The following is a 61,296-nucleotide window of genomic DNA, read 5'->3' on the forward strand; positions in this document are numbered from 1 at the left end:
TAGAGACAACTGAAATTGAATTACGAAAACGAAACTAAGAACTCAAGTGTTTGTAAGCAACTAAAAAATGTGTGATCACACATGTCTGATCACGAAGCGGGAAACCAAGAAAGGATGCAACTGAGTAACTCGAGACAAAGAATGAACGAATGTGAAATGTTAATGAGGGGCAAATAATTTTAACTAAATAAATACATCATATGAAATTTTACTACCACAAATAAACAAAAGAAATGTAAAATATCTGCGGGAATCACAGTCCAATTAATAAGGCTTTAAATCAGGTAGGCAGACTCAAAAGCGCGAGTCTAATTAGGCTCAAATTCGATTGAGAGTTACATTTAATCCAAAAATAGATACATAAAATGAGCGAAAACGTGCTACAAGACTTGCTGCATATTTTGCAATTTTATAGTATCTCAATTTTGTAAAATTGACGTTACCACCTTTGCGAAAAATACGGTACAAGCTTGTCTCCTAATTTTGTTCATTTTTTAAATCTATTTCGCGAGCGATTTTGACTAGAAGAGAAATTTTGGGGTATGCCTCTGCGGAGTTATGCTATGCTTTCCCTATTTCTTTGTTTGTTTTTCCCAATGAATTTTTCAGCTAATGTCATTCGATAAATGAGCATTTTTCCTACGTTGCAAAGATTTATAAGTTCTTGTGACATGACTGTTGAAAAATTCAGTTTTACGAAATCTTGGCATGTCGCAGTTTTGCCCCATCTTCTGTTTCTTCCAAAAGGGTAATGGTAAACAAGCTTTTCCTGGATAATTTAATACAAATGTTTCTACTTTGACAATGATGTAATTGTTTTGCGAGTGATATCGTTCAACTAAGTTTTTTTTGGGTTGGTAGTTAGATTTTCTTTTCGTCGCTTTGTTGATTTGCATGATAGATTATCAGAACAAGGGTTTTTCTTATAAATGAATTCTTTATTGTGATATCAGATTTTAATACAAACAAATTTTCTTTTTTTGTATAAACTTATAAAGCTTTCAGTGAGTAGATTCTTGTTTACAACAATTGAAAAAATTCTGGTTGTTGAAAATAACAAGTGTAATTTATAATTTCCTCGAAATGTTACCTCACAATTTCCGCGAAATTTTAAAAATTTTCTCTTTTAGTTGGTTTCTTGAAAATGAAGTAAAATCATGTCAAGTAAAAGTCAAAGTTTGAACAACGAACGTTTGGGTCTCAAGTCGCATTTTCTCAAAAAATTTTGTTAGAACATTGATCAAACTATAGTCCTGAACTTAGTGAGAATTGGAAAGAAAGTTTATCTTACCAGACTACAATGACAAGAGCAAATTGGTGTTGATCACAGAGTTTATATAAATGACTAATCAAGAAATGGTGCTTAGAATCAATATTTGGTTCAAATTGGTGAATTTAGATAACTAGTATTATAGTGAGATTGTTTGATGTAAAATCTTCACAGCATGTATTGAATTATTATGATATCACCGGAAATGTGAACGAATTCTTAGAAAAATGTAAATGAATACCATCTATGGTACCCCCTGCGACTGATTTCTGGGAAATTTTTAGAACCAGACCATATTGGGTAACCCTTGCGACCCCCACTGTAAATCAATAGTGCTATGATTAGTTTTGTATCTTGACTTTTGCGCACTGATAATGGGTATATATTCAGATGATTTTTGAGCCTATTTTCATCCCCAAAATCAAATCACCATCTTTATCTAATAATCAGATCTCTCCTGTAAATCTCTAAATTCTACTGTAAAATATCATTCTTGTTATTCTCTCATTTTGAGAAATTAATTTTTCTACTTAGTTTAAAGCTTTTTATTCCGCTTGCGAAAACCCATAACCCAACAAATTTGATTAACCTTTGTTTTGTCTTCAAATTTTTGAGAATGAAAGGAGTCGAAACATTATGTGCAAGCGCACATTGTGGATCCTGCTGGTTTATTTTCTCCCGTTTAATTTATAGGGAGTCAGTGGAATCCATTTTTCATGCCGCTTTTTGTGTTAAATATAATGAAGATATATTGTTGATATGAAATGTTCACAAAAGATCGGGTAGGATAACACAGAAGCATTGCTGAAGCAAACAAACAAACAAGCAAGCAAAAACTATTGTTCAATTCTGACAAAAGTGACATCAAACTTCACTAAATTTTAAGTAGGTGCGCATTTCTCGCATGCGATAATGACACCTGCCAGTTTTCCTCTGATCACTTTGCTTGAGAGCGGTTAACGGATGAGTGTTACCTGTTTTTTATATCTACTTTGATTTTGTTTTCATCTTTTCCGAAAGTCGGTTCAATAATTTGGAGTCATTTGAGAGCCGATACAATTTCGGAATTTTTTAATTAACTGCAAAATGCTTTTGACTCAGTTTTTCGATATTCCTCTCCTGTAATCTTTAATTATTCCTATAAAAATCAACGTCAATTATTGTTTAAATGAGTTTCTGATTAGCTCAAATACAGTTAAATCAAAATAAGTTTTCCAAAACCGTATTTTAAGGAGGAAATTTAATTTATTTTTAGATTTCTTACGATAATTTTTTTCAAAATGCTTATTCTGGTTTTGTGAGGAAAATTGAGTTGAGAATAAGCTGAAATTGCAGGAGCGTTTTCCAGAAATGGAGCAATTTGTCATACTCGGCTCAAATAACGATGTCTAATGATAATTAAAATTGTACATTATTTTAAAAAAATTTGGGGATTAGTAAGGAAAACATTTAGTTAAAACGTTGAATCTGTTTTTCAGTGGCGACGAAGCTAAAATTAAATTTTAAACTTGTAATAAGAGCCAACTGATGAAAATAATTTGTAAGAATTTGTTTAGTTGCTTGCAAAAGCTCATCAATTTTTACAGACGTTTCTGTTTATGTAATCAAGCTTTTTAATGCTTTTAGCATGGGTTCAACTCTGCTTTCCCTGTTTGTTTTTCGGACAGAAAGAGTACTCTCTTTCAATAAAAGAACAGTTTAAAAGAGTCATTCAAACAGTTTAAAACAAAATTTCAATTGTCTCTCAATTAAAATTTATTCGTTAAAACAAAAACAGACTGCATTACAATTAGAGGTCGCAAGATCTCAAGATTACGCAAAGCTGCTGACGGTCCTCTAACACATTATAACTACAAAAGCAAAGACACTTTTTTGTATTTCTGATTAATTCTTATATTAATTATAATTCATATACCATGCAGTGAAAATTCTAGTATTGTTGAAGTCTTAGAAAATCAAAAGATCAGAAATTTCAACATCGCGTTTCCCAAAAATATGCTTTTCTTTTTATAGACCGTAGATTAAGGTCGAAATATAAGCACAAGAAACTGGAAATAACAAAGTCCTTCAAATTATAACGTTCCCAAGGCTATTGTTGATCAACAGAACAACGCAAAACATACAGAAAACGACGGCGAACTTCAGTTTTTGAAATTATTCATACAAAAAGATTGTGTAATTAACATGACGTCACTCCAAACCAAATCAGAGCTTTTATTTCAACTTGGTTTTACTTTTCGATTTTGTAACTAAAAATGACGGCCATAAAACTATAGGGTTGACACCTCTAAGAGCAAAGTTGCTAATTATCTTCGTAACACTAAATCAATAGTTCGAGGGACTTCTCGGCAATTAATCACCAATTAGGCTATATTTCTTTTCTGCCAAATTGACAAGTCGTTACAGATCGGGTCAAAATTAGATTCCTTTACCGTGGAAAAACACTCACGGTGAGCTTTGATAAAAGTGTGACGATACGCAATTACTATTTTTCATGCTTACCCAAAAATAGCAAAGTGGACAATAGTTGCGGATATTTCCAATTCTGATAAAAATTTGAGTCAGTCTTGTTTGCTGTCATCGTTTTCGATACATGCTTCACAAACGTAATCTTGAGTTGTGAAAACGTCTTCTTGTAAAAATTCTTTCAATAAAAGTGTACGTTTCACGGCGTAATGACTCATCGGGTCAATTTTCTCTTAAATAACATTAGCAGCCTTCTCGGTAGTGAATGAAACTTTTGAAAAACAAACTAAGTTTTTAAAAAAAATTACAAGGCAAACATTGCTCAAAAAGGTCTTATTAAAATGTTTTCTGAAAGATCTCACAAAAGCCATTCTAAGTGGGTCTTTTACAATGAAAACTGCTAAATCACTGAGATTGAATTCGGTAATCACTAAAACACTAAACTGATATCTAATGATAATTAAAATTGTAGACTATTTTAAAAAAAGTTTGTGGATTAGTAAGGAAAACATTTAATTAAAACGTTGAATCTGTTTTTCAGTGGCGACGAAGCTAAAATTAAATTTTAAACTTGTAAAAAGAGCCAACCGATGAAAATAATTTGTAAGAAATTGTTTGGTTGCTTGTAAAAGCTCATCAATTTTTACAGACGTTTCTGTTTATGTAATCAAGCTCTTTTTTAACGCTTTTAGCATGTGTTCAACTCTGCTTTCCCTGTTTCTTTGTTTGTTTTTCGGAGAGAAAGACTACTCTCTTTCGATAAGTTAACAGTTTAAAAGAGTCATTCAAACAGTTTAAAACAAAATTTCAATTGTCTCTCATTTAAAATTAAATCGTTAAAACAAAAACAGACTGCATTATAATTAATGCTCGCAAGATCTCAAGATTACGCAAAGCTGCTGACAGCCCTCTAACACATTATAACTACAAAAGCAAAGTGATTTTTTTGTATTTTTGATTAGTTCTTATATTAATTATAATTCATATACCCAGCAGTGAAAATTCTAGTATTGTTGAAGTCTTAGAAAATCAAAAGATCAGAAATTTCAACATCGCGTTTCCCAGAAATATGCTTTTCTTGTTTTAGACCGTAGATTAAGGTCGAAATATAAGCACAAGAAACTGGAGAAAACAAAGTTCTTCAAATTATAACGTTCCGAAGGCTAATGTCGATAAACAGAACAACGCAAAACATACAGAAAACGACGGCGAACTTCAGTTTTTGAAATTATTCATACATGTCGTGCAACAATCAAGTCAGAAGTAAAACTTGAAAAAACATTGACTTTTGTCCTTATCGCAACCAAAACGAGTTGGTTGTTCCCGCAACTTAAAACTGATATAAAAAACTTAACAAACTGTCTAGAACAATGTAATTGAATCCTTATCTACATTCTCTTACATTTTATGGTTTACCCCTCGTTCAAAGAACAAAACCTTCTTTCCCCAAAACAATTTTGAGGACAAAAGTCTCCCCTGTTACCGGCAAATAGTTTCTTTGTTCCACAACTTGTGCGACGCACTGAAGAGAGCATCAGCGGTCAGTGCAACCATCAAGTGCCGAGCACAGTAAACGGAACACGAAAGCTGGTAGCCGGTCAAGACAAAGAAAAGACACAGAAAAGACACAGAAAGGACACAGAAAAGACACACAAAAAAAGACAAGCAATTTTTTCAGCGACAAAGCCAAGTTTGGGTTACAAACGTCACCCCAACGAGAGGATCTAGTTTTTTTACTGGTTGCAGACGTCACCAGCAGAAGTCCGTCCGAGGTCTCAGACGTTACCTCTGATGTCCTGTTCCCCGGTTAGAGCCATCCAAAATCTCTACTTTTTTTTCGACAAAGAGCCTCCAAAAAGTTGATATTTGTCCCCCAAAAAACCTTATTTGTTACTATAACACCTCGATTCATAAACCTTGACTAGTTTCATTATTTTCAAAGCCAGTAAAGGCAATTTTCTCATTTTTAAAGAAAAATCTGCGAAAAAAACCACAAAAATTAGAGAAATGTTCCTGAAATCAGAAAATTCAAAAAATACAATTTAGTTTTCTGACTACATATCCAATTCAATTGCGGAAAAAACTATCAAACCACTTTTTTTAATTGGTTTGTAATCAAACAGAAAGCTATTTGCATCGATATATCCAATCAGTATCATATAAATAAGAAATGTCGGAGAAAATTTTTTGAATTCAGAAAATTCAAAAAATAAAATTTAGTTTTCTGACTACACATCCGTTTCAATTGCGGAAAAAACTATCAAACCACTTTTTTGAATAGGTTTGTAATCAAACAGAAAGCTATTTGCATCGATATATCCAATCAGTATCATATAAATAAGAAATGTCGGAGAAAATTTTTTGAATTCAGAAAATTCAAAAAATACCATTTAGTTTTCTGATTACATATCCGTTTGAATTGCGGAAAAAACTTTTAAACCACTCTTCTGAATTGGTTTTTGATCAAACAAAAAGCCACTTTGATCGATATATCACACCAGCATCACATAAATGAGAAATGTCAGAAAAATTTTTTTTTGAATTCAGAAAATTCAAAAACACAATTTAGTTTTCTGACTACATATCCATTTCAATTGCGGATTAAACCATAAAAACATTCTCCTGAGTTGATTTGCATTCAAAAAAGCCATTTCCATCGATTTATCCAATCAGTATCATATAAATGAGAAATGTCAGATAAAGTTTTTTGAATTCAGAAAATTCAAAAAACAAGTTAATTTTCTGATTATATATTCATTTGAATTGCCGAATAAACCACTAAACAACCCCTCTAAAACAAATCATTGTCAGTCGCCTTTATAGTTTCAACTGTATAGGGAAGTAAATAGAAAGTCATTAGGCTCCACACCAAATATCAAAACTTTCATTTCACCAAAATAACTACCATTTCAATTTTTTTTGGAAAAAACTTCCAAAACTTGATTTTTGCAGAAGTCCTCAGTCTCAGACGTTGCCGTCTGCGAATTCCCTTTATCCTTATTGGTTTCAGACGTTACCATCAGCAGAAGAGGAGTTTTCGAAGAAAATTGGTTCCAGTAGTCACCAGAAAATTTGATGTCTTTTTTTCTTCTACTTTCAATTCTTTTGAAAGGCAGATCTCAGACGTTATCTGTCGGAGAGAGCTTTTAGAGTTTAGTACAGTCAATGCTTTTTATAAATAACGAAGACAGAGTGAAAAAGAGCAGATAAAATCACACAGTTTTAAAGAAAACGGAAAAGTTTTTGCAAAACCCGAAAAAAGACAATACACCAAAGAGTTCTAAAGATTTCTACAATATGACTCGTCTCTGCAAATTTCTAGCATTCAGTAGCCCTTCTGTAGCATTTGTTGCCTAAACGTGTCGCATTTTCACAAATTTTTTATCTTTAGCCGTCACAACAACAATAAACTCCTAGAAAAAGAACAGGTTTCAAAATTTTTATTATTTATTAGGTATTTATTAATCATAGTGTTCGGTTAGGGTTAGGGAACTAAGGAAAATTTTCTTGGCTAGTTTTATAGACTTTCTTGTTGGTAATTTATTCCTATTTGAGAGAAACAGACGAGTGTTTTGAATTTTCAAGAAAAAAGAGTTTAATTTAACAATTATTTGAGTTCTGGTCTAATATTGGTTCAACTGCATAATTGTAGCAAGGCACAGTTTTCCTGTAAACCACAGTAGCCACATACTAGTTCAAACAGTTAACGCCAGCTATTTAAGCGAAACTTGTGTTAATTCAACAAAAAACAAGCAATTATTTAGGTCTGTTGAACGAAAAACGGTTAAAACGCGCGAACGTTCGGAAAAGCTTTTTGGTTTTGTTTAGTGCAAAAAGCTAGATTTAGCACACAAAACACATCCTAGGACATCACTTTTGAGAAAAGTTGCGTCGCTGCTCTTTTGAACAAGAAAAAACTAGGATCATTAGCATTCAAACCTTAGACAATCTTTTTTCAAATCAAAAATTTGCGTCGCTCCGGTTCTCAAAGCCGTTCTTCACCTTCAGTAACGAGCAGCTTCACCAACAGCATCAACAGACAGCTTCAACAAAGCAACAGCGACCAAGATGTCGAAGCAGAACAGCGCTGAATGTCAGTTTGCCATCAATATGTTCAAAGCGACAGAAATGTCAATGAAGAAACTGCTCGATCTCCTTGAGAAAACTGTGGAGCAGAAAAGGAGTTTCCGATCATTGTCTTTGATGATCAACAAGATCAAAGGCCAGGAAGCGGAGCTCAAGAAACTCTCAGGGGAAGTGATGAGACAGCAGCCACTTCAAAGCACTGCATCATCAATATTGAATAGGCAAACGACATTAATAACTCGACTCAATGAATTGGAACTGCAAGTCGATCTCTTGGACGATGATGGCCAGCTCAGTCAGTCTTCCAGTCGCATTAGAGATGATGTCAGCATGATCTCCAGCAGAAGAAACTTGTCTCAGCAATCAACACCTGCGCCCAGTGACGACAAGGAACGAATCCAGCATCAGCGCGATATAGAAGAAAAGCAGACCAGCAGTAACATCATCAATCAGCCGCCCCCAATACCATCACGGCCAAGACAACCATCGTTGTTTCTACAAACATCTAATGAACCAGGACTTCAAATTCAACATGTGCTTGAAGCCCACCAAAGAAATCCAAAAAAGGAAGTTCATGAAAGTCTTCTAAAGTCGAAAAATAACTTTGAAAACCAAATAAATGTTCCCAATCCTTTTCCCTACTTTGACAAAGATACCAGCAGGGAATTCACATCTCCAACAAGATTAGGGGAACTCGAAATTGCCTCCACTCTGGTAAATAGACAGGTCAACGAAATTGAAACAGCTCAAATCAACTTGAGTGACAACTTTAACACGTCGCAGAACCTTTTGCCTCCAATACAAAATTTGAACCTTTCAAGCAATCACTCACTTTCAAACCCATTCAATTTGGTTGATCCAACTATTCAATTACATTCAGATGGTCTATTTGCCCAAAACTCTGCATTGGAGGAAACCTTTAATTTAAACTTGCCAAAGCAAAGAAACAATCAGGATTCATTTGCCAACAGAAATCCTCAATATCATAATTTTCCCAATCTGCAACAGATTTTTGGACCTTCTCAAGTTAACATAGGAACAAGTGGATACTCCGATAGTCAACTGTTGAACTGTGATTGGCAAAAACTCCCCTGCATACCCACAGTGGCAAACAGAACCTCACATCTTCCAAGTAAAACTGATAAAATGGTCTTAGAAAACGTTTGCCTACAATCCAATCAATGTATTAATCCTATAACTGGGGTACAATCCACAAGTGTCCCGCCAATTACCATGCAACTCATGGTACAACTGCATCAAAATACCGTCATAAATCCTGCAGCTCCTAATTTTCAGCCAAACCAGGTAGCTTCAGAATCAAACGTAATTGCAGCTCCTCTGCAATTTCCACAACCTGTGAACAGTCAACACGGCCTCGTCAGCACAGGCTTCTCAAATAATCAAAATATGGCACAGCCCAGTCAGTTGTGTAACAACCAGTTTATTCGTGGCTCTCAACTTCAGTCGAACCTTCAAGCCCCCATAACTTCCACGATCCATGGCCCAATGTGCATTAATCAACAGCTAAATCCTGTTGGACAAAATCAGTTCAGCCAGCCTCTAATCAACCAGAGTTTACTACCCAGTGTCAATCAACATATTAGCTCAGTACACTCGAACACTAATGTTACACAGGAAAGAGGAAATAATGATTTCAAATATTCAATCAAATTGCCACCTCTGAAACTTCAGAATTTCAATGGTAACCCTATCCATTTTCACGAGTGGATCAATAACTTCAACACAAGGATTCACAACAACACTTCCATTACAGACACGCATCGTATAACCTACTTGCAGAATTCTGTGAGTGGGAAAGCAAAGGACTTGATTCATGTTTACTCCTGCGATCCATCTTTTTATCAGACAGCACTGAATCAACTAATCCGACATTTCGGTGATCGTACTATAGTTGTTAATGCGTTCATTAACCAGCTCGAAAACTGGCAAATGAACTTCCAAAACAAGCATGCTTCATTGCCTTTTCCTCCATTTTGAAAAGACTTGTGCAAGCTTTCCAATACCTTGGCTTTACAGCAGACCTCCAGTCTATAACACTCATTAAGAAAGCCAAAGAGAAAACACCACATCATTTGGTGCTGAAATGCACTGAACATTGTCTTACCGAGCTTAGCTCAGACCCGACTCTCGTCGATTTTTAACAATGGTTAGAGCTCCAAGCTCAAATCTACGACAAAGTGAGTCGAGAAAGCCATCAAAGAACCATCAGTTCTCAAGCCTCAAAGTTTGTCAACTCGAACAACCTACAAAACAGGCCACACAAAAGCAACCTCCCATTGTCAGTCAACAACGCATCAGTGGAAAACAGAAGAAAACATTGGAACTTTGCGCCTCAGCAAAAACAACCGTCAACTTCACAAAACGTCCCGAATAAAACTTTTAACACAAAACGATCTTGCGAGAAGTGCAAACTAGAACACAGCATTGCCACTTGCCCTGAGTATCAGTTGTGCTCACCAGGTGATCGATACAACCTTATCAGCCAAAGCAATTTGTGTACAAGCTGCTTGAGCAACAAACACCACAAACAATCGTGCCCATCGCAAAAACGATGTCAGGTTTGCAGTGGATTCCACCACACAACACTTCATAATCCTGCCAAGCAAATCAAACGCCCTACAGCAGCCTTTTCTACTGAAGTTGTTTCTGGTAGCAATCCAACAGCTTCTTCTAGTAGTAACGATTCAAGTCAAAATCCAAATACATCTTCTCAACAGAAAAGTCGAACAAACAAAGCCCCCAACAGCCGTTATGGCCAAACTTTCAACAACCAAAGCCATCAAAACGTGCAACGACGTAATTTAAACGGCAATGCAATTAACCAATTGTTCAGCATTAACCAGTGCTCAGAAACACCGAAAAATTGGTATGAGCAATTGCAGCTTATTCCGGTTTCATTCCTCAAGGGGGATAAAGCATTCGATACCTACGCCCTCATAGATCCCGGTAGCCAATTCAGCTTTGTATTGGACGCCATAGCTGAATTTCTTGAGCGTCCCCGTGAAACTCAACAGTCAGTACCACTACAATTTCTCAATACAGAGAACAGCATGTCCCTCTCAAAAATTGTTGAGCCAGTCACAATAACTCCATATAAGTCAACTGAAATATCGTTTGAACTCTCTCGAACGTTCAGCACCCCGTCCCTGAACGTCGCAGCTGCAAAAATTTTTGAACTTAATCAAATTTGTTATGCCTTCAACAGTTTGCGCCACATACATTTCCCAAATATTGCTGATGGCAAAATCGGCGCCCTCCTCGGTGTTAATGCATTCGCATTCACCTACCCTACACATGTTATACCTGGCAATCAAAATCAACCGTTTGGTGTGAAAACTAAACTTGGTTGGACCCTCGCCGGTGAATATGAGAACCGTATCTCAGCAACCACTCAGCAGCCCGCAAGTCAGCAGAAGAAGAAATTTATTTTTCATGTGTCAAGAAACAGAACAGATGAACCCGGACTTGACGAACTTGTTCAACAGTTCTGGAGTATTGAAGCAGATGGCATTCAGAAGCACCGTGAACAAGTTTACACAAAACAAGAAGAACAGTTTCTTGATATTTTGAAGAACTCTATCAATCACAATGGTGAGAGATATGAAATCAAACTGCCCTGGAAATCAGAAATAAAGTTGGAAAACAATTTCTATTCTGCACTGAACCAAGTAAAAAGCCTCAACACACGCCTTCAGCTTAAACCTTTGTTGCAAGAAAAATACAATAAGACTCTCTTGACAGACCTTGAAAAAAACTATGTCAAACCGGTGGAAATGCAAGATCCTCAACCAGACAGAATTTGGTACCTGCCACACCATCCTGTAGAAAATATCAACAAGCCAGGAAAACTCCGCCGAGTTGCAAATGCCGCTTCAAAATTCCGCGGCCAATCGCTTAATTCAAACCTTCTCACAGGACCCGATCTCCTTAAAAACCTTTTAGGTGTCCTGATGCGATTTCGAGAACATCCCGTTGCAGTCCTGGCGGACATCGAAGGCATGTTTATGCAAATCGCCATCCATCAGATTGATCAATCTGCTCTTCGATTTCTCTGGTTAGCAGACAATCTGATACAGCGATACCAATTTACCAGACTCATCTTTGGAGCAAATTGCTCGCCTTCGTGCGCAATATACGTTCTTAACCATTGTGCCAAAGAGAACATTCAACATTTCCCAGAGGCCCTCAAAGCCGTCACAAAGCACTTTTACATGGAGGACTACATCCAATCACATGCAACAAAAAAAGACGCTTGTAAGGCAGTTCTTGAAACAAAACATTGTCTAAAAACAGGTCGGTTTCGACTCAAAAAATTTGTTTCAAACAGCTCTATAGTCCTAAACCAAATCCCTCCAGAAGACAAAGACAACCAGACAGATATTGTTCGAGTTCTTGGTGTTAAATGGAATCTTGAGAAAGACTGCTTTCTTTTGAAACCTCTCACTAATTTCCCAAAAGATGCCTTAGCGTACACTCAACGTAAGATCTTTAGTCTTGTCTCCTCGATCTTCGACCCAATAGGGATAATGTCGCCATCAACGATCCGTTTCAAAATAGTTCTTCAAGAACTGAGGAAACTTGGGAAAAAATGGGATGAACAAATTGCCCCTCAAGTAGTTAAACCACTTCAAAAGAGTTTGGACTTTTACTTTTCTTCACCAGAAGTGACATTGAACAGAACTCTCAATAAGAGTTGCCATTCACCAGAAAGTGAAAATGAAATCCATGTATTTGTCGACGCCTCAGCTGTAGCAGTTGCAGCCGTTGCATACTTGAAAACAGTTCCTAACTTAGCCACTGATGTTGAAACTTGTTACGTAATAGGCAAATGCAAAGTTGCTCCAATTAAACAAATCAGCATCCCCAAATTAGAGTTGGAAGCCGCAGTCATCGGAGTGGGCATCCTTTCAACCATCATGAAAGAGTCATTGTTTCACATTACTCGTTCCACACTCTGGACAGATAGTCAAGTAGTACTTGACTGGTTATCCACAACCAAGAAACAACCTGTTTTTGTTGCGAATCGCCTCAAAGAAATCCTTGCATCAACTGATGCTTACCAATGGAAACACGTTACCACCAAAGAAAATCCAGCTGACCACGGGACCCGTGGTCTCAATCCAGACGAAATACCAGCCAAGTGGCTAACAGCGCCAGCATTTCTTTCCACAAGACAGCTCAGTGCTCCTGAAAACTCTCCAAAGCATGTGTTGGCAACGCATGAATTTTCACGCAATTTGTCGGAGCAAATAATCGACCCGACACGATTCTCAACTTGGAACAAGTTGCTCCTGACATTAGCAACAGTCTTCAATTTGGTCTTTCGGATTACAAAACAAAGGCCTAAAGATCAGCAGTATATAACAGAAGACGTCATTCTTGCAAGAAATCGGCTGATCAAAATGTCGCAGCAAAATTTCTTCTTCTCAACAATCCAAGCCCTGAAACGTGGTTCCAGGATAGATTCAAAGAGCAAAATCCGTTCGCTCAACCCAATGTTGGACAACAATGAAATGCTTCGGTCATGCGGAAGATTGCAATTTGCGCCAGATAACCTCGAAGTCGAGAAATTTCCGATTATACTGCACGCAAAAGACAAGATAGCGACACTCTATATAGAGCATGCACACAATATTTGCGTTCACCAAGGAACAGAGCCAGTGAAAGCTTTTGTGCAGCAAAGATACCACATCATTGGCCTCAGAAAAACACTTTTGAGTATAAAGTACCGATGTTTTCTCTGCAGACGATTTGCCGCTCAAAACATTCAACCTGTCATGGCTCCCCTTCCTGCCTGCCGTTTTCCGACAGACTCTACTCAGTATCCTTTCGCGAACAGCGGAGTCGACTTTTGGACCCTTTTATATAGAAGATGCCAAAGGACAGATTGAAAAACACTACGGCCTCATCTTCACTTGCCTGGTTACTAGGTGTGTCCATCTAGAAGCTTGTCCCGATCTCAACACTGACACTTTTCTAAACGCTTATCGACGTTTTGTAAGCCGCAGATGTCAGCCAACAACAATGCTCAGTGACAATGGCATGACATTTAATGGTGCATCTGAGGAATTAAAAAGATCTGTGAAAGGTCTCGACAACGACAAAATCTACAAAGCAATGGCAGCAACGAACACAACCTGGAAGTTCAATCCTCCCTATGGACCTCATTTTGGCGGTATTTGGGAGCGCTTGATCCAGACCGCGAAACGCAATCTATTGATCATTCTAGGCTCCAGAAGATTGTCGCTTGATGTGTTCAGGACAATTCTGGTCGAGACCGAAGCTATATTGAACTCCAGACCACTAACGATTGTCGATGACCTTCCGGAAAATGAAATGCCTCTCACGCCAAACCATTTTCTGATTAACAGACCGTTCAATTCTCTCCCACCAGGAAAGTTCGACGGCCAAGAACCCGCCAGTTTCAAGTCTTGGAAGAATTTTCAGCTAATGGTCAACCATTTCTGGAAACGACTCGTCAAGGAGTATCTTCCGACACTGTTAAAGAGGTCCAAATGGAGCGATAGTGGTCAAACACCACTGAGAGTCAACGACATTGTTTGGATTCTGAAAGATATGACTCCAGGTGGAATTTGGCCCCTTGGACGTGTTCTCGAAGTCTACCCTGGACGAGATGGACAACACCGTGTGGTGAAGGTGAAAACGGCTTACGGCACGTACGTTTGCCCGGTCTCCGCGCTCGCACGCGTTTTGGCTGATTAGCCCAATTTTTTCTTGACCTTTGTTCGAAACGGTTTTCTAGGAAACTTGGGTTACACCCTCTTCGACGATCTGGTCAAACGTCTGTGATGTGTTAGTTGGCCTCCTCTTTCCCCTGGAGCATGTCGTGCAACAATCAAATCAGAAGTAAAACTTGAAAAAACTTTGACTTTTGTCGTTATCGCAACCAAAACGAGTTGGTTGTTCCCGCAACTTAAAACTGATATAAGAAACTTAACAAACTGTCTAGAACAATGTAATTGAATCCTTATCTACATTCTCTTACAATACAAATAGATTGTGTAATTAACATGACGTCACTCAAAACCGAATCAGAGCTTTTATTTCAACTTGGTTTTACTTTTCGATTTTGTAACTAAAAATGACGGCCATAAAACTATAGGGTTGACACCTCTAAGAGCAAAGTTGCTAATTATCTTCGTAACACTAAATCAATAGTTCGAGGGACTTCTCGGCAATTAATCACCAATTAGGCTATATTTCTTTTCTGCCAAATTGACAAGTCGTTACAGATCGGGTCAAAATTAGATTCCTTTACCGTGGAAAAACACTCACGGTGAGCTTTGATAAAAGTGTGACGATACGCAATTACTATTTTTCATGCTTACCCAAAAATAGCAAAGTGGACAATAGTTGCGGATATTTCCAATTCTGATAAAAATTTGAGTCAGTCTTGTTTGCTGTCATCGTTTTCGATACATGCTTCACAAACGTAATCTTGAGTTGTGAAAACGTCTTCCTGTAAAAATTCTTTCAATAAAAGTGTACGTTTCACGGCGTAATGACTCATCGGGTCAGTTTTCTCTTAAATAACAAGAGCAGCCTTCTCGGTAGTGAATGAAATTTTTGTAAAATTATGTTTAAAAAAAATTTGACAAGGCAAACATTTCTCAAAAATGTCTTATTAAAATGTTTTCTGAATGATCTCACAAAAGCCATTCTAAGTGGGTCTTTTACAATGAAAACTGCAAAATCACTCAGTTTGAATTCGGTAATCACTAAAACACTAAACTACATGGCAAAACGAAATGAATATCTATACAACAGAACTTTCAGTGCTTCCTTAGAGAGCATGGAAACTTCAAACCTCTCAAATTTTCATGATCTCTAGTTTGGGCTTCGCGTTGATAGAAATTATTGATACAAATTATAGAAAACAGATTATCCGAAACTGAAATGCAATAATCAAACAGAAGTTTTGATAAACAAGCCGGAGGAAAGATGAGCAACAGATAAAGAAACGCTGTGACTTCTAACAACAAATTTTCAAGTCTTCTTTGGAGCTACAAGCGGATATATATGCTCGGAGGAATCACTTCCACCAAGTGGACTTTTTATTCCACCTCGCGTTTCATCCAATTTTCCTGCCTCTATTCCACTCCCAATTCCCAGTCCAAAGTCTTCTCTGAGAGCGAACACCGTCTGGGATTTGATAGCCAGGGCGTCCAGGGCATTTGGGGTGTCCGGGGATGCTGTCTGGTTCTGGACACTTTCTATGACGTCATTCATTTCTGTCTCAATCTGAAAAAATAAACATAACTGGATTGATGGCAGAATGTACGAGAGAGCTTACAATGTTTCAATTGAATTTCTTTTTTTACAAATTCTTGAACAATCTTCCAAGGTCAAGTTGTCAATTTTTGCTGTTTTTTCTCAATCAGATCAGTTCAAGTTTTTCGTTTTATTTATGATTTTCAAGAAATTCTTGTTCCGAGAAAATGTTTTTAAAACTCTCGAACTTGGGCATCTCTTATAACCCAGGTTGAGGTCCAGACTCAAATTGACTTATGATCAGACCCAGTCGAGCGCACACCTGTGTGTTCCCAGACCGAAAATACAGGGTCTGGACGGAAGTTGGAGTGCACTACAGTCTGGACCATGGTCTGGAGATGGTCTGATCAGAAGTCATTTTGGTCTGAAAAGTCTGATCATAGGCGGATTCGAGCGCAAAGGGGTCTGATCATAACCTCTTCGAGCGCACTTGGGTCTGATCAGAAGCAAGTTCGAGTGCATTTGGGTCAGATAAAAACCTCTTCGAGCGCACTTGGGTCTGATCAAAAGCGACTTGGAGCGCAATTGGGTCTGATCATAACCTCTTCGAGCGCACTTGGGTCTGATCAGAAGCGAGTTCGAGCGCAGTATTTTCTCATCATGAGCACTTCGAACGCAAGATAATCTCATTAGATAGCAATTAGCCTAAAAATTCACTCCGTTAAGGTTAGTCTAGAATCTCATTGAAAATCTGGGTCCGTCAACGCTCAATTGGCCGAAAGCGAAAAAAAGTACGAAAACAACAATAACTTCTCTTTACAAAATAAGAGCAAGAAACATAAGGGCTTCTTAGTAAAAATAAATATAAAGCATCAGAGATTTTTGTTCGTTACTGACCCGAAGCAAGACAATGCCAGTTTTTCAAGACCAAACTGAATATGATTTAAGATTTTTCGGGTAAAAAAATCAAAGAAAACGAGAACACATCAAAGAAACACATGAGCATCGTATAAGATATCAAAGTTGGTTTTTTTTTCTCTTTTGGCCCAAATCGTGATATTGTTAAACTTCTTAAGATCAAATTGACTATGATTTAAACTTTTTGCAATCTTCTTTTGAAAAAAAAAATTCGCAACCTTCTCTTTGCAGAATTTCGATCGCAATATCTTCATTCGCTAGAACTTCCCTGCAATCTTTCGCAAAAACTTTGATCGCAATATCTTCAATCGCAATCTCTTTTCGTAAAAAGTTTGACTTATGTTTTTATCCAAAATCATCGCAAATCTTACATTTTATAGCGAGTTTTGCAAAGAAATCTCAACCCGTGTGTGTGTGTGTTTGTGTGTGTGTGTGTGTGTGTGTTGGGGGTGGGGGTCAAGCGATGGGTTAGGGTTGAGAAGAACGCTAGATGAGAGGGGAGTTCAACTCTACAGGGGGAGGAGAGTGGACAATGCGATTGTTGGGGGGTAATGGTCGGGAGGGCTGATGATGGCGATTTTGAATGTTTTTGATCAGAGTGGTCAGCTGGGGAGATGGTCTCGACTGAGTCTGATCAGAGGCTTTTTGCGTCTAAAATTAGGTCTGATCAAAGTTTGATTAAGATCTGGACATTGGTCTGATTTTGACTCTGGAACATGGTCTGGAGATGGTCTGATCAGAACTCCTTCGGCCTGGAAAGGCTGATCAGGACTCTTTTCGTCTGGAAAATCTGATCAGAGGTTATTTGGGTCTGGAAAGTCTGAACAGAAGACAATTTGGGTCTGGACCTCAACCTGGGAACCCAATCTCCCGTTCGTTCTTGTTCCTCAAGGCTTCATTTCTCTAGCCAAAAATACATTGAACAAGTAGAGCTTGTCAAGCTACGTCAAGCTTATCTTATGCACAATTTACATTAGGTTGTTCTCTCTAAACCTTCTAACATTTTCTGCTCCTATATCTAGACCGTTAAGAAACATTACAGAATAGCTTACCTTATTTTGACAGGATATTGTCCACTTTTCAATAATATTCTGCAACAAATCCAAGAAATTTCCGAACAGTGCGATGCCAAACAACATGTAGAACCAAATAGCAAAACAGAACCCAAATCTGAACCCATTTGCTCCCTCCTCTTTGGCCGGATCCACTGGGTAAATGTCCCCGTAACCTACTGTAGTGACAGATATGACGATAAAGTAGACAGCAGAGATGGCTGTTAGGTCAGCTCTGTACACGAGTAGTGGAACTGGAAGTATGAACAAAACGCCGAAGATTATGATGGAGCATATGACGTAATAGCAGGCTCCTGAAAAATGAACAAAAGTTTTGATTGAGTACTTTGTTCACGTTTGATTGTGTCAAAAAACATGATTGCAATTTGAAGTGATGATCAGCGCACCTGCAACGTTTGATACCAAGTAATGGATGGAGTTTTAACGTAATTCGTAACTGGGTTGTCAAAAATAATAAATTGGTTTTAAGAGCCAACGTATTGTAAGGTCTAAAATTGTTGTGTACTAAAATTTTAGTGCGTATGTTTGCTTTTAATCTGCTGGGGGGGGGGGGGGGGGGGGTCAAATTATAATTTGACAGAAGAATTATAAACATTATTAGTATTATTATTATTATTATTATTATTATTATTATTATTATTATTATTATTATTATTATTATTATTATTATTATTATTATTATTATTATTATTATTATTATTATTCTTATTATTATTATTATTATTATTATTATTATTATTATTATTATTATTATTATTATTATTATTATTATTATTATTATTATTATTATTATTATTATTATTATTATTATTATTATTATTATTATTATTATTATTTATTATTATTATTATTTTATTATTATTATTATTATTATTATTATTATTATTATTATTATTATTATTATTATTATTATTATTATTATTATTATTATTATTATTATTATTATTATTATTATTATTATTATTATTATTATATTATTAGTATTATTATTATTATTATTATTATTATTATTATTATTATTATTATTATTATTTTTATTATTATTATTAATATTATTATTATTATTATTATTATTATTATTATTATTATTATTATTATTATTATTATTATTATTATTATTATTATTATTATTATTATTATTATTATTATTATTATTATTATTATTATTATTATTATTATTATTATTATTATTATTATTATTATTATTATTATTATTATTATTATTATTATTATTATTATTATTATTATTATTATTATTATTAATATTATTATTATTATTATTATTATTATTATTATTATTATTATTATTATTATTATTATTATTATTATTATTATTATTTATATATTAACCGGTCATTGATATTTTTTTGTGATAGAGGCGAGGCTTGTGATGGAAAAATAAAACTTGGCTCAATTTCAACTGAATCTGTTGTTTCATAAATAATATTAAATTTGGAAACTGAGCTAAAATTATAAAAATTCGTTGCTTTCCGACAACAAGAGCATCTGTTTTACTGTTTAAGGGAGGAAACAACTGATTATTACCTATTTAGGCAATAATAATAATTTTATTAAAACACGAAACACTGTGAATTGCATTGCGTGTATTATCAGAGAAATGGTATAATTGTACTTCCAATTATTTTATTCTGTTAATTTCTTTACAATAAAATCAGCCAGTGCAAGTTTATTTTGTCATAGTAAAAAAGAAGTTTGTACCAAATAAAAGACCCCCACCCCATTGTTTTCTGGGTTACCATTTGCTGGAGCTGACCACTGGTTCTGATCAGCATGGATCCCTTAAATAGAAGCAGGGGTATATCGAATACGTGTGGGATTTTATGAATTATGATCGAAACAATTATAAAATATGATTGAACAAGTATTTGGGATGAAAGCAATGATATGATAAACAATTACTTTACCTCGCGTATCTTAAACATCAAACAGCTAAAGCATAATGTGAAAAATGCTGCTTCTCAAGGATTATTAATTCTGATTATTAATTACTAATACAGACAAAAGTACTTCTAGCTGATCTCATAATATCCAAAATGTCCCTGATCAAATTTAATTGTCATAGTAAAAACAGAAGATTTTGGAAACTTTCACATCTGAGTCTTCATCAAAACAATTAAAAATTGAACAAAATATCAACAGCAACTTTGGAATGAACTCGTCGATTGTACGTCAATGCGTACGAAAACGGAATCAGAAAATATTGAATGTCTTTTTTTGGTCTCACGACATGAAAAAACTTCTCTGAATAACAACGTGGGAGCTTTCTAAAGATATTTTTATTTTTAGGAAGAAAAGAAAGCACAGAATTTTATTTATGTGAATTTAAAACAAAATTGATGTTCTTAAATTTACTTTGATTTGAAATTTTATATTGTTGTGTTGCAAGTACATTTAAGCACCTGGTTATAATTTTGATTTATGTTTCAAAAAATTCTAACAATGAGTTTTTTCTCAAACATGGTTGATATATTATAAACTTCGATATGCGCGAAAAAAAATCTTTCCAGCTTCTCTATACTAATAAATTTAACAGAAGCCAATTAATTTCATCCAAAAATTATATATGTCTTTTTTATTAAAATTGGATCCATGTTTAACCCATCGGTAAAACATTATCACCAAAAATTGCTATCCATAAAAGAATTCCATTGCTCATCTCGTGAAATCTTGCAAACAATTTTTGATGAACGGGAAACTGAAAAATATTTTGCAATTAAGCCTTAAATATCATAAATATCCAAAAAATCCTGAATTGAAATCCAATTTTCCTAATTTCAACTTAACTTACACGAAATTACGCCAAATCATTGTAAAAGAAATATGCTTTAGAAAAAAATGTAAGCTCAGTTTGGCTAGTATTTACATAAAATACATTCGGTGGTAAAAATTTTGAGTTTATTACAAAAATATGCGCCACCGTATCTTAAAGTTAAGAGTTACGTTGCTGGAAAAATTAGGGGTCATTCCAAATCTTTCAACGAAATCAACGCCAGCGCTGGAGCTTCCACTACCCTTTAAACTGGACCCGTTCTCCTATCATCATCTTGGCGGCCTGGAGTGGAATCTCCTTACCCTGTCTGTGGGTTGCACTCTCTGGATGGTGTTACAGCGAATAGACTAATTCGTCTGCTTCGCTTTGTTCAACAGGTGACGGTGTGCAACGTGGTTGTTGGGGACGAGGTAAAAAGGGCGCTCACAGGTTTCCCACCACACCAGAATTGAAGCTTGGCGAAGACAACATATGTGCTTTTAGGTCCGGCGGTTTCAAATTTTTCAATAATTTTGAAGATAAAAGTAGGTAACGGAAACAAGATGGAGGAATAGAAATCGAAAAGTAAAGAGAGTAGTTAAGAAGATAGGGGAACAGGCTAAAGTGCTTGATGGCTGCATAAAATTAATTATATTGCATGTTTATTGAACTGCCAACTTTATACCCCTCATTCAGTAGAAAAACATGTGCAGTTTAAAAAAATGTAATTCACTTGAAGTATGGCTGTGTGGTTCTGATTAAATTATTTAGGCTCGAAAAAAAGACGATATGTTGAAGAGAGGGCTGGTAGTTCCAGGTTCATTCTCAATGTGGTACATATTACCAAAACAAGTAGCAAGGTTCTGACGTCAATGCTTCCGATGGGCCAAATTTAAAGCATAGCGAAAAGATGAATAAAAAGACTATACAAAAATCAAGGTCAATTTTTGGGGACCTTTAGAGCGCCGGATTTGATTAGGATCTTTCTGCAGCAAAAAAGTCTTCTTGCTGCACCTCTCCCTTTTCTCTGTGTCCAGTAAACAGTAAACAGTAGACTTGAGGTTGTGCCGGCAGAAGAGAAGAAAAGCAGCCTGAGTGAAGTCAAGAAGAGCGGGAGCCTTAGCAAAAGGGCTTGCTATCGAAAACATGTTCGGGACGCATAATATATATATATATATATATATATATATATATATATATATATATATATTGTTTCTCAACAAATACTCTGAACACCATTAATAAATTGCACCTAAACTAACTTTGGATTGTTAAAAATAACTGGCAACAGGACTAACAAAAATTGTCCGTTTTTTAAAAAAAGGAATCCAATACACGTGATAAATCTATCAAACGAATAATGGAACACAAATTCAAACTAGCTTTCTATTTTCGCTCTTTACTTAGCTAATTTATCCTATCGCATCCGTAAGTATGGCTTATCTTCGCATCTTCAAGTGTTTAGGTTATCCAGCTGCTGATGAGAAATTTGTCTGCAGTTAAAACCAACCAATACTGCCTATAGAGGAAAAAGTGAATTTAAAAAAAAGTTTGAAAGTTTTCACATATTTCCTCAACCACAATGAAGGAAAATCAACTCTGGTTGCAGTTTGAGGTGTTTCGATGATTAAAGCTGATAAAAACAATTTTCATACAATATACAACTCTTATTAACGTATAGAACTGACAATGATTTAAACTCATAATGAGAGTCTAACGGACAAACTGCCCACTCAAAATCTCAATCCCTAAATCCAAAACAATTATCTAGACCATAAATTACTAAAATTTTTAAAAACATTTTCGAATTTATTTTGATCCTGCGCTTTTGTTGTTTTCAGTTGTGATATATTTATCTTTATATAAGTGTATCCTAATCTGTAAGCCTGATAGAAACAAAACAAATTTCAATACCCTTACTAAGATTTAGGAGAAAACACGATTAGCACACACACACTTGCCAGATCATTATAAACAGCAGTCAATATTATTTCAGTCGCGCAAAAAATGACGGCAATCTAATTAAAACTCGGCACAGTTTAAGTTAACATGAAAAGGGTGCACTATCTTTGACACTACATGGAACAAGTTGCATATCTCAAGAACTTCAGGACAAAATTATTTACATTTTCTTTCTATTCATAAAAAATCGTGTTTTTTTTTCACTTTTTTTAAATAATTTCAATGCCGTACAGAACATTTCGTCAACAGTTTCGTAGATAAGACTTTATGTGTATTTTATGTGTCAGACTTGAGCAAGTTTTACTAAAAAAAGTTACTAACATATTGATAATATCTTGTCATGTTCTCAAGATATTCAAAGAAATTTTGCCCTATCAAACTGAATATTGCAGGTCAGGCAAGGAGTGTATAATTTCATTATTTTAAATGTGTAACAGGACGCGAGATCAACAAAAATTGCACCCAAATTATTTTTCGACCTTGCTTTGAACTTGAATACTTTGAGGTCAAAATTCAGTAATCAATTTCCTTTTTCACGACTGTCAGTTGTTCCAAATCTTTTTCATTTGTATACTTTCAAATTCTTCTGTTTTGACTTCAAACAAACGACTTGAAAATCAAGTCGATTGGGATTAATTTCTGATTAAAGTTTCTCATGTTTTTTTTCTTTAACATACCCTTGTAGACAATTTTTTCAGATGAAGTGCGCGAAAATAGAGCTAAAAATATTAAACTTTATCGACATACAGGCTGTGAAGAACTCACGAAAACTTATATACCAATTAAGCTAAATGCACTTTTTAATCATCCCAGTCGTCCTATATTAGTTTTAGAAAAGAAAACAATTATTAAAAAAGTCCCTTTAGGGGGGAAATATGAGAAATAGAATACATTATGGCAGCCGTAATGGCTGCTTAGTTGGAGCAAATTAAACGCATATATCGCATAGCACACGTAAAGCACAGCACAATTAAGCAGCTATATTCAACTTCCCATGAAATTATGACCGCTTCCTCCCATAACTCTGGTCATGAAAAGATGAAAATGACAGTAAAGAGTCGGATTGAAGGAAGAAAAATGGCCAGAATGACGACAAAAAGTTTGTGGTGACAAATAGTCAGTCTGACACAACCGACATATTCTTGATCGCCATTGTTGTGACCTGACTTAAATGTCACTAAGTGTGGTCAGCATTTTTAAAGTTTTCAAGAATCCTGGTTATAGTTTTTGAGCTTTATTACTAACATTAACGATGTAAAATGTCAAGGGTGGGGGTAAGCGAGGAGGGTTGGAGGGAGGAAGGGGTGGAGAACAGGGGACTTTTTGCCCAGATGTGGTCTACATTCTAAACATGTGGGTATTGTATATGCAAAGAAGCCCATTTAAATCAAAACCTGAAGTGTTGATTTGGTTTGAACCATTTACTGAAATAAGAACAAATAAAAGTATGTGATTGAAATTAGACAAAATTGGATTTCAAGTTGTCTGATAAATTTAGCAATCCGTGAACAAATTAAGAAGACGCCGTCAAAAGAACTTATGAAAGAGGAAACTTAAATCGGAAATGACAATTTAAAAAACATTGATTATAAATAACTTAATTTGGAAGGTAATTTAGTGAAACAAATTTTGAAAGGGTTTCGTAGCGTTTTCAGAAACTTGAAAAGCATTAAAGTATTTTAATTCGCATGATTAAATTAAAATGGAAGTATTGCAGTCCCAATGTTAGGTAATTATTAGGTAGGATTAATGTCAAGAATTTTTTAGCAGAACTTTAAAAAAATGAAAATCCGAAATTCTTCCTTTCAGAAGTCATGTTGGAAAAATTTCTCGGCATTTTGCGTGTTTTTTGTTGATATTTCTAAAACTGTCTAAAAAATATTGCATTAAGTTATACAATTTGAGTCGATTTTCACAAAACAATAGTAAGCTTTACAAAACAACAGTTAACTTTCTTACAAAATTCAGTAAGTTTTCTATAAAAAGTAGTAAAAATTCCCCTAGAAAACATGTAAAAGTTGGATAATAGAGTTGAAAAAAAACGAGCTATACCGTAGCATAGCAATTAATATGACAGTTAACATTATAATCACAACTATAGTCATCTATAGTTCATTAGTTTAATGAATCACATATTAGCAGTGCAACTAGTTTGTCAATGATGTATAATGTAATGGGCTTTTATTCAAATTTGCGAATGAATGGCGGCAATTTTTTTGCGCAGAATATCTATTGTTTTCTCCACTTTGGTTAGGTAAGATAAAAAAAACTCACGACGGGAGGAATTAATTGAGTTTGAGCGTTTTTCTTGAGCATCAAATGAAGTTCTCTACCTTTCACCAATTAAAAATGAATGATAGACAAATATTTTGGTTGAAACTAAAGTTATCTAATATACGTTTTTGAACAGTTAGGGCCTCGAATAATTTCTACCGTCAGAAAATTAGCAGTGTATGATGTCATAGTAACTTTTAGCTTCCACTTCTTCGCAGATTAAACTCATGCTACATCTTTAATCGGTTTTAGTCGGAGCACACTAGTCTAGATCTGGAAATTACGAAATACCTAATAATTCCAGGTGGTTGGCAGTTTATATTGAATTAAATTACACGATAGATGGCCCTTGTTAAAGTGAAGGCTAATTCGTTTTGTAAGTTCGGCCAAATTCTTTTTGGAAACAAAAATGAGTCGAACTAAAAATTCTGCCAGCATCTGGGTTCGATCTTGTGACCTTCTCTAACTTTATTCAATGGTTTACCAATTTCCTTACATGTCCTTTGTTACATGTCCTGCGTAATTCGAGGACAATTTTTATTGTACAGCCAAATTTCAGGAAATGTTTTACTGTCCAACAAAACTCCAGGACAATTTTTAGTTTCCAGCCAAATTTTAGGACACGATTTATTGTCTAGCCAAATTCGAGGAAGGTTGTTTTAGTTGCCTGCAAAGTAGAGAACATCACGCAAAGTCAAGATAATTTTTTTCACACCGAAAAAACCTATCCAGGACATAATTTTATATTACCTTACCTCGGTCGAGGATTATATATCTTATGTCATCTTCTGCATATCTTAAATGTTATGTCTATAGAACTCTCAGAACGTATTTTGGAAGGTAAAATAATTTTGGAAAATTTAGTTTTGGAGTTTAGTTAAAACATTATTACGCTAATGAAAAACTTTATGGTGTCAACCAAAAGGTAAATGTTTCAGAAAAAAATGTCTCTGATCATATAACTACTCATTGTTCAATTTTCTTAACCCACTACTTAATGTTGGAAGAAAAGTTTTGATCACGAACACTTTAGGCGCTACCCAACACAGCTCAACCACGGTGCCCGAAAAACAACGAAATATCTTAACTTACTGTTCATTTTGGAGTTAGTGGAATCGGTCTTGTCTGGCTTGTAGTGAATGCCCATGCGTCGTCTGCACCTGTAGAACATATAGCTGAAGAGACTAGACAGCTGACTGCAGGCGTACAGGAATGCAGGAATTCCAAGAATGGTGTAGAATATTGTCAGCAGTCTGGTTCCATCGTGGGAAGGGGCTATGTTGCCATAGCCTGAAACAGAAAAATACGATTGAGGTCTCAGTAATGGTTACGTGACTCTGCTTGAAGTCACCGAGAACTTCTGGCGTTTATCGAGAACCGCGAAGCGGTTCGAGATATTAAGTAAGAATTTTGAAGTGACTTCTGCAGAGTCACTTAACCATGCTTAAAACACGAAACGCCCACATTTAAAAATGACAAAAGTCAACGAAATTCAAATTCTGGCTAGGTAGCAACTTCTGGCATTTTAACTTCTGGCATTGCAGACTTTCGGCATTTTAAAATGTGCACGTGAGTGTTTTAAGCTCTATTTCAACGCTTGTTCCAGCGGAAATGTGATAAATGGAGCTGATAAGAGTTGGAACATTAAAAATTCGCCGCAATTTCAGCACTTTGTTCATATTCAAACCTAAACATAATGGGGCTTCTATTATAACCCCCGCCCTCCCCCATCTTAGTGGTCACATAAAGTATAGCCCCCCGCCCAATCATGGTAATTATACGATAATGATGGCTATAATAATTTAGAATTTTGTGTGTGTGTGTGTGCGTGTGTGTGTGTGTGTGTGTGTGTGTGTGTGTGTGTGTGTGTGTCTGTCTGTGTGTGTGTGTGTGTGTGTGTGTGTGTGTGGGGGGGGGGGGGGAGGGAGCTTATATATGGAAATATAGCTTCGGGATGACCCTAGCACAGGCCATTATATTGTATCTTTCCCATTGTAGACCCCACAAAATTATAAATAATCATTGCCCCCATTATCATTAATAATCATAGCACCAAAAAAATTTAATACCAATTCCATAGTTCGTCTCAACGGATATATGCTTGTTGCAAATCTGAACAATCTTAGAAAATTGAGTTGTTCGTGAGTTTGAGTCAAGGAGTCTCCAATAAACGATTGAACTCAGGAGTAATGTGTATATGGTGGCCTCCGGGCCCCCGAGCCATGGAGACATATACACATATTACTCAAATTTTTCATTTTTCATATTTACCTTATTTTGACTGATATTTACACAAAAATTTTTTTCTTGTAATTTTTTACTTGATTTAGAAAAAATAATATAAAAAATAATTTAATAAATGTTGTCATACAAATATTATAATAATATAATAATTTATTATTTGTTCTCATACCAATATTATAATTCAACGAAGTTCTTTTGCAAATTCACTGATAGAACCTAAACTCACCATTACAATCTCTAATGCCCTTATCATCAAATGGATCTATAGCTATTTTATATTGTTCTTTTGTTTCTAAATTATGCCTTTTGCTATCAATAGTATAATTAGTTACATATTTACTTTTACCTTCATATATAGCATTAGTATAATCTTCTAAATTAATTTGGTTTCTAATAGTAGCCTTAGTTATTCCTTTTAACTTTTTCTCTTCTTCTCGTTTAACAGTATTGTAACAATATGCTTTAGCTTTAAGGAAACAAGCTTCCATAATAGTATCATTAGGTATTTCATCTTTCATCTTACCTAATTCATTATTATGCAATATACCTTTTATCTTATTCATTTCTTTTTCTACAGTACTATCCAATGGAACATTTATGTTTATAAATATACTATCAGTATCTGTGTAATGATAACTACAATCTAACTCTTTCTCAAAGAAATCATATATGGCTTTATACATGAATAGTTTAGCTTTTTCTAATATAACAAATCCAATATAATTAAACTTATCTAATTTAACATTACCTCTTGTTTTATGTACAGCTACTAGATCATCATCAAACTCTACAGCATATTTAAAACTAATATTTTCTACTAATTTAATATATCTATCTACATCATTAACTAACTCTACATCTTGTCTATTATATACGTTTTCTATTGTTTTTCCATAAAAGGCATTATTCATTAGTTTAAAGAATACATCTCCAAATTTATCACCCTTAGCTTTAGTTTCTTTTCTTTTCTGAATATTGAACTCTATATAAGGTTTTAACCATTCACTCTTATTATATTCCAATTTTTGTTTAATTGTAATATCTTCCAATTTTAAACCATGATCTAAATACCAATCTAACATCTCTCCATCTATTACATAGTTTTCTTTATCTGTTAACTTTAGCATTAACTTCTTATTAGGTTTATATCCTTTCTTTTTATTTTCATTTTGATAATCTGTAAACTGATCAATGTTTGCTTTTGTCTTTTCAGCAAAGAATGGATATTGCTTTGTTTTCTGTCTCAACTCATCATTATACTTTATATCAATTGTATAGATGTATCCAGTATTAGAGCTAGATTTAGTGTATGCCAGATCTTCACATACTCTGATCTCACCAGTAGGTAAAGGTTGTAACATAGCAGAAGCATACAATGAGTTGAAGTCTAAATACTTTAAATAATTCTCTGTCCCTGTATACTCAGGATCTATTTCTTTATTTTTACATTTTACATGACAATTACCTAATACTGAAGCTAACCCACCTCTTATACCGTGTTGTATTGTATCATAAATATTAACTGTATTTTCTTTATAATACTTAAGCCAAACAAAAGTATATTTCAACCCACACAACCAGGTTAACCCAGGAGTAGAATAAGTGTAACATGGATCTATTTCATAATATTCTAAACACATAGCTCTAAATTTCTCAAATACATCAACTGATAACAATACATCTGTTTTAAGATATAACATCATATAATCCTTTATTGTCTCACATTTAGTATCTTTCCAACAATCAATTGCTTGCTTATATTCTTTATCTGTAATATCACTTTGTTTCAACTTAGAATAGAATGCTTCCTTAGGTGGTAGTGCTGTGTCATGTAGTTTATCTATACTATCAAACCATTCACATGGGAATATACCTTTACGTCTTTCTAAGCCACATTTATTTAATGTTATACATTCTTCATTACTCAATGTCTTACTTATGGCATCTAAGCTAAGTGGATGGAAGAACCTAAACATATCTAATGCTTTTACATAACCCATATCAATACTAATATAATTCTCATCAGTTTTAGTTAATACTTTAACTCTGGTCTTCTTTGCTAGTTTAGTTATAAATAGGTGATTATCATAATTAGAAGAAATAAATGCATACATTGGTACAATATTATTCTTAGCTTGGAGGTTACATTTATTGTGAGCATATCCTCTAAATTTACCATTTAGATGATCATGATCTCTAACAACGTCTCCACCAATTTCCTCATTCCAATAATAACATATACTATATAACGGAGTAATAGTCTCTTCTTTCATTGGAATATTTATACTAAATATATCTTTAAATAATTTATTGTAATAATCTACTCTTTCTACAAACCATTCAACTACTTTTTCTCCACAATAACATTCATACTTATCTTCTAATATATCAGGATAGTCACTTCTTAAATATAATCCACAAGCAATAGGTAAGTGTTTCCCATTTTTTATTATACATTCAAAATCATAATACATAGCAAATGGTACTCTATTCTTATAATGGAACTTATCAAACTTCAGATATTCATCTTTATGGAATGTTCTTCTTCCAGTATTATTACACATCTCTAAATGTTTATTTAATGCATCTTCTGTTCTAAATGATACACAACACTTCAGACATGGATAACATATATGTTTAGATGATTTTCTTAGTAAGAATGATACATCTTTACATAGGAAGTAATGATTATCCCAGTATAATATATTACATCCTATAGGAGCATTATGATTAATTAATACAGGATTAATAGTTTTATTTTTATTTAGATTGAACACATTGAATAATATTTTATCTTTATTTAGCTCTTGTATTTTCTTTAAGTGATAATAATCATATGGAGGTGTAAATCCTATTGGTAATTGTATCTCATTAATATATTCTGCTTTATTATAATTACTAATTCTACTGGGATTATGTGGCGCAGAATGTAGATAAGCAATTAGACACCATAGCAAACACTTATTATCAGTATTATGTACATTAAGTATATATCTAGATGTGAATGGTAACTCAGTATCACATCCACCACCAGGATAAAACCTATGTATATACATTGTCCTTTTAACAAATCGTTGCATACTCCATCCAGATTGATTCATTTCCTGTTCCTGCATTCTTGTCTCTAGTTCCCCATTCATTAAATCCAAGTCATGTGCACTATTATATTGCCTAGTCATTAACCTAAAGGTGAATTCGTTTTCTTCTAACTTATCATCTGTAGGTTTTGTATACTTAACTACATCAAAGGTGTTAAACTTAATATGGGGATGTATGTTTTGCAATGACTCCAGTATATTCAAGAATATAGGATCTTCATAATTACTACTAGTTATTATTATTTGATTATGCTTCATGTTATGATCTAATCCTAACTCACTAACTTTACTTCTCTACTTCTTATCAACAAGTTTTTTCTGTTTAACATTTTGTTTATGTTCTGATTCAATGCTTTCATTTTTATTGTTATATCTAGTATTAAATATATTGCAATATCCTTCAGTTATATTCTATCTGTATCCTTATCCTTATCCTTATCCTTATCCTTTCCCTCTACATTATCTAGATGCATCTTTGTTTTTAAATGTTGGTCAACGCTATATTGACTCAGACTTGTCTTACATATCACACAATCAAACTTATTTCCATTCCTTACTTTTTCCCCAGTAACCAATCTTACATTATTCCTATGTTTTAATGTTGTTACATGTTTATTATAAGCAGTATTATTATCAAGATACATATCACAACTATCACAAAACTTTATTCCTTCTTCTATATTGGTGAAACCACTTTGTGTATACTGCTCATCCAATTTTTGTTCTATATCCTCATTAGTAACTTTTATTCCATCCTCATTAGCACTCTCAATAATTTCAATTCTATTATACATTCGCTCATTCTTTTTATGTTTAAGTGATTGAATGTGTCTGTTATAATTCTTTCGAGTCATCTCTTCATCACATTCTTCACATTTAATCTTATTTGTTATAGGCTTTTGGACATAGACAAAATCATCAAATGAGTCTAAATCTGAGTCCTTATCTTTATCAGACTCTACATCTTTATCAGAATCTACATCTTTATCTTTATCCTTATCCTTATCATAACCTAAATCTTTATTGGTGTAACACACTTCGTGGATCTAAATCTGGATAATATTTTGCTTCTGCCTTTCGCAATGACTCACGCATATCTTCTTCTCTTTGTTTTAATTTTGCATCGTGTTTATCATATGTTTCTTTTATTTCTTCATTTATTTGATTAAACCTTCTGATTGATTCTAAAGATTTTTCTTATTCTATCTTTTGTCTTTCCTTATCAATGAAACTGCTTCGCAGATCAGTGAAACTGCTTCGCAGATCCACTGGTTTAATTTCATTTTTTAACATTTGGACCGCCATACTAGAAGCACTAGATTGGACTTGTCCATGGGATTGAGCTTGTCCATGGGATTGAGCTTGTCCATGAGATTGGACTTGTGCACTTCCAAATTGGACTTGTCCATGAGATTGAGGTCGCTCGCTTCCGGATTGGACTAGTCCATGAGATTAAGCTTGCTCACTCGTGGAATGAATGAATGAATGTAACCGGTATAATCTTGTTGATTCATTTTTATATGCCAAATTTCGAAATGAAAATATTTATATAGCTTTTCAATACTATAAAAATGATTAGTACCAAATGTGATAAATGTAAAAATAAGGCTTGGTGTTGGAGTTGTAATAAATGTCAAAGTAAACGATTCCAATGTTTCATATGTAATGAAATCATAACATATAGAGAAAAACATAATCATATGGTTGTTCATTTTAATAATCCCAATCAATAATTAGTATGCAGAATGTGTAAAGTAAATAAACACATCTCTCAGTATAGATTTAAACATTTTTATTGTAGGCTATGCATATATCTGCATAGATATAGGTTTCATCATACAAAAGAAAGATTCTTAGCACATGCAAAGAAATATAATATCAGCGAAGCTCGTTTCCAGATCCACAAAGTGTTTTCACCAATCAGCGAAGCTGGTTTCCAAATCTGCGAAGCAGTTTCACTGATCCACAAAGCTGGTTCCCAGATTGAAGTAAAGCAATAACCAATTATAATAAGTTTATTAAAGAATTAACAATTAATGATGATAGAAAGTTTATTGAAGCCGCTATTAGATTATATAATGTTTGCGATAATTATTTTTATAAAAATGACTAAACTAGAAACACCTATAAAATTAAAAAATCTAGAAAAACAAAACAGAAAGATTAGATTAGAGGATAAATTAAAACAACAAGAATATTATGGAGAAATAGAAGAGTTATTTGATCCTTTAACTAAAACTATCAGTGAAACTGCTTCGCAGATAAACGCAAACAATGAACAGAATCTAGCATTAAGTGAACAAACATTAAGAGCAATAGATTGGCAAAATCAAGAGTTAGATAAACAAACAAAGATGATTGGTGAAACTGCTTCGCAGATCGAGCAAGCTGGTTCCCAGTTTAATGAAACTGCTTTGCGGATTGGTGAAACCGCTTCGCATATTGGTGAAACGTTAAAGTGGACCATAAAGCAAACTCAAGAAATAGCACCAGTTTATGTTGATACAAAAACAACCAAACTTCTTCATGACTTGGGGGCTCAAACTAATCCTCAATTAAGATTACAACTCATAGATTTACCTACTAGGAGATATAAAATGAATGGTGTTGACTTAACTCTAGAGCAGGGTGCATTTTTAGTTAGGGATAATGTATATGAGTTTTCAGAAGGATTTACTGATTTTCTTACTAAATCAAATATAACATATGATAAAATTGAGGAAGATGAAAACAAAATTAAAAGGTTTTTAAAGGATATTGGATATGATTTAGGAAAGGGGGTTAAGAAAAGTGCTAGATATAGAGCTATAAAACGTCTAATAGGGGCAAAAGATGATGTATTTGGTAGGGGATTAAACAGCAACCCAGATCAGGGAACCTGCTTTGCAGATCCAAATAGTTTAGTAGAAAGATTAGAACTATTAATACTAGAAACAAAAGCTGGCCATGATGGATTATATGATGAAATGCTAGATATATCTAAACAACTATTATCTATGAATATTATTAATCAAGACCAACTAGATAATTTTGTTTTTAACTATGGTAAATATGTGACACCATGACTACGTCCATGAGCAAGCTCGAAACCATCAGGGAACCTGCTTGGCTAGCCACAAGCAGAGCTCGTTCGCAGATGACTACGTCCATAAAAAATGTGGAAAAACAACAACAGCAACAACAACATCAACACCAACAACAACAACAACAACTAGCTAAAAAAGTATTCAGTCCTCGAATAACAAAGTTTAGAAGACAAAGAATAATACCATTATATAAAGATGAAACATGGTCAGCTGATTTAATTGATAAGTCATCTCTAAGTAAATACAATAATAATTGTAAGTTTATATAGATATATTCACAAAATATGCATGGGCTATTCCATTAAAGAATAAATCTGGTTTATCTATAGATAATGGTTTTAAAACAATCCTATCAGAAGGACGAAAACCAGAAAAGTTATGGGTATATAGAGGCAGTGAGTTTTACAATAAAACATTTAAATCTTTACTTAAAGAAAATGGAACCGGCAAAGCCGCTTCAGGGATAGAGCTATATTCTACTTATAGTGATTTAAAGGCTGTGTTTATAGAGAGATTCAATAGAACATTATTACATATAATAAATTAACCAATGTTCATCAATGGTGATGGTAATTGGGTAAATATATTAAATGATGCTGTTGTAACATATAACAATAACTTTCACTCAACAATTAATACGACACCAGTCGATGCTTCTAATAATCCTGATAAATTAAATACACTTTTAGTTTTAAGAATATTAAGGGTAAACCTGGCTATGCCCAACCTAAACTTAAAGTTGGTGATTATGTTCGAAATGTAGATAAACGTAATATCTTCTCTAAAGGTTACACTTCTAATTGGAATAGAGAATTGTTTAAAGTTAATGAAGTTCTAAAAACACATCCACCAACATATAAAATAGAAGATATTAATGGAGAGATAATAGAAGGTAAATATTACGAACAGGAATTATTAAAATCTGAGTTTGATTTTGAATCTAATATTAAGGTTTTGGAATCATTAAATATAGACCTACGGTCAGCTACGAAGTAGATCAGGGAACCTGCTTCGCAGATAGACCTGCAGTCCTAAGTCTAATTATAGTTCTAAGTCTAAGTCTAATTGTAAGACTAATTATAAGTCTAATTACAAGACTAATTATTATTTTAATTATGTGTAAACAAATACAAAGATGACAAGAAATAGATTCAATCAAGCTAAACATAAATCAACATTAACATCAACAAACAATTTAACATTAAGTAAGGCTCGTGGGTTATTCCTAGAAGATAATGATAATATTGATATGAAGGATACCTATAAAATTACAAATGTACTTCCTCCGATAGATGAAAAAGATGTTGTTAATAAAGAGTGTTGTGACAATAACTTATTATCCTCTTCTATTAAAAAAGACATTTTAAGTTGGAAAATAATTGAACTAAGAAAGGGTGACTTTGATAAAGTTACAACTAAATGAAACACAAGTTAATGAAGAACTAATTAATGAGTTTATTGAATCAACAAATGAAGTCAGAATTACTGCTAAGTTTTGTAGTAAAGTTGCTGCAGATACTATCTCTAAATATAATCAATTAAAGCAAGAATTTGAGATTAATAAGTTTAATCAGAATATCACTAAAATACAACTAGATGAAATGTTTACTTACGTTCTGAGAGAAATGAAAGAATACAATAAATCTCTTAGAGGTGTTATAGTACAATATATAAATGCTATACTTTTACAAAGTAAGTTACTTGATAATAAAGAGAAAGACAGACTTGAGATGCATTATAGTTTTAATCAAGAAGATATAATGAAAGAAATAGGAAGAATTTTTACTAATGAAATTAAGCAAAGCAATGACCAGACCAACAGCACCGAGTGAGAGATTACTATATCCAGATTTGTCATCAGTATCAGAAAGATTGATACGTGAAGCGGCTGAGAAACAGATCAGCAATGCTGCAAAAGTCAATGAACAGCAGATAAATGAAAAGATTCAAGCTAATAATAAATTTAACAACAATATTAACATTATAAAAGATATTAGAAATTATTATGAAACTGAAACTAATAATTATGATAAGAAGTTAAGTAGATATAAAAATTATATTAACGTAGCTGAGATAACAGAAATACTATTATCATCAATAGCAACAACTGCAACAACATCAGTTTCATTAACAGGTATAGGATTAGCTTATTCTATACCAACAGCTTTTGCTACAGCAACTGTTTGTGGTTCATTATCAAAAACAATTGATACTAAATTTAGAAATAAAATTATAAAGTATTCACAAATGTATATTTTAAGTAAACAGTTTAGTGATAAAATTAATAAACTATATACTAAATCAATGAATGATAATAAAATAGATAATGATGAATATAATGAATTAGTCAAGGTATATGAGGATTATAAGAAGAACAAGAAAAATAAATTAAGTGTTTTTTTAAACTAAAGTTATTAGTGTTTAGTAATAACAATGTCTTTAGTAATAATAATATTAGTATAAATATTTACCGATAATCGTAATCATAAACATAAACATAAATATAATCATAATCAAATAATTATCTTTTCTTTGTACCTAAGTATAAATCTCTTCCTTTTTGTACTACCTTTATACCTTCACCAGTAGTTGCAAATTTAATTAAATCAGGTGTGGCTGATAAAGCAGCTCTAGGGTTTCTAGATGCCGCTGCAGTTCCTATTTTACTTGCAATTTCTAATGCTCTTATTGAATTATTAGCAACTTTCTTTCCAAAGTTAACTGTAGCTCTACCAACACTTTTAAAGAAATCTTTCAATCCCTCTGCTTCTATTGTTGCATCAGATACTGTCATTGATTTATTTCTATTACACTTAACACAATTATCTTTTAACATTTTAGTTTCTTTGGCTGAGATAACTCCTCTTATGTTATTAGTGCCACTATAATGTCTGCCACCAACACAATATGAATTGGTTTTGAACTTATTTAAAAGACTCATTTCTATATATAAAAAATAATGGAAGTTAAAAAGTATAATCCTTTTGTTGTTAAGACTAAGCCTACGGGTTTCACCCGCGAGCGAAGCTCGAAGACTAAGCCTAAGATTAAACCCAAACCAAAAACTAAACTTGAAGCTAGAGGCTTATCTCTAGAGAATAAAAAGAAATTAGATACTATTTATGCTGAAGGTTTTGTTAAGACTAGTAGGAAACAATGATAAGGACTTTAATTATAATTATATCTATGATATGATATCAACCATCTTATTACCATCACTACTAACACTAATAACCTTTCTAGTTAATACTAATGCATGACATATAACATCGGCAACTGCAGCACTAAATTTAAATTTAAGTTGTATTGGTTGTGGACCTATATGATCACTTTGATATCTAGTATCAAATACATATATTCTATAACTACTTTTGAATGTTCTATGATTTATATACGGTTTTATATTATATGGTAGCCCATTATAATCTTTATTAAAGCTAACAATCTCTTTAAAAGCCTCATTATAATTATTAGTGCCATAATTAATATTCATTCTATCTTCGGGATAAAACTCACTACCAATCTTACAATAACATTCAGTAACATTCATTATATGAAAGGTACTTGCATCATGAGTTTGTTCATTAACATTATTATTTTCAAAACCAACTATTATATATTGTGGTCTTTCCATACCACTTTCCATACCTAGATCAAACAAGAAATTAGTAGCATTAGGTACGTTCTTATAAAATGTTTTTCTTTCATAATAACCGAAGTCTATATTATTCTTTTTATTTAATCCTTTCTGTACAATAATTCTATTGTCATTACTAGGATCAATACTAGGCACACACCATGATATATCTCTAATTTCTATATTACCATCATTAGCTACTGCATCAGCACAAGCATTAATTCTATATAGAGCTCTATCATTATTATTTCTTTTTAATATTAGTTTAAATCCTAAACCATATATAATCTTTTTAAATCATTCACAAAACCAAATAGATCACTCATCTTAACCATCATATACATATGACCTCGTTCTGCAGCAATATGGTCACCTTTAAGTTGACTATCTCTATTACCTTGATTTCTAACAAAACCACTCTCATATTCATCATCAGTACTAGTTAATAACTTATACATCAATAGATTAGGATGACAATGATCTATATATTCAATGGTCCTACCACCAATAGTTTCAAGTTTAACTGAACTAAACAATGCCATCATACCATAATTAACTAATCTAATATTAGCATTATTAGCAAATACACCCCCAGCATCATCTGATACAACAAACTCTATCTCTAGATATGAATCGTGTATATTTAAATGATTCTCTTCTCTATTGAGTATAATATTAATGTTAGTATTGATTGTATTTATTGTTGCCAGATTATTTGGTTCATACTTTATAATCTTACTTTTGTGTATATCATTATTATAACCATAAGTTGCATCCAAATTAAAATCCATTTTTATAAACCAAAAAGTTTAACTATAATTATAACTATTGCTATGACTATAACTATGACTATGGGGCTTCACAGATGTTTCACCATAACCAAAGCTATCAGGGAACCTGCTTCGCAGATAATTATAACTAGAAATTTAATCTTATATTTGAATATAAAAAAAATGACAGACAATTTAATCTTATGGGAACTACAAAAGATACATGAAGCTTTAACTAAAACTAAGGAAGAACACACACTTAACTTTAGAATGATAAAGCCAACAGAAAAGTTTAACTTTAGTGAACCTATACTTAATAAAACAAAATTAGGTTTAATTAGATTATCAGTTTATAACTCAGTGTTTAATGTGAATAGAATGAACAATCAACTCATATATGATACCCAAGGTGAAACATGGTCAAATACCCGTCTTTTAGGTATTACACCAGGTGCATATGAATTATATGAAATAGCAGAATTAATAAAAGAAGAAACTAATGGTAATGTTATAATAGAAATTGATAAGAACACAATGAAAAGTTTAATGGAAGTAAAACAAGGTGCAATTAACTTTGACATAGAAAACTCAATAGCCCCATTACTAGGATTTAGAAAAACAGTTTACAATAAAGGTAAATATACATCTCAGAAAATTGTTGATATTATGGCTTTTAGTAATATTAACATTCATTGTAATGTGATATCTGGTGTTAAAGATAATGGTAAGGATATAGACATATTATATACTTTTAATCTAACTGAACCACCAGGTTACTTGATAAATATTATACCAACTAATATCTTATATCAAAAAGTAATTAAAGATAGAATAGAATATATAGAGTTTCATATTAAAGATGAGCATGGAAGACCTATAGACTTTAATGGTGATGTATTAAGTTTTACTTTACATCTAATATAGTTAGCAGACCGAAGGTCTGTTTGATTTAGTTACAGACTTAGACTTAGACTTTACATAGACTTAGGCTTAGACATAGTCATAGATTTAGACTTAGACTTAGACTTACACTTAAACTAAACTACAAAACTCTCCGATCCCAATTAATTCTTAGTTTACCATTAATATTTTTATTTTTAGTTATATCAATGACAATGTAATTATAAGGCTCTTTCCATACCTTATTACATATATTAGCAAAATCATTATAACTAAGTTCCACATTATTAAAGAAATCTTGATATATAGATATGAGGGCTTTACCTCTCTGTTCAAATAAAATAAATAGATTACAGTTCTCTCTAACACTCTGCCTATCCAGAGAGAACAGGTTTTGATTAAGATATATCATAATACAATTATTATGTCTACCCCTACAAAAGTATTCATTAATAATTGGTTCTTTGGCTCTAACATCATCGAATATCATTAGTTTCTTTAAATCTTTGGGTAGTTTATCAGGAGATGGTAAATCTTTTATATCTTTAATAAATTCTACATTTGCTTTGCCATTATCAACACCTTCATCTGCGAAGCAGGTTCCCTGATATTGATCACCAGTAGGACCAATGATGTATAGCTTATCAAAATATATACTAGCTAGAAATAGTTTTTTTAATAAGAATGTCTTACCACATTCACTAGGACCAGATATTATACATCTAAAGTTATCTGGGAATTCAGCTTCAGTAATTATATCATCATCATTTAGCCATGATTGTAGATCATCATTTATGTTTACAGATATATTATTAGTAGGACTATTACTATTGCTATTCCTATTAGATTTACTCCTTTGATATTTTTCATCAAATAGATCTGCAAACCAGGTCCCCTGATATATAAAATTATCATTATCATTATCGTTATCATTAACAGTATCATTAACATTATCATTATCATCATCATTATTAGCAAAGCTACTTCGTAGATCTTTATCAATGACAATATCACTATCATTATCTTTATCATTATTAGCAACGCTACTTCGTAGATCATTATCATTATCATTATCATTAACATTATCAATAACATTATCATTATCATTAACATTAACATTATCGTTAACATAACCTCTACTACAATTCAAACAAAAACACGCATTATACATTCCTGGATATTTACATTGATTAACTAGAATATTCAAAGCAATGTTAATTCTAAATCCTCTATCATTAAGATAGATCATGTATAAACAATAAGCCCCACAATAAGATTCATCATATTGTTGTATTCTTTCAAAAGAGCCTAGATCAACATATTCTTCTAAAAATAATGGTGGAGTTTCTACACCAAAACTATCAAAGTAATACACTGGACCACCTTCTCTTCTTATAACTAAAACCCAATGTGTACCTTCAGTTGGATGTAAATTTACAATAATGTTGGAGTTGGGTTCACTTATGTTATTTGGAGTCTGATCTCTCATTACAATTTCAATTGGTGTTAGACTTATATTTTTACCTATATCTTTTATTCTGATATCACTCATAGCACTATTATCAATATTAAAATTATTATTGAATTCCTCAAAAGTTGGGATAAGCATTTTCTTATAAATATTATTAATGTTTAATTATAACTCTAATTATTGCGAAGCATCGGTGGAACCGTTACTCGGATGGTCGAAGACCCATAAGTCTAATTATAAGTTTAATTATAATTCTAATTATAAGTCTAATTATAAGTCTAATTATGTCTATATTTATCTATGTTTTCATTTATAAAAATGGAGACGGGTAGCGTGGTTATAATTTTTATTTTCTTAATTATATTTTGTTTTATTGTATTTGATTCAATACCGAGTAAATATGCAAAACTAGAAGAAAGCTTTGGTGGATTTATGAATAGGAGTCTAGTTAGATTTGAATATGAAAAGTCACCATTACACACTATTGTCTATGGTGGAACTGGTACGGGTAAAACATATTTTGTTAGACAATACTTAAAATTATACTCAGTCCAAAATCAAGATCCGCGAAGTGGTTACACCGATCAGGATCAAAATCAAAATCAAAATCAAGATCAAAATCAAGATCAAGATCAAGATCAAAATCAAAATCAAGATCAAAATCAAGATCAAAAACAAAACCAAAATCAAGATCAAAATATAGTTATAGTGTGTAAAGATGACAGAGACTGGATAAATCCCGAGACTAATAAGTTTTATACTGGATTTAATAAATGTGATATGAATATGATCAGAAAAAAACAATATGCCAAAATTTCGAAATTGTGTAATAGTACTTGATGATATGGGTGATAAGTTAAATAAGGATATAGACTATTATTTTACTGAAGGTAGACATTATAATATTCAAATGATTGTAATGTGTCATAAACCAGCTCAAATAAATAATACAGCAAGAATGAGTTGTGATACTATTTATTTAACAACTTATAATGGATCTGATCTATTTAAAAACTTTAATGAGATATATAAATGTGAACATGACTTTAGTAAAATAATTAATGAGGTAAATAGTAACCATTATAATCGTACAGACGGAATGTCAGATGAACTTCGTTATGGTATAATTAAATATAAAAAAAAGAAAATACTTTTATTATTATTAATAGTAATAGAACAATGATATATGATTCAAGAGTTGGTTTCCTTGATTTAAAAGCTCTCAGTTTAAAAGATGAGTTAGGAAGAGAAGATATAAATAAACTTATAGCATATATGAAACCACTCATGATAAATGCAACAGATAGAAATACTATTAGTCATGATAATTATCAGTTTTATTTTAATAAACTTCTTACATTAAAAGGTATTAAAATACAGAATGATGTTTTAACTCAGGAAGTGGTTAAAGCAAATGGTCTTAGATTATTTTCAACTATTTTAGGTATTATAAGTTCAGGTTTAATGATATATAATTTCATGAGTCCTGATATAACAGTAAGAAATGCCGGACATGTGGCAACTGCAGCGAGTACTATGTTGAATAGAACAAGTACATTATTGAACTATGGATTTGGCAGAAATCAAGATCAAGATCAAGATCAAGATCAAGATCAAGATCTGGAACATGAAAGGGAATATACAGATGGAGAAACATGGTCGAAGAACCATCAGCGAAGCAGTTATACACATAAATATACTAGAATTTTAAATAAAGAGGGACGAGAGAATTTAAACAGTCTATATATAAATAATGAAGAATTTAGAAACGAAATTATAAATTATGTTAAAAATAAAATGCAATTAAACCTTGAAGCAATTTTAGATAAGAGATGTAAAACTAATATACTCAATACGTTAGGAAATAAATATTTAGCAGAGTGTATCAAATCTAATGATAATACTAAAGATTTAATTGAGATATTGGCTAAATATATATGTTGAGTATAATTGAAATCAGTGAACGAACTTTGTTCGTGGTTTACCAAACTGTTTCGCAGATTTGATCAATTATGAATGGTTATAAAATGTTTAGAGTGTAACTATAAATGTGGAAACATTGCTTGTTTAAAATATCATCACAAATCAAGTCATAAAGATAAAATTGATAAATGTATATGTGGTAATATAAGAATAAGTGCTATTTGTGCTAATGATTTTTCTCCATGGGGTTGTTCTTTAAAAAATGAATCTAGCTCTAGTTCTGGTTCTGGTTGTAGCTCAAGTTCTAGCTCTAGCTCTAGCTCTAACTCTAGTTCTGATTCTGGTTCTAGCTCTAGTTCTGGTTCTGGTTCTGATTCTAGTTATAACACCAGTTCTAACTCAGACCCTAACCCTAACTATAACTCAGTCCCTAACCTTAACCCTAACCCTAATCCTAACCCTAACCCTAATCCTAACCCTAACTATAACTCAGAAGTATTAATCAGTGAAAGGGACGAAGTCCTTGGTACCCCAACTGCCCCGCAGTTCAGAAATTGTAATAAATGTAATTATATAAAACCACTAACTGATTTTGATGAGAGTAAGTATACATGTAGAAGTTGTACTTCAGGTAAATTTAATTGTCCATATTGTACTTCTGTTGTGAGATATGATGGGATACGGGCTCATGTAAAGAAACAACATCCAGATGTAGAAATAACTAAAGGATTTAGTAGAAATCTGAGTCAGAAAACAATTAATCCTAGAATTGTAAGTCCATTAGTTATTAGCCAAACAGAGGCAATTTGTTCATGTAAATACTATAATTTTGTATCATTTTTTATTAATAACGGAATAAATATAGAAAAAATAAAAGAAAATATAAGTTTATTGAAAAGTATAGATAATTTGAAATAAAAAGTGTAAAAAATATCAAAAAGAGGGAACCACCCTTTAAGAGTGAAAAAGAGCGATATTTCTACTGGGGGATCACTCCGAATAAGAGTGAATCACTCTTAAAGAGTGAAATGTAAATTTTGCTTTAATTTTTTAATTTTTTATCTTATTTTTAATTTAAATTGATTTCTGATTGATTTTTTGATTAAATATAGAGAGAATATAGAGAGAATATTCAAGAAGATATTGAAAAAAAACACTTATCACTGTGTTTCCACCGATCTCAGTGTTTTTGACTGTATACCCATCACAGTGTGTCCCATATACAGTCGCACAGCAGGGATCATCTGCGAAGCAGTTTCACTGATCCTTTTTAAGAACTGTGAATTTGGTTTTTTTTGTTTTTTTTATCTCACTTAGTTTCATAGTTTTTTTTTCATCAGAATCCTGAAAGGCGGCATTGCCTATCGGGGGACGTTCACTGGAGTCAGTGAGGAAGGAACCCCAAACCTTCCGTTTGCTAAAGCAACTTAACTAGACTCGATGATTTAACCACTACGCCAAGTGAGACAGGAAGTTTTAGTTTTAGATTGGTTAAATATTGATTAGGGGAATATATGAAAATTTTAATTATTTTAATATTTTCATTTTTTGTTCAAGTTTTTTCGCAATTTGGTTTTACGTGCTTCTTAGTTTTATACTAGTACTGGGATACGTCCACCGGAGTCGGTGGGGATCTGCGAAGCAGTTTCACTGATAGAACCCGAACTATCGATGAAACCGCTTCACGGATCCGTCTGATAATGGTTAATTACCAGCTTACTGTACTAGTGGTTTGCACTAAGTGAGACAAGAATTGATAGTTTTTAATTGTATAAGAAGTGAATATAGAGTGAATATGTAGTAGTGTAAAAAACAGGGAAATTAAATAGCAGACGACTTGGTTTATTTTCCGAATATGTATATGTCTCGATGGCTCGGGGGCCCGGAGGCCACCATATACACATTACTCTCAGGAACCTAAATTTATTTGATTGGGGAACGATTTTGGTTTTCTTTTCAGTTGGGTTCCCACTCGATGGGCTGGTCATGTAATGTATGTGGATTAGTTTATCCTCAAAATGTTCTCCTTTTAATCGTAATATGGAATAGTTGGATGATCGGTTAGTAAATAAATTTTCAGTTGCATTAAGAGCGTTTTTACATTTTGCATTACAATTACATTTGCAAAGAACTAACAGGATATTTCCAGATAAATTATCCAAAAATTTTCAAATCTTTATGGTTGCAACAAAACTCTGTTTAAATGAAACTAAAATAACTGTAATTTTTTCTGAAACGCACTGTTAGATTAAAATTTTTATTTTCCGCTTTCTCGCGGAAGTGCAAAAAGAAAAAAGACATCAGTTTCAAATTCCAGAAATCATTTTATAGGATTCTCGAGTCCTAAGAATGTGATTTGAATTTCCTAATCTCTCGTGTTGAGCCTCATTTTTGTCTACTACAAAAATATTTTCTTTTGGATTTTTAATTTGCCGGGGGCTTTTCATGCGAAAATTAATTTAATCGGATAAGCGATTTGAGATGTTGTGAGATGAAAAGACTGTAAGCTCAATGCTATATCATACACACAATCACTTGCTAATATTATAGAATTGAATCCAGTATTGACGTTTGGGCATCATTTTCTCTTCTGTTTTCTGTAAGTTCAAAACTCATTTTTATAGTTTTTTACGTTTCTTCAACAACCTTTTGTATTAAAAAACTTTTTTGCGTCCAGAAAAATTGAAAAAAGACTTTAGTGTGGCCTTTTGGCTTTTCATAACTACCTATTGACAAAGAAATACCTATCGTCTTAAAGTGCAGATAATAAAAAGCGCTTGATGTCAAGTAACTCTTCATTCAAAACGAAACGCCAGGTTTCCTAAATTATATAATGCTATTTGAAGATATAAGTGAGTTTCGGGTAAGTTTAGTGGAATAATTTCACAGTCATGTTAAAGTTCACATGAATTTTTACAATGGAATGAGCAATTCAATTCTCTTTTGTAAATTCCCACCGTAAAAAAATTGAGTTATACTAACATGTTTTATTTATTAACAATTTAAATTTAGAACTTAAAAATTGGATTCAATGGAAAAAATTGCAAAGGCGGTCGCAAAATTTTTTATAATTTGGAAGTTGGATTAAAAGATATTGAAACAATTTCGCGAGCAAATTCAATCGTAAAACCAATCAGGAAATTAAACTACATTCAACCATATCAATTTCTACTTAAACAAAATATAAGGGTGGGAAAAGTATTCGAAAATTAGTTTTAGATATTAATTTTTAGAGTAAGAGTTTTAAACGCAACAAGGCGGCTCGGTAACGTGCGATCACACATAAAGTTCTGACCCTGCTCATCCACAATTTTGGCATAAATTTGGCATTTGTCTACCAAATGAGGAACAGATAGAAAAACACACAAAATTCGAGTATTTTTCAAAAAAAACTGGTGTATGAGCGAAAAGATAGCCTTCAAAGCAAATAATTCAGTGGAGTAAAAAAGATGCATTAGATTGATGAGATATGCCGAAATTAGGAAAACGCGCGAAGACCAACGGCAAAGACAAACAACAAAAACAAGCATTAATTACATCAAATAATTTATGTCCGTTTTAAAAAACAAAACTTAATAAACAAAGTCAAAATAAGGTCAGATAAAACTAAAAAAGAACAAAATAATTTGAAATTCACCAGAAAAAAAATGTTTTTCCACCAGTTCATAATAACGCTTGGTAACAATTAGACAAAAAAGAACAGAAACTTTATAGTTAGAAAATTCGCTGATTTTTTTAAAAAAAAACAATTAATTTCAAAGTAATGAAAACCACCAGGAATCAACTAAAATATCCCATAGGTTTAAAAGTACCAATACATCGATAGAAGGGAATTAAGAACTCTTGGTATTAAATTTTTTATGCAGTTACAAAAAGAACGACAAATAGACAACAAACTAAAAATCAATTAAAACTTGCCAGAAAATGCTTTGGAAGCCGTAAAGTCATATTTTGCCCCCAAAATATGTTTGATTGCACCTTCGTCGTACACCGATAATGTATTATGTGACCTCTCATTAATGAAACTAGGTAACAATTAAACCAAAAAGAAAAAAAACAAGATTATGTAAAATTTGTTTTTATCGATAAAAATTTATTTCCAAAGACATGAAAGCCATTATTTACAAAAGGAAAAAACTGAATAGTTTTGTTTATTCTTCCAAAGGAAGCCCGCAAGACCTTCAATTATTCAGAACATGTCTTACGTCTACAAAAAATTTCAAATATGACAAAAATCAAAAATCAATTTACTTTTTTTTGTGGAAAACACGTCTCCAAGCCAGTAATTTCATAACGAAATCTTTAAAAACATTAGATTTTGTGACACGAATCCCTTTTTGACACCATCCGTTGACAAAAATAATGTCATATTTAGCCTTTCATTAACGAGACCAGGTAACAAACAGACAATAAAAGGAACAAAATTGCGAAGTTGAAATGTTTTTTTTTCATTTTGGTAAACAATTGTTTTCAAAGTCATGAAAGCCATTATCTATCTTCTATTATGAGAACATCGGCTCATTCACTCTTCCAGGAAAAGCCAATCAACCGATTCATTGTACAGAAAATTAAATACGACTGAAAAGAAAAAGTAAAAACGATAGTTAAAGACAAAATTAAAAAACTCAATTAAATTCTTCGAGAAAGTACTGTCGAAGTGGTAAAGAAACACAATCTATATCTTTAAAGATTTATTAATATCAATTATGCGTTATTTTAAACGCGAAAAATTTGATATATGAACAGACAATAACATGATAATTTGACAAAACTAGAAAACATGAAAAATGGGCAAATACCTAAAAATTAAGAAAAAAAATGTGAAATCTAGTAGTATCAAAGCCAGTACCCATAACTTAAAGCGTAAAACCGCAATAAAGACTAAAATTGAATTCGGCAGAAAGAAGGAGCACTTTTTGATTGCTGACACTAAGTTACAAAATGATGAAATTAAGAGAAAAGTGAAGGAAAAGTTCAATAAGCCGTTTTTTATTTAAAAATCAAATATTTTAAAAGTCAAATTGACCATAAGCTTTCAAGCAATCAACTAGATAAAATAATTTTGAGCTAATTAGGAAGCCAATAGAACCTATCACTAGTGAGATTTGATTTGAAATGTTCTGTTAGTTAATTAATATAAAAAAGTTCGAAATTTTTGTATTAAAAAACCGACTGAAGACAATCCGATTTTTTTTGGATTGCAACTGTCCAAGATAGGTACAGAACTAGTCCCGCTAATGCTGATTGTCCATTAGGAATATTTAATAATTGGAATGTCATTGATATAGATATTTTGTTAGTTAAAAAATCAAAAGTTTATGCTGCGTTTTTGATATTCAACGAATAAAGTTAGCAAAAAACGGCAAAGTTTTATTTACAGAGCACTCTCAACGGAAGTTGAAGTGACATTAGCCCCCTTTTCAGTCTAAAAAGATTGTGTTAGTGGTGTTTGGGTGTGAACTTCCCGGTGTGAATTTAATCAGAGTGGACTAAAGAAACTTATTTCGTGCTGTTTTTGATGAAAAGTCTGAATTTTGTGAATTATTTAGCCGGAATTTGTGACAAACAATTCAATGAATGTAGCCGACAATATAGTTTGTCTTTAAACGTAAGATCAGCAACATTTTCTTGACAAATTGTTTTAAACTTTATCAAAATTGGCGAAATTTTAGTCAAAAATTTCGAAAAAGTTGAATGAAAACAACGGAATTCACTCCATTATCTCGAAAGTTTAAACCTCGATATCTCCCCGTCAAAAACGAAAATCAAAAAATCTTTTTACTTCCATATTCTACGCTGGACAAGCTTTCTAATGATACCAGTCTCAACTCTCTACGATGAATATATCGATCGGCCAAAATTGACTGAACAAAAAAAACCCATTTGGGTATATAGTTCCTCCCCCCCCCCCACAAGAGGGGTCGGAACAATAAAGGACAAAGTATTTAAAAACACAATTCCAGCCTTTTTAAACTAAACCATATTTTAGATCCCACCTGATTTTAAGGGTTTGGCTTAGAGCTCTCAAGTAAAGTGTTTGTTGAATAAAATAAAACTGCAAACAAATTTAAAATTAAGTGGCTGAAAAAGTAATAGAAGTAAGGACTAAGACGATCAAATATTACCGAAATTTTAGTTTTAACTCGTTTCCCTGATTGTCTCAAAAATTGAAATTAGTAATACGGATTCATATTCACCTCCTGAACAACTACTTAAAAAAACTAAAGCCTCATGCAGACATAACAATAATTGATATCTGATGCACAAAAAGTGATATTAAGTATTTAAGATAGAAGAATTTTCTTTTTTGAGAGTTTTAAATAAGTTGCTGCAAAAGCTTCAAATCAAACTTTTTGAAAATGCTTGCTGTGCAGAAATGGCTTGTTCTACATTGTATTTCCGATTCAAGTTGTTTCAATTTGTGCAATGCGAGGCTTCGCTACAATGCAAGTTCTCCGTGACTCTCGATTGTGATGAAATGATTGATTTATATATATATATATATATATATATATATATATATATATATTCCCGGAATTCTCACGCTCACCCAATTGGTGGGAACAAATTAGTGAACTTTGTCACCCAAGGATAGGGGAAAATTTGTTAGAAACCTTTCTTGTTCTTTTTTAGTCACCCAATGAGCGGGGAGATCAAATTAATGAAAACGTCAGAATCAATAAAAAAAACAACAATTGCTCGCAGATGAATTTTTGTCAAAGAAGATGAGAAGGTTAAGAGAAATCAATGAAGACAGAGAGACACATGAGGGCATGCATAAATTTTTAAATAATTAATTTGACTTGATTTTAATTCTGAATTTAATTCATTGCATATACGCTCAAAAACACAAAATTAGGTAACATCTACGCTTAGAAGAGCACAGTGAATTTTCTGACTTTTCATCGCTATTTACCGCTTATCTTACATAATTTTGGCAAAATTCCTTGACTCTGGTAATAATTGATTGTTTCCAGAAATCTCGATTATACCTATAGTAGTGACTGTAGTGATACAGAAGTAGACAGCCCCCGCCAAGTCCCATGACGTCACAATCTCATCACTGCTCGGGTCAACTTTGAACTGGTTGTAGCCCAGCGACGCCAGTAACTCGTCTATCTACACAAATATTGGAAATCTGAGACGACGTTTGCGACCCAAGACAGGTATGAACCAGACCGAACAGACCGAAATTGGGTATGGGCCAGACCGAACAGAGCAAACTCAGGTATGGCCGAGACGGAACGGCGCCACTCAAACTTTGGTTACCCCGGACCACCCTCTCCACCACCTAAGTACCTGTTGCCCACACCTAACTTGGGCTGGTTAGACTCTTTAGTCACAGAAAAAACAAGTCTCACTCTGGTTAGACTCTTTAGTCACAGTCATATGCATAAAAGGGTCAGGTCACTCTGGTTAGACTCTTTAGTCACAGAAAAAACAAGTCTCACTCTGGTTAGACTCTTTAGTCACAGTCATATGCATAAAAGGGTCAGGTCACTCTGGTTAGACTCTTTAGTCACAGAAAAAACAAGTCTCACTCTGGTTAGACTCTTTAGTCACAGTCATATGCATAAAAGGGTCAGGTCACTCTGGTTAGACTCTTTAGTCACAGAAAAAACAAGTCTCACTCTGGTTAGACTCTTTAGTCACAGTCATATGCATAAAAGGGTCAGGTCACTGGTTAGACTCTTTAGTCACAGAAAAAACAAGTCTCACTCTGGTTAGACTCTTTAGTCACAGTCATATGCATAAAAGGGTCAGGTCACTCTGGTTAGACTCTTTAGTCACAGAAAAAACAAGTCTCACTCTGGTTAGACTCTTTAGTCACAGTCATATGCATAAAAGGGTCAGGTCACTCTGGTTAGACTCTTTAGTCACAGAAAAAACAAGTCTCACTCTGGTTAGACTCTGTAGTCAAAGTCATATGCATAAAAGGGTCAGGTCACTCTGGTTAGACTCTTTAGTCACAGAAAAAACAAGTCTCACTCTGGTTAGACTCTTTAGTCACAGTCATATGCATAAAAGGGTCAGGTCACTCTGGTTAGACTCTTTAGTCGCAGAAAAAACAAGTCTCACTCTGGTTAGACTCTTTAGTCACAGTCATATGCATAAAAGGGTCAGGTCACTCTGGTTAGACTCTTTAGTCAAAGAAAAAACAAGTCTCACTCTGGTTAGACTCTTTAGTCACAGTCATATGCATAAAAGGATCAGGTCACTCTGGTTAGACTCTTTAGTCACAGAAAAAACAAGTCTCACTCTGGTTAGACTCTTTAGTCACAGTCATATGCATAAAAGGGTCAGGTCACTCTGGTTAGACTCTTTAGTCACAGAAAAAACAAGTCTCACTCTGGTTAGACTCTTTAGTCACAGTCATATGCATAAAAGGATCAGGTCACTCTGGTTAGACTCTTTAGTCACAGAAAAAACAAGTCTCACTCTGGTTAGACTCTTTAGTCACAGTCATATGCATAAAAGGGTCAGGTCACTCTGGTTAGACTCTTTAGTCAAAAAAAAACAAGGCGGCTCGGTAATGTGCGATTGCACATAAGGTTCCGACCCCGCTCATCTACAATTTTAGCATAATTGTCTACCAAATGAGGAACAGATGGAAAAACACAAAAAATTAAGTTTTTTTTCAAAAAAAAAACTGGTGTATGAACGAAAAGATAGCCTCCAAAGCAAATATCTCAGTGGAGTAAAAAATCATGCATTAGATTGATGAGATATGGCGATATTAAGAAAGCGAGCGAAGACGAATGGCAAAATCAAACAACAACAACAAACATTAATTACATCAAAAAATTTATGTCCGTTTTAAAAAAAAACTTAATAAACAAAGTCAAAATAAGGTCAGATAAAACTAAAAAAGAACAAAATAACTTGAAATTCACCAGAAAAAAATGTTTTTCCACCAGTTCATAATAACGCTTGGTAACAATTAGACAAAAAAGAACAGAAACTTTAAAGTTAGAAAATTCGCTGATTTTTTTAAAAAAAAAAATAATTAATTTCAAAGTAAAGAAATCCATTAGGAATCAACTAAAATATCCCCTAGGTTTAAAATTACCAATGCTTCTATAGAAGGGAATTAAGAACTCCTGGTATTCAATTTTTTATGCAGTTACCAAAAGAACAACAAATAGACAACAAACTAAAATTCAATTAAAACTTGCCATAAAATGATTTGGAAGTCGTAAAGCCATACTTTGGCCCCCAAAATATGTTCGATTTCACATTCGTCAAACACCGATAATGTGTTATGTGGCCGCTCATTCTTGAAAATAAGCAACAATTAGACAAAAAAGAAAAAAAAGCAAAATTACGCAATACTTGTTTTTTTTCGAAAATAATTATTTCCAAAGACATAAAAGCCATTTATTACAAAATGAAAAATTTGAATAGGTTCAACCATTTTTTGAAAGAAAGCCCTTGAAACCTGCAATTATCCAGAATATGTCTTACGTCTACAAAAAGAACGTCAAATTTGACAAAAATCAAAAATTCATTTACTTTTTTTTTGTGAAAAACCCGTGTGGAAGCCAGTAAAGTCACAACGAATTATCTTAAAACATTAAATTTTGTGACACCAATACCATTTGACAGCTTCCCGTGATGTGTATTTTGAGACCTCTCTTTAGTGAAACTAGGTAACAATTAGATCAAAAAGAAAAAAGCAAGATCATGAATACTTGTTTTTATAGAAAAAAAATTGATTCCAAAAACATGAAAGCCATAATTACAAAATGAAAAAAATGAATAGTTCCGTTCATTGTTCCAAAGGATAACCTCGAGACCTGCAATTATCCGGAGCGAGTCTTAGGTCCACAAAAAGAACGTTATAAATGACAAAAATCAAAAATTATATTACTTTTTTTGTGAAAAACCCGTGTCGAAGCCAGTAAAGTCATAACAAATCCTTTAGGTTTTGTGACACCAATCCCTTGTGAAACTTTCCCCTGACAACAATAATGTCGTCATTAAACTTTAATTAATGAGACCAGGTAACAAACAGACAATAAAAGGAACAAAATTGCGAAGTTGAAATGTTTTAATTTTCATTTTGGAAAACAATTGTCTTCAAAGTCATGAAATCCATTATCTATCTTCTAAAATCAGAACATCGGCTCATTCACTCTTCCAGGAAAAGCCAATCAACCGATTCATTGTACAGAAAATTAAATACGACTGAAAAGAAAAAGTAAAAACGATAGTTAAAGACAAAATTAAAAAACTCAATTAAATTCTTCGAGAAAGTACTGTCGAAGTGGTAAAGAAACACAATCTATATCTTTAAAGATTTATTAATATCAATTATGCGTTATTTTAAACGCGAAAAATTTGATATATGAACAGACAATAACATGATAATTTGACAAAACTAGAAAACATGAAAAATGGGCAAATACCTAAAAATTAAGAAAAAAAATGTGAAATCTAGTAGTATCAAAGCCAGAACCCATAACTTAAAGCGTAAAACCGCAATAAAGACTAAAATTGAATTCGGCAGAAAGAAGGAGCACTTTTTGATTGCTGACACTAAGTTACAAAATGATGAAATTAAGAGAAAAGTGAAGGAAAAGTTCAATAAGCCGTTTTTTATTTAAAAATCAAATATTTTAAAAGTCAAATTGACCATAAGCTTTCAAGCAATCAACTAGATAAAATAATTTTGAGCTAATTAGGAAGCCAATAGAACCTATCACTAGTGAGATTTGATTTGAAATGTTCTGTTAGTTAATTAATATAAAAAAGTTCGAAATTTTTGTATTAAAAAACCGACTGAAGACAATCCGATTTTTTTTGGATTGCAACTGTCCAAGATAGGTACAGAACTAGTCCCGCTAATGCTGATTGTCCATTAGGAATATTTAATAATTGGAATGTCATTGATATAGATTTTTTGTTAGTTAAAAAATCAAAAGTACATGCTGCGTTTTTGATATTCAACGAATAAAGTTAGCAAAAAACGGCAAGTTTTATTTACAGAGCACTCTCAACGGAAGTTGAAGTGGAATTAGCCCTCTTTTCAGTCTAAAAAGATTGTGTTAGTGGTGTTTGGGTGTGAACTTCCCGGTGTGAATTTAATCAGAGTGGACTAAAGAAACTTATTTCGTGCTGTTTTTGATGAAAAGTCTGAATTTTGTGAATTATTTAGCCGGAATTTGTGACAAACATTTCAATGAATGTAGCCGACAATATAGTTTGTCTTTAAACGTAAGATCAGCAACATTTTCTTGACAAATTGTTTTAAACTTTATCAAAATTGGCGAAATTTTAGTCAAAAATTTCGAAAAAGTTGAATGAAAACAACGGAATTCACTCCATTTTCTCGAAAGTTTAAACCTCGATATCTCCCCGTCAAAAACGAAAATCAAAAAATCTTTTTACTTCCATATTCTACGCTGGACAAGCTTTCTAATGATACCAGTCTCAACTCTCTACGATGAATATATGGATCGGCCAAAATTGACTGAACAAAAAAAACCCATTTGGGTATATAGTTCCTCCCCCTCAAGAGGGGTCGGAACAAATATCTTTAAGTATGTTTCAAGAGTATAGTATTAATTCATATCAAAATCAACAAAGAATTTACAGCTTTAAAAAACCATTAATAAACTCGAATGAAAATTGAAAAGACTCGAATACTTCCCAATCTATACTTCACTGGCTTAACGAAAGTTTTTACTTATACAAGTTTTTGTTTTTTTAACTGAGAAAAAATGAATAAAAATAGTATTTCCGAAAGGAAATTGCTAAAAGCACAAGAAAACCAACATTTGTTGATTGTTCATTTGATCATCATTTGATTATTCCGTATTTTGAAATAATATTTTCACTATTTTTCTAATTTTTTGAAACCAGTTGGCTAAGATATCAATAAATTGCAATCAAATGCATGAAAAACAAGAAAGTTTTTTTCAGTCTCAACAAAATAAACAAATTTAAAAGTTTTCTTACATTTCAAGGGATTGTTTCAAAAAACATTCTAAATTTTGTCAAAAGATTCATTACGAGCGTCCACCGGTACCAAAACAGTTTACTTCGAAAGAAAGTGGCTAGCGATTTGAGGTGCCCACTTTTGTTCAATGCGGAAAGCATTTAAATTTTGTGGAAGTGGCATCCACAAAGCAATTATGAGCCACAAAGCAAGTAGCAAGTAAAATCCAAAAGTATTGTGAACAAGTAGAAAATACCACACAGATAAGACAAAAATTAAAAATGGCTCACGATTCAAATAAATCTGTTTTTAGATATTGATCTATTTGAATTCAAAACATTAAGTGTTCCACGACAGTGAAATTTTTATATAAAAAGCAGATGATAAAAGCCACTTCAAAAAACTGCTGTTTAGTTTACTTGGCTAGCGTAGCAACGAATCATCATTGGAAATAAAATGAGAAAAAATTGATAACAAAAAGTCTGCAAAAAAATTTTTTTAAATAAAAAATTCAAAGAAATCAAAAGTAGTGTTGTTGGATATTTTGAGATTTTGTTTGAGCCAGGTAAGCTGTGGTTATCACCCCGTTTTTTGTTTTCTAACTTTGCAGTCTTCATTAACGTACATTTGGGGGTAGACCTCGGAAGGCACAATTTCGTAAATTTACGATAAAAAAATTTTTATTGGTAGATCTGCAATTCAAAAAACGTCAAAATTATAACTTTCACATGAAATTTCTTGAGTGCTTGAACAAGTTTTTTTGAGAAAAATGTTTTTCGGTAGCTTTTTTTTGTCAATATTCGTTGTTGAAAGGATATATTTTTAAATTCCAAATTCTTGATTTGATTAGTTATAGTTGCTTATAAAAATATGGTTGGTAGAAATAAGAGTATTTTTCGCAGAAAGAGGAACTCAAAACTGCTTAAAAGTGTTAATTGCCGGAGAAAACTAATCTTGTAATAACAAATATTTTCTCTGACAATTTTTGGTGGTAAATATGAACATTCGCACACGAGCCGTTCTTTTATTTTGAACAAAATAGCCATATTTCAAAGACAATCAGTACTGTAATAAAGTAGAAATTCTGGAACTCAATCCATCGAGTTTGCAAATACTCTTTTCAGCATTCGATCTGTTTTGTACTATAATGTTTAGCAAGCTTTTAGTCGAGCGGAATGTAAATTTGTTTTGCATTTGCATCAACAATTACCTCGATCTAGACTAGACCGTATAACATGTAAAAAACAATGATTTTACTCCAGTGCATAACTTAGAACTATGTACACTCAACTCAAATAGAAGAGATGGAGAAATTTGGCTGTGAAGTGTTTCAGATTTTGATCTAAGAAGTATAAGAGTTACTAAAAAAGATATTAATATCTTCCGCACTCTGCCGCGAAAAATGTTTAAAACAACTATTACAACTATCTGAGACATAACGGAGCAAAATTTTCGAAACCATTGATTCTTTATTTTTCGATATTGAACATGAAAATTTAAATTGTTCAGTTTTTTCGACGCGTTCATAGTTTTCATGTTGACTAATGCTTATGAAACAGGCGAGGGGATGGGGGACAGATCACAGTAAATTAGTTTTATTATGTGACTCACCATAGCATATGACTCATTATAGGCATCGCCCCAGTCAATAAAAGCCTCACACTCGCTGTAACTCTCATTACAAGCTCGCAACAGAGTATTATTGATGAGAGTCTCAACTAAGACCTCCGCCATTTGTTCAGCTTCCTTCTTCTGCTGTCTGAGTCTATCTTCCTCCTCGGGTAGCTCAAGGGCTGAGAAGACGAGGGCGCCTAACATCAAATAGGCGGTGACACCAAGGATGGAGTTGACCATTGTGAAGGTTGACTTGCGTGTCCATTCTGGAAAAAAATACGAAAAAGTTCTAACCATTCTAAAACTCAATATTTTGTTTATTTGTTCAAATCCCACTCTAAATTATATACCTGCTGAGATCACGGACCGAATCTTGGTATAATAATAATAATAATAATAATATTGAATTCAACCAAACATGGTTACAACCAGCTTGGTAGTCCCCAGATTAGGGGAGAAATCAAGTTTCAATAATTAAATTTTCTCGAAAACTTTCCATCCTGAAGGGTAACTTTTATATTTGAATCTTTTCAATGCCTCCCCTTCCAAAAAGTTCTTCACTTCTCTCCGAAACTGACATGGATTTTTGTGTGGTGAATAGTAAGCAAAACTGTTAAGTTGAGACAAATATGAACGCATGATTGAGGCTTCGCCGGTTCAAAATTACATAATCTAGAAACAGGGAAAACAGAATATCTACATATGATATTGACTAAGCAAATGCCGTATAAGTTTTGAATACCCTAAAAATTTTGTCAGAAAAATGAAGTTGAATTTTACTAGCATAGAGATGATTCGCGTGTTTTGAAAAAAAATGAGCAAAAGCTCGAAATTAATAAAAAAGATTAATTAAGCACCAAAAACACTGCCATCATCCGTTTTTTTTTCGAACGCTTGAGAGTTCTCAAATTTTTTTCGTGTTCTATTAATCAACTGTGCTAGATCATTGGTACTTTAATAAAAAAGCCACTTTCTCAAAGATTGGGTTTAAAATTTCTAAGAAGTGGATTTATTCTAGAGAAGTAGATCCAAAATTATCTCATCGAATGTTGATGAACCAAATAAAGCTTTGGTTCCTTAATAACAGAAAACAGTTTTATTAAAAGATTATATACTATATTTGCTGTAATTAAAACAACAAGAAATCTGCAATTAGCAACTGCAAAAAAGTGGATGACATAGATAAACTTCTTAGAGAACCTGAGCCACTAGAATAAAAACTCAGAAAGTTTTTGACTTTTTAGAGAAACAAGCCAAGAGAGTATGAGAGCCGGCCGAAAAACAATCCACTTCAAATTCTTTGAATTTAGAAGATTGAAGATGAAAACGAATCAGCATTCAACTGGAAAAATTTGAAAACTTTATAATCGGACGCTTTCTATTGATTAGTTAGAAAAAAGTTGACAAAAATTAGGCCTATAGATTAGAGTTCCGACAACCATTTATTTCTCAGATGCCACTTCTCAATTAAACCTTACTTGCATTTGAACCTTACTAATTGAAATCATCGAAAATTTGTCCATATGTTACTTTTCGTTATTCATTGATAGGCAATAGAAAACACGCATAAATTTTGTTTTCGTATATTCTCTTTAGTCCCATACCAATTATCATAGATCTCTAAGCAATAATTACAACTGAACTTCTTTGCCCAGTATTCTCAACTAGCAAAATGCAATGATTCAGCACTTTCCCTTTTAAATTTTCATGACATAATTATATGGTGTGTTATCCAGCTCAAAAAATAAAAATTGAACTGAAACAAAACGCAATTTTCTGAAGACAATTCGTTAAATGTTAAGAAACAGTTCTCAAAACTTTACTAAAGTTGATATTGAAATAATTGTTGCATATACTGAAATAGCTGATAGGAAGCGAAATTTACAATCCATCAACATGATATAAATGTAAAACAATCAATTACTATTTGAACAAATTTTGTCAATGCGTCCTTACGCTAACATCAAATGATTATGATTATGATGTTATCGAAAAACAGATCTCATTTATCAGATCCAACACGATAAATTTTTTTCAGTGGATAGTTCAAAAAATGAGATAGTTGAAAAGAACATCTTTATCACAATTTTGACAGGACAAGATATCAAACATTTTTCATCACAAACGGGCTGAATTTTGTTGCACTAAGCAGTATCACTGCAAAAACAATAAATAAATTGTTTTTGAAAGCAAAAAAGTTAAGTAAATTTAACTTACAAGATTTTCCTAATGTTAGCAATTCTAAATAAAACAAATTGTCACTATTTCTATCAAAGCAACGTGATGCTGTTGATATTGTCCAAAAAAACTCTTTTTTCAGGGTTGAACTCAATAGCATGTATCATGGATTAATGTCATGTTCTTGTATTTCTCCAATATTGCAAGAGTAAAGCAAAAATCTATATCCCAACAACCTTGAAAGCTGGAGGCCCAAAAAGTGACAAGTCGTTGCAATGAAATTGTTTCCAAAGAACGATAAATTCTTCAATCAGTTTCTATGAGTGATTTACTCATAGTTCGAAAATTGTCTGGCTGTTGAAATTTCTAGGCAAGAAATTTCCAGCTGTGAAATATTTAATTTCCGTTATATTTTTTATTCCGACAAATTTTTCAAGCTACGCTACCCAGCCGTTTTTTTCTTTTTTGAATTTTAGTATAGTCAGTGAAGGGTAGGTGTGAGTTTTCAGAAAAAATCTGTAGTAATCTGCACCAAATTGTTCTTTTTCTCAGCATTTCATGACACTCGCCGCTTTATAAAAAATTTGAAACGTTGAAAAACTGTAACGATTGTGGTGATATATTTTATTCGTCGCGTTCACTGCATGAGATGAAATTCTTGCAAAGGTTCACCTTTATCATACATTTTTTGTTCTTTTCAGCAGAGATTTCGGAAGCCTCAATTAGGTTAAGAGTTTCCAATTTTTGAGGTAAATTCAGCAAAGTTTTAGATACCTTTTGCTTAAAGTTCGAGGAAAAATTGAGCTAAATGTTTTCTAGTGTTCAGTTTTGCTGAGATTTGATATACTCAGAAATGTCATTAACATCCCAGTTTTTTTTCCTTTTATATAAACTTGAATTAATCAATTTAATTCCATTTTTTTTGTAATCAATATGTATCTTTAGATTTTGGAAATGCACAGGAAAAAATTAATAATTTACCTGGTGTTGTTGCTTCACATTTATTCACTTCCTCAGCGGTCATGGTTGGAAAACAAGTAAACAAAGAGTATAAAATAAATAATTAAGCAAAAATTGAGGAGAATCTACTTGAGGCTTTTGTGTCAAACCTTTTAATATTTGTTTAATTCCCTCCAAATCCAAATAATCCACCGTCAATCAATAAAATGAGCAAAATAAAAGATAAGCTTCAAATGGTTCAAAATTGAAAAAAATGTCGATAATTTTTCCCCGCTAATTAGAGCAAAATGTAGGAAAAATAAGCAAAGAATATCATAGCTAGATGTATAAAGCCATTTTATACCAATACACACTTCACAAATGAATTTTCCACGGTAATGAGGAAAAATTTGCTCGCTTGCGGCAACAAACAAATTGTTTTTGTAAACAAATTTTCTCCTGTTAACAGGAAAATGTAACGAAAAATAACGAAAAACGTGATAAATGCGACGTTTTTATGGTTCTGAATCCCGAATTCGCAAATTATTTGCATAAAACAGGTCCGATAATTGTGAAATTCTAGTAACTAATCAATGGTGTAACGGTTTTTTTCATTATTGCACGAAAAAAAAGGTTCATACCGCACCGAAACAAAATAAGCGCTGAAATTTGCTTGGTCTTTTAGTTCTTAATTATTGTGCCATATGATAATGTCCCGCGCGCTGATTTCGGTTTGAAATTTTCAAGTGCTTTCGTTACAATTATCTGTATTCCTGAATTTAAATGGAGCAAATTTGTCTGAAATTTGATGCATAATTTATAATCATAAAACAGCAGTTGTCTATTTGTGCACGAAGACTTGAAAAATCCCAGTGAATAATTAAATGCTTTTTCAAATCAATAACAGCTTTGCTTTTTCATTGAGCAGTTTCGCAGACAAGATTAGGATAAAACAAAAGGATCAAAAACCTGAGAGTATTTTTCCCTTTTGTTTTTCTTTTTGTTTTCCCTTTCTCTTTTATTTTGGAAGCGACCGATACGCTCAGGTGTTATTGATGGAATAAAATTCAAAATAACGCATCAATGCTCTACAATAAATATTTTAGACGGGCATTCACAATCTCGGACAAAGGTCGCCCAAGAATTCAGCATATGAATTGCAGCGATGAATCAGTGCTTATATCGGTTTATTTTTCTAAAAAGCAAATATTCTAAATTGAAGACAATCTTGTTTTTCTCAACATATCCAGGCGCGACCGCATGGTTATTTTACGAGATCATGGAAGATTGATGCAAAAAATAATTATTTTGCGAGATATTGCCAGACGAATATTTATCATGCAAGATTCTTGCAAGTTCACGCTGGTCGAACTCCGCCCTCGTTGGTTTTTATTGACGCACGATCTTCATTTTGGACAGAAATTTTTTGATTGAGTGTGTGTCTTAAGAGACAAATTGGAATAGAAATACTTTGAATGTCTTAATTTTGTTCACGGAATATGTTTTTTTATACTTTTTCTTTTCCTTACCAAAAACTTGTGAAATGTACCTTTTGCTAGGTACTCATCATGCTAAAGCTTGTTGAAACCGTTCTTATATCTGCAAAATTTTTATTGTCATCTTGCTAGTTTGCTGCAAGATCCTGTAATGTAACTTTTGGAAGTCCACTGTGGTATCTAATAATAATTTAACTAGCCATGGAGTATTCTTTGGAAAATGGAAAACAAAAAATTCCATTTTTCTCATACTTTTCTCGTTTACTATACTAATAGAAAACTAATAGTAACTGTCCATTTTATATTACCATGACCGTTATAGAATAACTGGTAGAATGATACTCAAGACCAAATTGTTTTTCTTTAAAAAACTTTTAAAATTCCTCATTCCATGTCGCTCGGATTTCCCTTACATAAAACCTATGAGAAAATTTCTCGGTAATTTAGTCTTTTAATCTTCCTTAGAAGTGTCAAAAACCAAACGTATGGGAAATTTTTTTGAAATGCTCTCTCGAATATCAGGATAGTAAAGAAGACTTCGCTTTCTGATCCCAGTAAATTCATCGGCTCTTATTGAATCAATAATGACCGGATACGCTTAACAATTTATCAATTGTTTAACTCAGTTTGACAAAAAAGTCTCCTCCACGCTAAAGCTTTTTTGCAGTTAGCATGGTGAATTAAATTTAGAGTCGAAACGAATTCTAGAGGAGTATCCTCAATGAAAGTCTCATGTGTTTGAGAAATATTTCATTTGGCGTTTTGTAGCAGCTACAGTTTATCGTTGCTGTTAATATATACGATAAATTCCATGTTAGAGCCACAGAAACCCTTAATATGAGCAGGTTACATACCGTTCTTATCAAATTAGCTCTTAAAAAACCAAAAATTTGTTCAAATCAGACGAAAATCTTATTTAAAAGTATG

At 32.8% G+C, this 61,296-nt stretch overlaps 1 protein-coding gene across 2 annotated transcripts; it reads right to left on the reverse strand.

The window, feature by feature from the left end:
- Window positions 1-15,607: 15,607 nt before the first annotated feature.
- On the reverse strand, window positions 15,608-59,584 carry LOC142349438 (potassium channel subfamily K member 10-like). Of its 2 annotated transcripts, XM_075400984.1 has the most exons (7): window positions 58,916-59,584; window positions 55,754-56,022; window positions 49,194-49,320; window positions 26,165-26,362; window positions 24,193-24,222; window positions 18,046-18,359; window positions 15,608-16,105 (listed from the first exon to the last, which is right to left on the reverse strand). In XM_075400984.1, exons 1-7 carry the CDS (start codon window positions 58,956-58,958, stop codon window positions 15,851-15,853), a joined length of 1,236 nt encoding a protein of 411 aa, XP_075257099.1. In that variant the 5' UTR covers window positions 58,959-59,584; the 3' UTR covers window positions 15,608-15,850. The 2 variants fall into 2 exon arrangements, with proteins under 2 accessions (XP_075257099.1, XP_075257101.1); XM_075400986.1 differs by lacking the exon at window positions 24,193-24,222.
- Window positions 59,585-61,296: the final 1,712 nt, after the last annotated feature.

This window comes from Convolutriloba macropyga, chromosome 11, assembly GCF_964194025.1.
Source record: "Convolutriloba macropyga chromosome 11, txConMacr16.3, whole genome shotgun sequence".
NCBI lineage: Eukaryota > Metazoa > Xenacoelomorpha > Acoela > Convolutidae > Convolutriloba > Convolutriloba macropyga.

Excerpts from the sequence above, each read along its gene's own strand:
- LOC142349438 (XM_075400984.1), bottom strand. The coding sequence starts at position 58,958 with ATGACCGCTGAGGAAGTGAATAAATGTGAAGCAACAACACCAG. Across the intron at positions 56,023-58,915 it reads ATGTGAAGCAACAACACCAG|AATGGACACGCAAGTCAACC; the intron begins GTAAATTATTAA and ends ATTTTTTTCCAG. Across the intron at positions 18,360-24,192 it reads AAACCAAATCAACACTTCAG|GAGCCTGCTATTACGTCATA; the intron begins GTTTTGATTTAA and ends TTCATTTTTCAG.